The 72089-nt window shown below is 34.6% G+C and overlaps 8 protein-coding genes across 8 annotated transcripts in view; 1 reads left to right on the forward strand and 7 right to left on the reverse strand.

Annotated features, from left to right (window-relative positions):
• LOTGIDRAFT_157233 (hypothetical protein) overlaps positions 1-154 on the reverse strand; it is a gene marked incomplete at both ends in the record, with an annotated part of 2332 nt that extends 2178 nt beyond the window's left edge. The window contains one exon of the mRNA XM_009048993.1: positions 1-154. This exon is cut by the window's left edge and continues 122 nt beyond it. Coding sequence (XP_009047241.1) covers positions 1-154 — 154 coding nt within the window.
• A 3882-nt stretch (positions 155-4036) lies between these two features.
• LOTGIDRAFT_157234 (hypothetical protein) lies at positions 4037-5744 on the reverse strand (the record flags this gene model as incomplete). The annotated part of the gene is made up of 2 exons (XM_009048994.1): positions 4037-4642; positions 5736-5744. The coding sequence occupies 2 exons, from the start codon at positions 5742-5744 to the stop codon at positions 4037-4039; spliced, it is 615 nt and encodes a 204-aa protein (XP_009047242.1).
• A 3001-nt stretch (positions 5745-8745) lies between these two features.
• LOTGIDRAFT_157235 (hypothetical protein) lies at positions 8746-10184 on the reverse strand (the record flags this gene model as incomplete). The annotated part of the gene is made up of 2 exons (XM_009048995.1): positions 8746-9559; positions 10048-10184. 2 exons carry the CDS (start codon positions 10182-10184, stop codon positions 8746-8748), a joined length of 951 nt encoding a protein of 316 aa, XP_009047243.1.
• A 9088-nt stretch (positions 10185-19272) lies between these two features.
• Positions 19273-22298, forward strand: LOTGIDRAFT_157236 (hypothetical protein; the record flags this gene model as incomplete). Its single annotated transcript, XM_009048996.1, has 2 exons — positions 19273-19674; positions 22239-22298. 2 exons carry the CDS (start codon positions 19273-19275, stop codon positions 22296-22298), a joined length of 462 nt encoding a protein of 153 aa, XP_009047244.1.
• Positions 22299-26272: 3974 nt separating this feature from the next.
• LOTGIDRAFT_157237 (hypothetical protein) lies at positions 26273-26953 on the reverse strand (the record flags this gene model as incomplete). Its single annotated transcript, XM_009048997.1, has 1 exon — positions 26273-26953. The coding sequence occupies one exon, from the start codon at positions 26951-26953 to the stop codon at positions 26273-26275; it is 681 nt and encodes a 226-aa protein (XP_009047245.1).
• Positions 26954-37913: 10960 nt separating this feature from the next.
• Positions 37914-39185, reverse strand: LOTGIDRAFT_157238 (hypothetical protein; the record flags this gene model as incomplete). Its single annotated transcript, XM_009048998.1, has 3 exons — positions 37914-38246; positions 38338-38703; positions 38970-39185. 3 exons carry the CDS (start codon positions 39183-39185, stop codon positions 37914-37916), a joined length of 915 nt encoding a protein of 304 aa, XP_009047246.1.
• Positions 39186-47380: 8195 nt separating this feature from the next.
• Positions 47381-47533, reverse strand: LOTGIDRAFT_60689 (hypothetical protein; the record flags this gene model as incomplete). Its single annotated transcript, XM_009048999.1, has 1 exon — positions 47381-47533. A coding segment is annotated over one exon (153 nt), but the record flags the coding sequence as incomplete, so codon positions are not given.
• A 23134-nt stretch (positions 47534-70667) lies between these two features.
• The window catches only part of LOTGIDRAFT_157239 (hypothetical protein), a gene marked incomplete at both ends in the record, with an annotated part of 3341 nt that continues 1919 nt past the window's right edge, over positions 70668-72089 (reverse strand). Inside the window, one exon of the mRNA XM_009049000.1 lies at positions 70668-70723. Within this exon, the coding sequence (XP_009047248.1) occupies positions 70668-70723 (56 nt within the window). The remainder of the gene's footprint in view (positions 70724-72089) is intronic.

Consider the following 72089-nt stretch of genomic DNA (forward strand, 5'->3'; position numbering starts at 1 on the left):
GATTATCTAAAACTTTTAACTCTTCAGAAAACCATCTCTTTTGTTCAATCTTCAATATACATGACTCTGCTTCTTGTAAATTATCCAAATCTAATTGACTATACTGTTTCCATTCATCAGACTTCTTTATACTGTTAATCTTCCTTTCTATCATTTCTGTAAGTTGACTTTCTGATACTGTAGATTCTAATTCACTTCTAAACACTTTCTTCTTGTCAACCAAAAACTTTATGAACTTTATAAACTGCAGTAACCAACCAACCATTCTTTTCAGTTTATTCCAGGACGAAAAATATTCAACGAACTTTTCTATACTGCTAGACTCAGGAATTATAACATTTGACACTGCCTTGACTTCAGGATCATTCTCAAGCAACTCATCTTAGAACTGGACTTTTGCCACTCAGACTCTGGCATTTTCAAAAAGGAAGGTCCGTCAAACCATTGACTTTCTGCTAGTTTCTTAACTGTGGTACCTCTAGATGACAAATCACTTGGGTTTAACTTTCCTTCTATGTGATTCCATTGGTCAACTTCGGAATTAGCTCGTATAGCAGAAACTCTGTTCGACACAAAAGTATGAAAACGAGTTGATTCATTACTAATATAATTAATAACTGACATACTATCTGTCCAATAATAAACTTTATCAATAGGAATCTCTAATTCTAACATAATTACTTTACTCAATTTAACAGACATTAAGGCAGCAGTAAGCTCCATTCTAGGGATGGTCATAGATTTCAATGCTGCTACTCTAGACTTACTCATTACCAAACAAACATGAACTTTACCACAATTATTCTCAAAACGAAGATAGGATACTGTTCCATAGCCCTTTTCACTAGCATCAGAAAAATTGTGTAAATCACAAGAAAATACATCACTAAACTCTGTTGTTTTGAAACAACGAGGTATTTGAACTGTTTCTAATGAAGGAAGATCAGACAACCAGTTTTGCCATCTTTTTACTTGTTTGGATTCAATTTCTTGGTCCCATCCTTGTCCACTTCTACACAGATCTTGAAGAAGAATCTTAGCTGGTAGGATCAGTGGTGCTACAAAACCAAGAGGATCATATATTGAACTGACTATAGGGAGAATATTTCTTCTGGTATTAGTATGATTCTTGATGTTAATTTTAAATTCGAAACTATCATTTTCTACTGACCAGTGAATCCCTAAAGCTCTTTCAGCAGGCAAGACATCATACTCTAGATCTATATTTTGTACTTCTTTGGCTCTATCTTCTACTGGCAATGACTCTAACAATTCTCTACAATTACTGACCCACTTTCTCAACTTAAAACCACCCTTACTAAGAATTTCTCTTAAATCATGACACAATGAAATAACTCCCTAAGATGACTTTAAACTCTTCAAACAATCATCAACATAAAAATTCTTTAGAATAGTGTTATAAACCTCAGTAGAACAATTATCATTGTTGTCATAGGCTATCCTCTTCAAGGCGTAGTTCGCACAACTTGGCGATGAAACGGCTCCAAATATATGGACGGTCATTCGGAAAACTTCTGGTTCTTTACTCAGATCAGCATTAGGCCACCAATAAAACCTTAAATAATCTTGCTGATCTCTAGGTAACTTTACTTCATAAAACATACAATCAATATCGGCCATAAAACAGAATAACTCTTGTCGAAAACGTAACAAGACTCCAATGATACTATTTGTAAGATCTGGACCTTGTAACAATAAATCATTTAAAGATTGACCATAACATTTTGCAGAACAATCAAAAACTGTCCTTAGTTTTTCTGGTTTGCGCGGATGATAAATTCCATGATGTGGTAGATATCATCTTCTATTTTGACTTTCTTCACTGTTAATATCATCATCTTCAACTTTTACTGCAAACCCCTTTTCAATAATACCATCCATAAATGTCTTGTAATCTTGATAAAACTTTTGACTTTTTAGCATTTTACTTTCAACACCATATAATCTTGGTAATACTTGATTACTGTTATCTGTGACTATAGGAAATGGAGACTTGAATGGTAAAGGTACAACATAATGATTATTTTGAAACTTAGTGGCTTCTTCAACCATGTATAAAAATCTTTTATCTTCGTGGGATAACTCTTTCTTCTCATCAGCAGCTCGTTCTGGAAAATCTATTTCATATGAATTCCTTACTGCCTTATCAATTCTGTTAAGTACTTCAATTTCTTCTAAAGCTTTTACTTCTGCCCTGTTCACAACTAGTGAGGAATCCTTATTACTTGCATCTTTCCTTACAACATTCCATAATACCCATCCTAATCTGGTTCTGGTTGCATGGGGACTATCTGGAGGTCCTGTAATAACTTGTAAAGGTGCATATGCATCCGCAATATTATTTCCAAGAAGAAGTCCTATGTCTGCTTGGCTTTCCGGTATTTCAATATCTTTAAGATGGTTTCATTGACAAATATCTTGCTTCTTAGGGATATGACTTCTTGACACTGGCATTTTATCTTTCCTGTATAATAGTGGCAAAGAAATAGTTTGACTTTCATGGATATCACCATAAGTTAACCCTTTAACAACTTCTGTATTGTAGGTATATGGTTGACCCATAGTATTTAAGGTAAGTATTTTCTTCTTTCCTGTAACACCTAAACTTTTCAACAAATTAGAACTGACAAAAGAAACACTACTTCCACTATCTAGAAATGCATAATTCGATATAAACTTGTCACTATTTGGAATCTTAACTTTGACTAAAACAATGGCTAAAGTACATTCTCCTTCAACTACCCCGACCCCCATATGGGACGGTAATTCCTCAGGACAACTACAACTAGTAACAACATTTCTATCTCTATTATTGGACTCAGAACTAGTAGAAGGTAAATTAGTATGCAACAATGTAGGATGTTTTCTTTGACAAAGAGAACATTTTGAAATATTGGTACAAACTTTACTCTGGTGTCCTTGCTTTAGACATCCAAAACAGACAGACATGTTTCTTAATAAAAGGAGCTTCTCATTAATTGGCTTTTCATCCAGTTTTCTTCAATGAGCAATGGTATGCAGGACATCATTGCAAAATAAACAACCTTTAGACATTCCAGAAGCACTCTTTTCTTTTTCAGCTTTGACATTTTGACTTTGTGGTTTATGACTTTGTTGACTGTACTTAGCAGCTGAAGTGGACAAATTTTGTTTCTGGTAAGTATTATTTGACTTTTGGTAAGTGTTGCTTGACTTATGATTCTGCAACCTTTCTTCAGGAATTGTAGTATTGGTAGTAGCTGAGGTAGTTCTACTGTTGAACTGTTTACTGTGTTTATTGGATTGATAACTTGGACTGTTACTGTTTACCAAAGGTTGGATCATTAGCCTTCTTAGCCTCTCGTTTCACAAAACTGACCAGATCATGAAATTTGATTGGAATACCTTTCTCTTTTTTCTCATATCTGATGTTTCTCCACTTTTCATGCATATTGTAAGGCAACTTTTGAACTAACTGTTGTAATGTTTTTAGAAATTCTAAAACCTTCATGGCATCAATACTTTCCACAGCATTTTCACAGTCTGCAAGACAAATTGCATATTTATCTAAAAGTTTTACATTATCAGGTTTGATGTTAGGCCATTCTAAAGCTGTATCCATGTAATTCTGTGCAATAGCTTCTGGATCGCCCCAACGATCTTCAAGCTCTTTCTTTGCCTTTTCATATCCAATTCTGGCATCTAAATGAGAGAATCCAACAACAATACTATGCGCTTGACCAGTAGTAAACTGCTCCAGATATGTCATTCTTTAATTCAAATCAGCTGTATTGGATTCAATCTTTGTCTTGAATTGTCTTACAAATCTTCTATAATCTTTGAAATTACCATCAAATTTATCAATCTCACTATCAGGTTTCTTCATTTCCCTGATGATATTTAACATAACTTCATCTGATGATGGTACTGTCTTCTCTTCTGACTTTTCTGCTTTAACATCAATAATTTAACTTTTATCTTTCAACTTTGATGTCTTCTTATTACCAATAGAACTTTCCATTACTCTACTTCTGGCTTAAACTTCAGCTATTTTCTCTCGAAGATTTAATTGCTCTTCTTGAAATTTCAATTCTAATTTCTTCTGTTGTACTACATGTCTCTCCTTCAGTATTTCAGACTGGACTTCCAGCTGGGCTTTAGTAATCTGATCTTTAACAGAAGAACTGACAGAATGAATAGACCTACTACTTCTACTTCTTCTCTGGGATACACTATCTTCAGGTCTGATCTCTGATTCATTCTGTACTTCATCTTGTGAAATCCAATTCTGTAACTTTTCTTTAAACTTACTGCAATAATCTTTTGTCTGTGCTCTTGTTCTGTCTTGCAAGATCTCTTCATCTGTGCAATACTTTTCATATATATCTTGAGCTTCAAGATATTTCTCAAATACTTTAGACCATTCAACAAAACATTTCCTTCTGATCGATACATCAACCTCTTCTATCATTAATGAAGATAGTTCCTGACATTTCAATTCTACATCATAACTGAATTTGTTTCTTTGTGCGAGTTTGACTTCTTTGGCAAATTCTTGCTCTTTTTTGACTTGGTAACGAGTTCTAGGGCCTTTACTCTGAGCAATAACTCTTAGAAGATTAAATGACAAGTTATTATTATACTGTACAATGTAAATGATTTTTACTATGATTAAGATCTTTAAGTTAAATATGATGAATTATTATAATTAAATTGCTTTTACTGTTACAAATACCAGGACTAATTGCAATATTAAACCTTACAAGTTACTTTTAAATACATGCAATATATAACAAATATTCTTTACAAAATGTTTACATTTAAAATTTAACAATAAAAATTTAAACAGGTTATTTCTTCAGAGGTTTCTATCATCAGGAAATTGGTATAACTAAACTTTGTTCAACACCAGTACCATATAGTGATCCACCATTAATATAACTATAAACTTTGACTTCCTCTGGACATTAAATCGTCAATATCAAATGTGGGTGCAGAAGGTAATCAGACGTTCAACAATTCAGTGAAAACAAATTCTGTACTCTTTATAACTTTATTAACGTCTAACTTCTTAGAGTAAAGTTGTTGTTGTTCACAGATTGACTACAAAATATAACAAAACTTATTACAAATTCACTTATGAAATATCTATTACTATAGACTTATCAACTTATGGAAAGTACCAGCAGGTCACGTGACTGAGTAGCGGGAAAGGGAAAATTCTATCAGACATGACTTTTGATCAAAATATACATTAATATGCAATGACATCAAACTTTACAATGATAAACATTAAAAGAAGAATCTTATACACAAAATTACATATAAAATATCAAGTTTACCGATTTATTATGCCTGTTATCTGCACAAATCCACAGTGAAACTTTTAGCTTACTTCAACACGCCATGTTGCTTTCAAAGCTGGATAATTGTGACAAATAGGAAAGACACTAAACTAAAGTGACTAATATAATCTGGACTATTTTTCAGGAAAAAGTAGGCACCAAAGGCACTTGTTTCTTTAAACCACAGGCGCTCGTTGTAAACAATAAAAACATATTTCTTAAACTTTAACTAAAAACTCAATTTTATACTAATCGCTCTCACACTTGTCTAATACTGATAGCAATCGAAAGAATTTAATATTGTTTGACGACTGCGTAGCGCAAAGAAATCAAGCTGTTCAACAAGAATTCTTCACGAAAAGAAGACATCACAAATGTCACTGCATATACCAATCCCATCTTTTTACGGGATGGATTCTATGTTCATTAGAAAAATGCAAATCGTTTTTTATTATTTTAATTAAACGATAAAGATTTATCTCAAATCATTCAATCGATTAATCACGGAATGGACAGAGATGCATTTAAAAAGGTTTGTAAATGGAAAAACCCAGATGATCATGGATATATATTCGTTAATACTAGAAAACCCGCAGGTGAAAGAGATATATGTTAATTTTATTGGAGTAGTGATTGGAATAATATTTTAAAAAGAAATAAAGAATATATCAAAGCTAAGAATAAAATAAAGACCCAAGTTGAAAAAAACAAATTACAACAACTTGGATTAACAGAAAATCTACAAACTCTATTTCAACCAATATTAAAATCTCAAGAGGATATTAAAAAGAAATTAGTTTTAGAATATAGACCTCCTATAGAACCCACACCTCCTATAGAACCTCATCAACCATAATTAGGACAGTAGATGATGTAAAACATTATTTTTCAAACCCTGACCCAGATTTACCAAAGAGCATTTCACCAATCGTTGATGAAGCGGTGCTAATGTTCAATGGTTTTAGAATAAGATTTAGTCCAAATACCACCGAATTTATAATCGATACAAAAGATTAAATAAACACATTAACGAGAGGATTAATAGATTTAATGAATGGCGAGGATGTTGTTGGTATTGGCGAATATAAGGATTTAGTAGCATACTCCAAATTTCTAGATGCAATAAGAAAGTCGGGACCCGAAACAAGAAGATCGAAAGAAGTTAAACTATATAAAAGAGTAATTGAACGTGATGAAGAGGAGCTGGGTGATTATGCAGAAGATTATCCACCAATCACACAAGATATAGACGATTTCGAAGATATGGTGGCATCTGGACAAGGTATGACGTTTTTATCCGACAACAACGAGGAACTACTTAATAGATTACGAGTAATATTAGCGGCAATGAAGGAAGGACATCGATCACACAGACAATTTAACGAAGTGAATTGTATACTAAAAGACTCGTAGAGAAAGGTATTATAGATAAAAATGAATATAAAAGCGTGATTAAAAATGTCAAATAAAGAACAACTATTCGTTATCACCTCAAATAAATCAGAAATTGAATTATCTCTAGATTATGAGTACGAACTGATCGCAATCAAGAATATGAATTGGGATTAAAGTATGTCTCTGTTTAAAATTCCATTAGAAATATCAACAAAAAAAATAATCAAATAAAATTATCAACAGATAATGGATTTCGGGGAAGGGAAAAATTGATATTAAGAAATAATAGTCAAGTTGATTTCAACGTAGAAAATTCATTGAATGCTTTACTAGGATTTGATAAACAAATATACACGCAATCCGCTTTAGCACCACACAAAGCTAAATAAAAATATCAACAGATAATGGAGTTACGTTCAAATCCATACGTTTACTACCAGGAAGCTACGAATACATAGCCATTAACGAATACCTATCTGAATATGGAGGAAGTGCAAGTGGTAAAAACGATATTGAATTCGAAGGTAATTTGAATCTGAACAAAATAAAATTGATATTAAGAAATAATAGTCAAGTTGATTTCATCGTAGAAAATTCATTGAATGCGTTACTAGGATTTGATAAACAAATATACACGCAATCCACTTTAGCACCACACAAGGCTGATGTCGAGAATGATATCGATGTGATAAATATACATTGCAATTTGATAAACGGTGGATTTTTCAATAAATACAAACGTCAGATTATTTACAGTCTTCCAACATTCACTGTACCGATTTGATATAGAATTAATCATTCTTTCATTTACAATAATCATTTTCGGACACCAACCCAGCTTCATTTAATTTATCCCAATTGCTAGACGAAATGTGTAAACTATCAGTATCTGTTTATTTATTTCTTAGATCTCTCAAAATTAAAATATAATCTCTATATGGTGGAGTTTTAAAATTTTCTTCGTATACTATACCATCTAATATTCTAATAATTCGTCCACCGGCTTTAACTATTTCTTGAATATCGACCGATGTTAAAACTTCTGAACAGAAACCATTTCTGAACCCGATTTTAGTACATTTTATTTTTTTAAGTTTTTTATCTTTTTTACTTTTACTATATTCTTTAAATAAATCAATTATATTACTACTCTCGATTTCTGTGTATTCACTTAATACATTACAAACTTCATCCATTTTATTGGTTTCAAATGACTTTCGATTTGCCGAAACTCTTCCTCCTTTAATAGATTTAATATCTTATAAAAGGGTGTGTATGTGAGTAAACTTTTTCTACGTTTTCTTTTTCGGTGTGTTTCGGAACCATTCTAGTAGTTTCATACCATTCTTCTTCAACCATTTCTTTATGGTAATGATATAAATAATACTAACCCTTTAAAGATAAAGAAGGAGCCGTTAGATTATTAGAAATATTCTGGAATACAACTTCTTTCATAACTTTGTTATATTTAATCAAACAAGCTCCAAGACATAACATATCTTTCAGCGTAAGGTTCCCATTCGTGTCTTAAAGATTCCCAATTATCTTCGGTGTATTTTTGCAATATTAATATCAGTGATTTTTCTCAAATTCACCGGTAGATTAGATCAATTTCCCCATGCCACCAAACTAGATTTTTCATGTTGATAGTAACATATGAAATTAATATTTTGCAAATAATTAGAGTTGCCCATTATTTGTTTTTGTCTTCCATTTTTTCTGTAAATATTCATCGGTGAATGAATTAGTTAAAGGTAGAGACAGAATGCCTCTAGCTGTTACTAGTGGACATTGCGTTAGTTTTTTCGCATATTTAAGCACGATCCAGTTATCAAAACCGCTACCGTTATGAGAAATGTTAATCTTTTATGATCTATTTTTCCTAAACGTTGCAACATTTGATCGGTACAATCTGTACCCATAAATATTTCTACTATATTCATTAATTTATTATAAAATTCTTCTGGAACACTATCAGTGGGATTTAAATCTGGAAAGTCGTGTTTTATTCTAACATTTTTCTTAGTTTTTCTAAATTAATTAACGTGCAAGAATAAGGAATGGCTTTATTCGGTTCTTTTTCGCTATAGGTTTCGCAATACCTTGCGTATAAACAATCATCGTGAATTGTTGGAAAAACATTTAGTTTTAGAGGTGAAACTTGTGTTACCGCATTATCATCGTTACAAGTTCTCCATACGTTTTCATCGTAATTATCTTCTATTTCTGTAATGCCTAAGGTTTTGTTTTTTCTTCTAATGAGACAGAAATGTGATTTATGTAAGTAAAATACCCAATCTAATTCCTCGGATACTTTCTTTGGTTGAAAATGTCTATGTTTGGGCATATAAATTTGAAAATAAGTATTAAATTTCTTATTGAATTCACAGATTCTAGCAGTTGTCATAACTCCTTTTCTGTTTGATTTTGAAAAACTGTTGATGAAATCTTGAAATTCTTTTGTGTAGTCTTCGTTTAAAACACGATTTACGCACTTTACAAAGCAGTATCCATCGCTTGGTATATAACAATTTATACCGATATATTCATTTATCTTTTTGAGTAGGGTAACACCACTACCCTTTTTTGATCTTTTTATTTCTTTGAAATTGTTTCTACGTAAAATGATTTTTCCTGGGAAATACCAATCAGAAGCATCCGATTTTACATCCACAGTTGCGAAGAAATTGCAAAAAGTTTTGGCATTAAAGCCTACAAATTCCGTTTTTTGTTTGTGTTCTCCGTTTTGAATTATCTCTCCATCTAATTCAATATGTCCTTTAAATGTATCAAATCTAAGAGAGATAAGGTTAATAATACTGAAAAAAAGTTCATTTGATATGAATGTTTCATCGTCTAAAATTTCAATTCTATTCATATTTTTTAAGCAACTATTTTTAACTAGGAATTTTTAACTTTTATTGATGATATTTCTACATCAAATTTATCTAAAATTTCATTGAATTTTTCTAATTCTTCAATGGTTATGTACTTATCTTCTCTACCCAAGCATATCTCGTATACAAATCTATAACTGTTAAGCAATATTTATATCCTCTTTCGACTGGCATATTAATTGAATCGGCTGACCATATTTCATCTTTTTCAAACACTTTGCTTTTAATAGTTTTATGATTAGAGCCCTTTGCATTCTCTCTTTGAAAGTTGGATTTCGAATAGTTTCAAGTTCGATTATCATTTGTCTGTCTGCTTCGTGTCTGAACTTTATGTCTTTATTTCTGTATAAAATATCATGTTTAAGCGCAGCGGTTTTGGTTTATCGTTTTCGTCTAATCGAAGATCTAACCTAGTACCTGGACCAGTGTAGTTGTGACCGGGAAGATGTTTTTCTCCAGGATATTTTGCCCATGGAAATCCAGGAAGAGAGCCTAATGATTTTTGTATATCTGAACCGAAATTTTTTTGAGCGTGAGCGACAATCATTTTTATCCTATAACTTTAAAACCTTTTCCTTTCCTTTGTTCTAAGCTCCTGTTACTTAGTTCTCTTATTAGCTGTAATTCTTTCAACTCGTCAGATTGTTTCACTGCGTCGCTTATACTCTTTCCCAGATCCTATAGCTTTAGGCCCGGATAAAATGAGGGATTTGTTCCTTGAAACAAAGCTAGCTCCTTTTGGAATTATTTTTGAACCTAGAGAAAATATTGATGAAAAGATACCATCGCCTGAATAATCTTCGAAATTGTGTTGTTCGTATTTTAAAATAATACTCATCCTATTTTTAAATGAGTTAATTTAACGAAGAAATTGTGATCTGTTTTTTTCCAAAACAAGAGTTATCTTTCTTACAGAAGTTTTTAGAAAAAGAACTCTGTGAAAACGAGGCTATAAACCGGATATTAATCCGTCAACGAAATAAGTTTTGTAGGTAAGGGGAAAAATTTAATATGCTCTGTTATAGGATTCTGATTAAAATAGTGATAGTTAAAGATGTTGGACAGAGGATGTGTCTTTTTAAATTGTGTTTTTTGCGATGATTTACCAGTGTTTTGTTTTATGACCTATATAGTCAACAATAGCGTATTTACTTCCTTGTGTGATTGATTCATATACTACCACTATAGATTCATTTATCATAATATGAAATTTCAATGTATAATCTCAACGTATAATCTCATCTAATCAACTTCTGTAGTGCTATATACCCCTTGTTAAATTCTCCGAGACTTTAGAATACTTTTCGCTCTGAGAATTGACCTAAAAGGGGAGAGGGTATATGAAAGGTATTGACAAAAACAACAGTGTATCCTCCTATTTATTCTACAGAATTTTCGATTACTTTTCGATCTCTGTAGAGTTGGCCAAGAAAAAGGAAATAAAGTTCAATACTAGAAGGTATGATTAATTGATATAGATCATCAAGTAACGCGACAGTTAACCAATGACGGGTAGGATTCTCCAGAAGGGAGGACAACCTAAGAGAGGTGCTGTTGTTGGCCTTGAAAGGGGTGGTGAAATACGGTATTGTTGACTTTATAGGTTTTAACATGCACACTCAGTCGATCATCTAAGAAACATTCAATTTTAAAAAAATATTTCCAAACTTTGATATTTTTAACTGTTAAAATTCTTTATTTTTTCAGTTTTCTAATGATTTCTTCTAGGGGAAAGAATGATTAATAGAATAATTAATAGAGCTCCACCCCTTTTCAACAAAAGAATTTCCTTGATTAAACATATAAGGGTGGTGCGCAAAATTACCTCCCTTTAATTGAGTTAATTTATCGTGTTTTAAAATTAAACTCATCCTATGTTTAAATGAGTTAATTTAATGATGAAATGTAGGGTGAATAGGTCTTCTTGGGTGGGGGTTGATGGCATGTAGGGTGTTTAGGACTTGAAAGAGCTCTATTCATAAGACTTTTAAAATCAAAAATGAAATTAGGAATGGGATTAGCAGATGAAATTCATAAAGATTAAAGTTAAAGTTTACGCAAAGAATATAGTTTAACCGTTATAGATTAATATACAAGATATGTTTGGGTTATTCCTCTAAAAAACCAAACCAAGAATGCCTAAGGGTAGATAACTGCTTTATTCAACTATCTCTTTGGGTTTTATATAAATTAAGTTTAACCATTTGAACAAATTATCATAAATCTAGTTTAAAAAAATGGGAAATAAGTTTGGTTTAGGACAATCAACCAATCTTTCTCCTACTTTATCGATCAATAATTCAAACCATATTTTGTGGATATTGTTGGAGACACCTTTCAAGGTGATATAGATATGAACAATTTCAAAAAATAACTAATTTAAAATTTCCTCAACACTTAAAAGACGCAATAAATAAAGGTTATTTAATCCAAGCAACTAAAAGTATATATCACACCTTATATGTATTAGATAAAGATAGTAAAAGTCACTTAGAAAACCATCAAAAGGTTTTAGATGAGCCGTACCACGGCACCAAAGCAGTGCGCATCCAACCTGATACGTGAAACGTTGAATTTTAAAGTAACATTGGGATTTTTTATCGAAAAGAAAAGCATGTTAACATTCAATATTAAAAATATCGTTTAAACCGTTTAACGTTCGGTAGTGAAAAGACGCATGGATTTGATACCATTCGTTACTAAAAGGTGGTATTATTTCGTAGGAGAAAGTTGAATTTTCAAATAGCTGTAAAGTTAAAAGTACAAATCGCACAACAAAAATGAGAATAGTTTTTGAAAGGTTTCGTCGAGCACAATAACTTTTGTTACGGTCAAAAGGTCAACAAAGGTCAATTAAAAGAGATATAAGCCTTAAAAGTGTTGAAAATTGCTGTTTTGGGACGTCTGTAAAAGCGGAAATATATGTCGGACATCAAAGATCAAAGTATGAATGGACATCATAAATCAATGACCTCTAACATTGCAAAGATCGAGGTCACGCATGTAAATGGTCAAAATTTTATAAATTGTAAAACTTAGGCCCAAACAAATGCAACTTTATCATTGATTGTCATAAGTAGTGTTTTTTTTATGCAAAATGTCGATATTGACAAATGCAAACTTTGCGAGTTATAACAATTTCAATTTAAGTTAAAGGTAAAAGTAACCCGGATTTGCCATTGCCACTTCAACAATTTTGTTTTTCTCTCATAATGTGTACAATGTTGAATAATATTCCAAATTTCAAGTGTTTACAATCATTAGATCATGGGATATTCGTAGTTAAAAGTTTTTTTTAGGCAACGGTGACTGTCGGTGGAATATAGACACCTTGAATTTACGCACAGTTACTATACAAGTCAGTACAAAATTTTCGATTTCTAAAAAGCGCAATTTTGATTAAAATATCAAGTGTGATATATCACCTGATAGGAGAGCTCATGCACTTTAAGAATATATAAGAAATGCTGTCGTGTGTTAATACGGTCACGTGACTGAACTCTTCAAACTTAAAAATCGCGATTTTCAAATGGCTGTAAACCCGGAAGTTTACGTTGCACAACTCTAATGAAGACATCTGTGGATAGATCTCGTCTAAGGCAACAACTTTTGTGCTGGTCACAAGGTCAAATTTTTTGACAATATTGAAAAAAATCAACCGGAAATAACTAAAATTCAAAACTCGGCTTCCACACGATTGTTAGGAATCGTTCACTGATAATATAGACATTAAAGTAATACAAATCCGATTAAACCCTGATCCCAAAAATTACTTTTATAGACAAATTTAGTCAAGGTAAAGGTAAAAGTAACCCGGATTTGACACACCCACTTACACAATTTTGTATTGCCTGTAATAATGTGTACATTGTTAAATAATGTTCAAAATTTCAAGTGTTTACAACCATCAGATCATGAAATATTCGTAGTTATACGTTTTATGAGGCAACGGTTACTATCAGTGGATTATAGACACCGTTAATTTACGCACAGTTACTATAGAAGTCAGTAACAAAATCTTTAGAAAGCGCATTTTTGATCAAAATATCATGTGTGATATATTACCAAAAAGAGGAGATCATGCACTTTAAGAATATATAAGAAATTTTGTTGTATGTTAGTTAAGTCACGTGACAGAGCTTTTCAAAGTTAAAAATCGTAATTTTCAAAAGGCTGTAGAACCGGAAGTTAACATTACACTAGAAAAATGATGACGTCTGTAGATAGATCTCTCCAAGAGCAACAACTTTTGTTCTGGTCAACAAAGGTAAAATAAAAGAAATATGAGCCTTAAAATTTTTGAAAATTTCTGTTTTCGGACTGCTGTAAAAGCGGAAGTATACGTTGAACATCAAAGATCAAAGTATTATGAACATCCTAGATCAATAACCTTTGACCTTATAAAGGTCCAGGTCATTCAAGTAAAAAGTCAAAAAAATAAAATTGTGTAAATTATAAAACCTTTTTTTGAAATATATAAAACCCAGAGAACCGTGTCTTTGTCAGGAACTGGCCAAATTAGTGTCCTATTTTGATGCAAAGACTGAAGGTTGACAAATAAATACTTTGCGAGTTATAACAAAATTCAACCAGGTTAGATAAATGTGAATCTAACCCGGATGAGCCACGCCCACTCAAAAAAGTTTGCTATATATATCATCATCACAGTGTTGAATTATGAAAGTCGGTACAAAATTTTCAAATTTTGATTAAAATACCGAGTTGGATATATCACCAAAGAGAGAAGATCTTGCACTTTAAGAATATAGAAGAAATTTTGCCGTATGTTAATTATGTCACGTGACAGAGCTAATCAAAGTTAAAAATCGCGATTTTCAAATGGCTGTAGAACCGGAAGTTAACATTGCGCAACAAATGTGGGGACAGATCTTGCCAAGGGCAACAATTTTTGTTCTGATCACAAGGTCCAAAGGTCGAGGTCACGAGATATGAGCCTTGAAAAATATCAAACGAAAATAAATAAAAAGCAAAATTAGAAAATCGGCTCCTACACTTTTGTGAAGACTCGACTGCTGATGGATAGACATTGAAATGATGTAAAACCTATTAACCCCTATTTCAAGAAAATGTTCTATAGAAAATTTGGCCATTCAAGATGCCGGATGATTCGCTTCAACGGAAAAAATCAGTTTTTTAAATATTTATAAAATTCCAGAAGTAAAAATTTCAACTTTAGAAGAAAATGACGTCAAAACCGGAAGTGATAAAAAAAAATTTGAAAACATAATTTTGTTCGCAAATTTTCAGATCGATTGAAGTAAAGAAGTAGAAGTTGAAAAAACCGCTAAAATTAAAACAAAAAAAGTCAGCGACAAAGGTCAAAGTTTTAAATTTTTTAAATTGCTATCCCTTAGCTACTACTAAAAAGTAACGAACAAATCAAAACTTTCGATGAAAAAATGATTCAGAAAAGTAGTAATTCGAAAGTCATAATGAGTGACTACGCCCGTTTTCATGGCAAGCACCCCTGATTGACTAATCAGACGAACTGAACACTAAAAAAGTAAGTTGTTTAGAGTAATCGGTGTCAAGACAATTGGGGCATAACCAACGAATTGGAAATGTTTCGAGGACAAATCAGGTTTATTTCACAAAGTTCGAAAAAACATAACCATCATGATGCCACACCACTAACACCCTCCACCCACACCAATCCCATACACAAAAGCGTTTAGATTGAGATTGGTGCAATATATTTTTTCACATGCAGACTGAATGTAATACGACATTTTAAATGTATTTTAATCTCATTACTACATAAGTGACGTTATTTCACCAAAGACATATACAAATTCAAAGCATATTGAATATCTATTAGTGGTGTCAAATTGTTATCATCAACAATGATGTTCATTTGGCACACACAACCTTAACAAGTATTGGTAAATATCTTGTTCGATTCCTTTTTTACACCCCACACCTCCATATTTATCTGTACATTAAAACTGTCGACCGTATGGTAAAGCCCTATTGTTTCTTCCCTTTCGGATTTTGTGGTTATTCCAGACTTTGGAAATTTTGTCTAGTTCTTCCTGATACAGAGTTATATCGACAATACTGTTATTTGAAAGTGGATGCGTGTGATTTCTTTAAAGAAGCAAGATCTGCGTGGTTAATACTTGCTAAAATAGTCTCAAGTATAAAGAAGGGTTGTCGAGCACCAGTTTCGTCCTCGCCTTCCCCGAGAGAGGGCAGGGGATAGGAATTTTTTTTATTTTTTTTTTCTTCTTCTTCTTTCTTTCTTCATTTCTTTCTTTCTTTCTTCATTCGGGGTCAGGGACATTTGGTACGGGGTGAAGTTGGAGTCTCAACTTCGCTCCATACACAATTACGAGAAAATTTCATTCCCGCCGCGAGCACAGTGATTTCGACTAAAAGTGGTGGGTGAGCACCAATTTCGTCCTCGCCTTCCCCGAGAAAGGGCAGGGGATAGGGGGGAAAGCTCTTGGATCTTTTGCAAAAGCATGCGATGCAGTGAAAAAATCTGACAGAATTGCAACATAAAAGAGAAATGCGAAACAAAAGACTAGAAAATAAAAAAGTCAATGGGTTTAAAATTATTGGATAAAAATCTCAACTGATTAATGGGAGTTAACACTGTTTTTTGTTTACTTCAGAGTAAAATACCAACTAAACTAATGCTCAAAAGAAAGTACCCACTAGGTTTGACCAAGCGTTAGGAGAAAACAAAAGCAGATATAAATGAACAACTATGTAATTCCAATAAAATATTCATTTCTACAACAAATTTACACAAATTTAAGTAACAGACAGCTGTGTTTACTGTGCGACCGGCACATAAAGACAAGGGGGGTCGGGATTACACTATTACAGAAATTCAGAAGGCAAATTGTCTTTAAAAAATAATCAATATTTATCAATTAATTAATTAATAGCGAGTGTGACTCCCATTAGCAGCAATGCAGGCGATCAGGTATCAATGTTTGTTACGGTGGAATATTAGGAATTTAATCATACAAAATCAAGGTATGTTCTTTGTTTAATTTAATCATCAGACGAGAGGGTGGAATTAAGATTATCAATTTTGTTTTATTCCAGACACAAGTTTAATAGATGCCAGCATTTCATATCACGAAAAATATTTAAACCATCACAGGCGGTAGGGGATACAAAAAGCCCAAGAATGCTGCCAAACTCTGTGACAAATATCCAAGGTTTCAAAATTGTTGATACAGATTTCGAAAATAGAACAAGCGGTGAAGAACATGTGACGTATATCTACCCTTCTCTAGGAGCGGTCATGACCTCATTTCATACCGATCTAATTGTAGCGGTCATGTCTGTTGAACGCTTTTTCAGAATTGGTAATGACATTTCATTGTATCAATTGAATAGTTTCTCCTATAGTTTTTCATTAAATCTTTCGTATTAAAAATGTATTGTGTTTATTTCATTATTAATTAGCAACAAATATGTTATTTCGGTGCGGGAGACATTCAAAAGTCATTGGGTTCTCTTCCTGGATTTCCATGGGCAAAATATCCCGGAGAAAAAGATCTCCCAGGGGACAATTATACAGGTCCAGGCACGAGATTAGGTCTACGATTGGATGAAAATGATAATCCCAAACCAGGGGAAGAACCCATTAATAGAGTTGACGCAGCAGCGCTGAAACATGACTTACTGTACAGAAACAAAGACATAACATTCAGACACCAAGAAGACAAACACGAACTTGAAAATATTCCCAATCCCACTTTCAAAGAAAAATTGCAAAGAGCTCTTGTAAAAACTCTTGAAAGCAAAATTGAAATTGGGTATGGGCATAGCAGACGAGAATCACAAAGAATTTCAAAAAACAAACATTATACCTCAAAGTCAAAGTTTTTGATAAAGATGAAATTTAGTCAGCCGATTTAAAAGACATGCCAGTCGAGAGAGGGTTTAAGTATTGTGTGACCTTGATCGACATATACACGAGATACGCCTGGGTCTTTCCCTTGAAAAACAAATCGGATTTGACCATAATGAAACAATCCGACAAACGACCCCTAAAGTTATGGGTTGATAAAGGAAGCGAATTCTACAACAGAAATGTAAAATCTCTGGGGTTTGAAATTTACAGCACGCATAACGAAGGTAAAGATTCAACAGGACTCTTAAAAGCAAATTATTTAAGAAATTCACTGAATTGAAATCTCAAAAATTGGCTTAAAATATTATCAGTTGATGTCGACGAATACAATAACAAAATACATTCGTCTATAGGTGTGACGACAACGCAAGCTTCGAATAACCCGAATATTATAAAGTCCTTCAACACTCGAAACAACTTAACAACTGAATAATCCTAAACATTATGCCATTTTACCGAAACCAATATTCAAAGAAACTGCTAACATGATTAACAATATTCTTGCCGATTTAGTCAAAACTAGTTATCTCAAACAGAAACGATCTGACTATCTGTCTGCCAAACCTGATTGTCGCGAGAGACATTTGTACACTTTGCCTAAAATCCACAAGAATCCAACCAAGGAGTGGTTTATCTCGAATAAAATCCCTAAAGGCCGCCCGATTATATCTGACTGTGGTAGTGAGTCATAGTGTCAGAATACATTGATCATTTCTTACTACCTCTAGCATGTCAACATCGCGCCTACCTTAAAGACACAACCGATTTTGTCAATAAAATAAAAAATCTTCGAGTTCCCTCTAATGCTATTTTAATTTCTATTGACGTTTCTTCTATGTATATCAATATCGATAACAATACTGGTTTAACGGCAGTTCGTAAAGCTTTATTCCCCCATGTCTATAAGCAGAAAATGATAGTTGCATATTCAAAAAATAAGAACTTAAATGATAATATTGTTCATAGTAAACTAAAAACAATCAGCACATAACAGATACTATACTTCTCGCCCATTGGGCGAGTTATTTTTTCTAATTTCAGATCAGAATAAGAACAGAAGAAAACCCAATATCAAGACCCTTAAATAAAGTGTCTGTTCCACCCTAGGCCTGTACATTTGGGAGAATCAAACCCTCCCTTCCCCGAAATCCAAATTTGTTTTTTACCGCGTTCCGGATGAATCATCCGGAGATTCAGCGTCTGATACACCCGAAGACACACAAATGACTTCACTTAATGGTATCATCTCAGAAAACAAGGAGAATTCTGAAGATGAAAGATTAAGAAAATTGGATGTCGACAAAATAAATAACACAGGAAGGTTTTATCAAAATGAACTTAAAAAAAATGACTTTTAAAAATGTATGCATTTCTCGATAAATACGGAAAAGATACGACCACAAACTTTCAACTTATGGTTTATTATTGCATGCGAGATGAAATTGATGAACTGAAATACAGGAAAGGTCACTTTTACGCCATCACAAACATTCATACTTCGGAACAGAAAGGAGTTCATCATTCTGCTCTACATAAAGACTCTTTTATTTCTTTGATTCGTTCGGTCTAGAACCGACTGAAGAAATAACTAAATTGACTAGCAAACCAATTAAATGTTCTACGTTTCAAATTCAAATGCCAGGACAAAAGCTGTGTGAACAGCTGTCGCTTTGGTATTTATATCGGTTGAGTCTGGGAGAAAAGTTTGAAGAATTATAATAAATTTAACTCAATAAAAATGGCAAACAAGTTTGCTTCAGGGTCTTTACCTCTAGAATCTAAAAATCCCATGAGTTCTACAGCGTTTATAAACAAAGCGAAACCTTTTTTCGTGGATACCTTACAAGGGGATATCGATATGAACAATTTCAACATAACTAATTTAAAGTTTCCAGGAAACGATAACGATGCCGTGAACAAAAAATATTTACTGGATCAAATAAACGCAATTCAAATAGATAAGGACCATGTTGAAAATAGAATAACTGACGTGAAAAGATACTTCAGACGAAATATTAAAAATTATGTGGACGAACCCAAACTACAACAAGAGTTAACGAGTTTGAAACGTCTTATTCAAGTGAATAAAACAAGTCAGTTGCAAAAAGTAATACCTAAATTAGACGAAGAGATTACGAAGGTAAAAATAGACGTCCAAAGGTTTAATAGATAACCCAAATGTAAACGAGGATAGATTGAAACGAAAATCGATTGGGAAGAAAACTTGGCGAAAACAGCGGATTGCTAGGAGAACTAGACAAGACCGTGAACAATTGAAGGAAAAGATTGCGAAGCAAAAATCAGATATTCAAAATATAATTAATAATCTCACACCTCCCACCACAGCAAACAGCATCTATTTGTTTTGGATACCCCAGCTTCAAGCATCGAGTAAGTCTTTAAACTAATTACTGGGGATAAAAATACTGAGAGGCCACCACTAGGCCAAACTGTAGTTAACTTGAGCCGCAAAATTCTCACACCCCTTCAGCATTCAATCTTAGACCGTGGACTTCAGTTTATTCCCACACCAAAGATAGCTAACTTGAATTATCTCCGACCATCCATTGAACGATTTCAACGAAATCTTAACTGCACATATTTTTTTCGAAACCACCCCCCACGTGGTGCTAGAACAATGTTTATTCCTAAATCCACGTGGACACCCCCTCAGGCCGCCATCCATCCTGATATATTGAAAGCATTTGCGAGTATGAATAGCCAAACAGTGAATCTTTCCATAACACACGAAAAGCCTAATCTCACACGAGTGGAACGTGAAGCGTTAAACTTACTTAAGAAAGACGATAGCATTGTTATTAAAAAGAGTGACAAAGGTTCATGTTGTGTCATTCTGAATAGGGAGGATTACGTTTCAGAAGCAGAGAATCAACTGAATAATCCTAAACATTATGCCATTTTACCGAAACCAATTTTCAAAAAAACTGCTAACATGATTAATAATATTCTTGCCGATTTAGTCAAAACTAGTTATCTCAAACAGAAACAATATGACTATCTGTCTGCCAAACCTGATTGTCGCGAGAGACATTTGTACACTTTGCCTAAAATCCATAAGAATCCAACCAAGGAGTGGTTTATCTCGAATAAAATCCCGAAAGGCCGCCCGATTATATCTGACTGTGGTAGTGAGTCATATGCAGTGTCAGAATACATTGATCATTTCTTACTACCTCTAGCATGCCAACATCGCGCCTACCTTAAAGACACAACCGATTTTGTCAATAAAATAAAAAATCTTCGAGTTCCCTCTAATGCTATTTTAATTTCTATCGACGTTTCTTCTATGTATACCAATATCGATAACACTACTGGTTTAACGGCAGTTCGTAAAGCTTTTAATAGAAACCCAGATCCAAACAGACCCGACGATGCATTTCTACAGCTTTTAGAGATTTGTCTTAGTCGAAACGATTTCACATTTAATGGTAAAACATATTTACAAACTTCAGGGACAGCAATGGGCAAACGATTCGCCCCTTCGTACGCAAACCTTTTCATGGCAGAGTGGGAACGTGAGGTGTTGCCCCTCTGTATATTTGACCCACTTTTTTACGGACGCTTTTTGGATGACATTTTTATGGTTTGGACTTATTCAATCGAACAGTTTTGGGAATTCTTTGAAATTCTCAACAACCACCATCCTTCTATCAAACTAACCGCAAACGTGAGTGACAAAAGCATACCACAGTCTTTAAGGGAGATTCCATAGCAGAAACAAATAAACTGGATATTAAGAGTGTATTTCAAAGAAACTGATACTCATCAACTCTTGCACAAGAGCTCCTTTCACCCAAAACATACCTTTTCTGGTATAATTAAGTCACAAGTTTTACGATTTCATCGAATTTGTACAAGATCTTCTGATTTCAACCAAGCCTGTACGATTGTTTTCTCAAAACTGAAAGAGCGTGGGTACTCTAAACGATTTTTACGAAACATAAAAAATTCCACCTTAGCACAGATAGCAGCTAAAAACAGACTTTATGCCGAAGTACATCAAGGTTTAAGAAGTGCTCCATGTTTGTCCAGTAGATGCAAAACATGTCCCTTTATATCAGAAACTCATTATTTTGTAAGCAACTCTACGAATAAAAGGTACCCGATCCAGGAACATCTAACATGTGAACATTCGAATGTAATATATTTAATTTCATGCAAGAAATGCCCCAAACAATATGTAGGAGAAACTAATAATAATTTACGAACTCGCTTTAATGCTCATAGGTCAGACATCAAATTAAAGAAAGACAAGCCTGTTTCTAATCATTTCAACCTCGACGACCATTCAATAGAAGATCTCACCCTAATCCCAATTGAGCGTATAGAAATTGACTTGCCCGAAGATGAAACTACCAAATTCCGTCAATCTAGGGAGGCCCATTGGATTGAGACATTGAATACAGCAAGACCTATAGGACTAAATATTCATCATAATGTAGGCATAGCACCCTTTGTTGTCCCGTTTAATACAACCAGCAATCGAGCAAGTAAGATAGTTCATGCCCACTATAAGAGCCTTCAAGAGAAATTCCCCCATGTCTATAAGCAGAAAATGATAGTTGCATATTCAAAAAATAAGAACTTAAATGATAATATTGTTCATAGTAAACTAAAAACAATCAGTACATAACAGATACTATACTTCTCGCCCATCGGGCGAGTTATTTTTTCTAATTTCAGATCAGAATAAGAACAGAAGAAAACCCAATATCAAGACCCTTAATCCTAATTTCTAAATAAAGTGTCTGCTCCACCCTAGGCCTGTACATTTGGGAGAATCAAACCCTCCCTTCCCCGAAACCTAATCCCAATTGAGCGTATAGAAATTGACTTGCCCGAAGATGAAACTACCAAATTCCGTCAATCTAGGGAGGCCCATTGGATTGAGACATTGAATACAGCAAGACCTATAGGACTAAATATTCATCATAATGTAGGCATAGCACCCTTTGTTGTCCCGTTTAATACAACCAGCAATCGAGCAAGTAAGATAGTTCATGCCCACTATAAGAGCCTTCAAGAGAAATTCCCCCATGTCTATAAGCAGAAAATGATAGTTGCATATTCAAAAAATAAGAACTTAAATGATAATATTGTTCATAGTAAACTAAAAACAATCAGTACATAACAGATACTATACTTCTCGCCCATCGGGCGAGTTATTTTTTCTAATTTCAGATCAGAATAAGAACAGAAGAAAACCCAATATCAAGACCCTTAATCCTAATTTCTAAATAAAGTGTCTGCTCCACCCTAGGCCTGTACATTTGGGAGAATCAAACCCTCCCTTCCCCGAAATAAAATTCCGTTGATCGAAAAATTGTCAAATTCAATCTTGACTAATATCTCATCATTATAAATGATCATACCAAATTCCATTTAAATAAGATGAAAACTGTACTCTCTATTGTGTTCACAAACAATTTTGAAGCGTTTTTCATAAATCAAGGGCAATAACTCAAAAACAATTCATCGAAAGATAGTCAACTTCAGACTTGACAAGACCTCATCATTACAAATATTCACACCAAATTTCATTTAAATTGGATGAAAACTGTAGTCTCTATTGTGTTCAAAATCAAATTTTGACGCGTTTTTCATAAATCAAGGGCAATAACTCAAACACCATTCATCGAAAGATAGCCAAATTCGAACTTGTCCAAGATCTCATCATTATAAATATTAACACCAAATTTCATTTAAATTGGATGAAAACTGTAGTCTCTATTGTGTTCACAACCAAATTTTGACGCGTTTTTTCATAAGTCAAGGGCAATAACTCAAAAACCGTTCAAGAGAAAGATCGTCAAATTCGAACGTGTCCAAGATCTCATCATTATAAATATTCACACAAAATTTCATTTAAATTGGATGAAAACTGTAGTCTCTATTGTGATCACAACCAAATTTTGACGCGTTTTTCATAAATCAAGGGCAATAACTCAAAAACAGTTCGTCGAAAGATCGTCAAATTCGAACTTGAGATATCATCAATATAAATGATCATACCAAATTTCATTCAAATCAGATAAAAACTGTTGTCTCTATTACGTTCACAAGCCAATTGTGGACGGACTGACCGACGGACGGACGGACAGGGGCGACGACAATATACGACCACAATATAATGTGGGCGTATAAAAATAATGTACTCTTGGCACACATTCGTATCTACGGCGGCCATTGTCTGACAATAGCCTCGTATGCAGATGGAAGAATTGTTAGGCGGAAGTTACATCCGCGTTACAAAATACAATTCGTCAGATGTTAGTTGAAGAATATATCCTCTTCAATGAATATTGTTTCTGACATTGTTGACATCTGACTAGTTTCTGACATCCAGACGTCTCCTGTCTACGGTATCAATGACGTCTGGATGTCAGAAACTAGTCAGATGTCAACAATGGAGGACGAAAGTAGTTTTAGGAAAGTTATATTATTATAATTTGTTGTTATATATTGGTCTTTGTTTATATAATGAAAGATGTGATACTAGTTTTCGGGGAAGGGAGGGTTTGATTCTCCCAAATGTACAGGCCTAGGGTGGAGCAGACACTTTATTTAGAAATTAGGATTAAGGGTCTTGATATTGGGTTTTCTTCCTGTTCTTATTCTGATCTGAAATTAGAAAAAATAACTCGCCCGTAAGTATAGTATCTGTTATGTACTGATTGTTTTTAGTTTACTATGAACAATATTATCATTTAAGTTCTTATTTTTTGAATATGCAACTATCATTTTCTGCTTATAGACATGGGGGAATATCTCTTGAAGGCTCTTATAGTGGGCATGAACTATCTTGCTTGCTCGATTGCTGGTTGTATTAAACGGGACAACAAAGGGTGCTATGCCTACATTATGATGAATATTTAGTCCTATAGGTCTTGCTGTATTAAATGTCTCAATCCAATGGGCCTCCCTAGATTGACGGAATTTGGTAGTTTCATCTTCGGGCAAGTCAATTTCTATACGCTCAATTGGGATTAGGGTGAGATCGTCTATTGAATGGTCGTCGAGGTTGAAATGATTAGAAACAGGCTTGTCTTTCTTTAATTTGATGTCTGACCTATGAGCATTAAAGCGAGTTCGTAAATTATTCTTAGTTTCTCCTACATATTGTTTGGGGCATTTCTTGCATGAAATTATATATATTACATTCGAATGTTCACATGTTAGATGTTCCTGGATCGGGTACCTTTTATTCGTAGAGTTGCTTACAAAATAATGAGTTTCTGATATAAAGGGACATGTTTTGCATCTACTGGACAAACATGGAGCACTTCTTAAACCTGGAGGTACTTCGGCATAAAGTCTGTTTTTAGCTGCTATCTGTGCTAAGGTGGAATTTTTTATGTTTCGTAAAAATCGTTTTGAGTACCCACGCTCTTTCAGTTTTGAGAAAACAATCGTACAGGCTTGGTTGAAATCAGACGATCTTGTACAAATTCGATGAAATCGTAAAACTTGTGACTTAATTATACCATAAAAGGTATGTTTTGGGTGAAAGGAGCTCTTGTGCAAGAGTTGATGAGTATCAGTTTCTTTGAAATACACTTTAATATCCAGTTTATTTGTTTCTGCTATGGAATCTCCCTTAAAGACTGTGGTATCGAGAAAGTCTATGCTTTTGTCGCTCACGTTTGCGGTTAGTTTGATAGAAGGATGGTGGTTGTTGAGAATTTCAAAGAATTCCCAAAACTGTTCGATAGAATAAGTCCAAACCATAAAAATGTCATCCAAAAAGCGTCCGTAAAAAAGTGGGTCAAATGAACAGAGGGGCAACACCTCACGTTCCCACTCTGCCATGAAAAGGTTTGCGTACGAAGGGCCGAATCGTTTGCCCATTGCTGTCCCTGAAGTTTGTAAATATGTTTTACCATTAAATGTGAAATCGTTTCGACTAAGGCAAATCTCTAAAAGTTGTAGAATTGCATCGTCGGGTCTGTTTGGATCTGGGTTTCTATTAAAAGCTTTACGAACTGCCGTTAAACCAGTAGTGTTATCGATATTGGTATACATAGAAGAAACGTCGATAGAAATTAAAATAGCATTAGAGGGAACTCGAAGATTTTTTATTTTATTGACAAAATCGGTTGTGTTTTTAAGGTAGGCGCGATGTTGGCATGCTAGAGGTAGTAAGAAATGATCAATGTATTCTGACACTGCATATGACTCACTACCACAGTCAGATATAATCGGGTGGCCTTTAGGGATTTTATTCGAGATAAACCACTCCTTGGTTGGATTCTTATGGATTTTAGGCAAAGTGTACAAATGTCTCTCGCGACAATCAGGTTTGGCAGACAGATAGTCATATTGTTTCTGTTTGAGATAACTAGTATTGACTAAATCGGCAAGAATATTATTAATCATGTTAGCAGTTTCTTTGAAAATTGGTTTCGGTAAAATGGCATAATGTTTAGGATTATTCAGTTGATTCTCTGCTTCTGAAACGTAATCCTCCCTATTCAGAATGACACAACATGAACCTTTGTCACTCTTTTTAATAACAATGCTATCGTCTTTCTTAAGTAAGTTTAATGCTTCACGTTCCTCTCGTGTGAGATTAGGCTTTTCGTGTGTTATGGAAAGGTTCACTGTTTGGCTATTCATACTCGCAAATGCTTTATTTCTGGGCTTGGTTAAAGGAGGTCTTTGGTATCTGATCACGGTTGTTGAGGCCTACATGAAGAATAATGGTAGTAGGTTTGGGATCATGGTCGTATGATTCCAGGATTGACTGTATGTGATGGATTTGGGCAATAAGAATGTATTTCGGTGTCTGATCTGGTTTTGGTAATTCGATTCAGGTTAGATGATCCAATTATTAGGGTAGATTTCTTTAGAGCAGGTAGTTTCCATAATGATTTGTCCTTGGTTTGGTGATAATACGGTTTGGTAGCGGATATAATGGTCGTCGGCGGTGTGATTGGTACTGGTTTGGTAGTTGTTAGAATTGTAGCATTGGGAACGGACTGGGATCTGGTTCGAGGGGGGGAAGGTCTAGATACACGTCTCGACTTGGATGGAGACTGAGGGGTGGTTTGCTGGTCCAAAAACGCACAGAAGGAAGAAAGGTTGGCGGATCCTGGATCACGTGGTGAAGATTCAGATGGTGTGGAAGGGGAAGACGAGTCTGAAAGTGAAAAGAGAAGGGGTGTGCCCTCTCTACGAGAGCGTTTACCTATGTCTGCTGGACTAGGAGTAGGTGAACTTCGGGCTCGTTTAGGGGTTTGGTTCGGCAGCGTGGTGGCTCTAGATGGTGCAAGTGTAGTGTCCATTTCAGTTGGTAGAGATATGGTTACTCTGGTTTTTGTTTCGTTGATTGTTTGGTAGAATTTGGAGATTACAGCTTGAGTGAGACGTTTCCCATAGGAGCGACGGGGACAGGGCATGAGAAACGATGCGGTCGACGGCAGGTGATGATAAAGACTTAGTACGAATGGTGGTCAGCTTCTCTTGAAGTGTGGTTTGGTAATGGTCGATCAGGACCTGCGTAACCTTAGAGAGCCATGTCCGATTGAGGGATCTAATATTCGCGTCGACAGCTGATGTTTTCATTGCTGGACGGATAAAACTATCCAACTCAGAGACTTTGCGTTTGAAGGTAAACGCTGGTTGGCCTTGCTGTTGCAGGGTAAGGATTGCCAAATGATGGAGGCACTGCAAAACTTGGAAGAACACCTTCACAAAGGGTTCTTCCTCCTTATGAGTGGGGACTGGTTGGCGTCGGTGGGCTAATTCAATCTTTCTGACGATTTGATAAATTTCTTTCAACTATTCCATTTTCTGTGTAAACACATCTAATACATTAGATATTGCTAAACAAATTATCCCTCTACTGGTTTTGAGAGGACAAATGAGTTAATTTTGCCATATTTTTAATAATAATCCAGTTATCAAAACCACTACCGTTGTAAGAAATTAGAGTTACATGTTTTTGATTGACGGAACCTAAATGTTTTAATATTTGATCTATACAGTTTACCCCCACAAATATATCAACTATGTTCATCTTCGGGAATATTATCTGTTGGTTTCAAGTCCCTTTGTTCTTTCCAATATTTTTCGCAACCTTTCTGGATTAACCAAAGTACAAGCATATGGTGTTGTTTTACGAATTTCTTCTATGTTAGTTTCATAATCTCACGCATAATTTCAGGTTGTAGTGAAGATGCATGGGTCGATGGATTAAATTCTGAAAAAAATTTGAAGTTTTGTTCATCGCAAGATTTCCATTCTTGTTTGTAGTTATCTTCTATTTCTTTTATTCCAAGAGTTTTTTCACTTCTTTTTAACAAACAGAAATGATCATTGTGTAAATACAATATCCAATCTAATAGTGTTTTTATATTTCTAGGATATGAAGATCCTAGATTATAAATATGAAACGAAGTTTGATATCTATCACTGAATTTTCCAATTCCAGCTTTAGGAAAGGAATGAATAAAATCATTGAATTCATGTGTCAAATCACGCTTTAAAACAAAATTGACACATTTAAAACATGTACTGTCAGTTGGAATATAACAATATTCTCCAAAATATTCCTTGATACTAAAAAGCAGTTGAGTTCCTTTTCTTATATTTGATCTTATGATTGGTTTTAAATTGTGTTTACGAAATATTAAACGACCAGTAATATACCAATCTGTAGTATCTGCTTGTTCAGATATGTTTTGACGGCTCTTTTAAACATTTCATCATTAAAAGTCGCTAATTGAAAAGTTTGCTTAAATTTACCATCTTGAAAAATTTCTCATTGATTTCAATTTGACCTTTAAAAGATTTAAATTTATATATTATGCCACGAATCACGTGATTAAATAATTCATTTTCAATCATTTCAATATCGTCTTCAGGTTTTTCTCCTTCATAGGCCTAAATTTAGTTTTTTTTTTCATATTATTAAAAATTTAGGTGCTGTTGTTTTTTTTACAATTTAGGTGGTTTGCGCACTTGCATGGCAACGTTTAGCTGTTTAATTTAAGCTCCCTTTAAAACTGATTTTTCTTTGGGTATTTCCCCATGATTGTTTGAAAATTTATGCTCTTTTTTAAAAGAATCAATTTTAATTAGTATTCATTTAATATTTCATTAAATTCTACTATTGTTATTTCGTTTTTTATTAAATTTGATTTTGTGTTATAATACATTTTAGTTATAGAGGTAATTAATCCACATGGGGATGTTTGAACAGCTGTAAGATAGCTGGATTAAATAACGGAAGGGATATACTTGCTGCAGTAGGGGTTTTTATAAGAATAGCTGATATAACACTTATGGTTTTAAAAGTAGTGTCAATCTTAGTCCAACGAGTTTTTCATTTATCATAATGTTTAAATTGTTCTTTTAACTCGTTTTGTTTACATAAAAACTCTCGCAAATTTTGTGAAATTAGTAGGTTTGTTGCACTATCGTGAGGTACTTCTGTTTCACTTGTTTCCATTTTTTATGAATTAAATTAACTCTATTTCTGTTAAAGTAATTTTTCCATCAGTCGGAAGATTTAATTCTAGTATATCAATTGTTATCGCTAACTCAAGCGTTTGATTAATTTCTTTATCTTTAAATACTGTATAAAGATATTCTGGTTGAATTATTTGTTTTTCACTAATACTGATTATTTTAAGTCTTGCTGCACAATAAAAAGGTCGATGCTGGGGCGATTTGAAAATTATTTCAAATTCTTTATTTAATTCCGATTTATGAATAACAATTGATTTATGTATTAAGAAAATATAAAAAAAACTTCAAACTGACCCTTAAATATTCAAAATTTGTCAATTTCAATATTTCTCCCCTAATGATCCAAATTAGCTTTTATCAAATTAAGTGGTTTTTCATCTTTTATTAATATCAAAAATCTAGGAGAAATAAAACCATACACATAATCTGTTTTTTCAGTTTATGCATTATTTCATAAATATGATCATTCTACGGAAGCGTCCTGAGACCATATTAACACAAGAAAAAAATAATTATATTATCATTAATTTTAACTTACTATGTCGAAATTAAACCGATTGATTATTTAATTTCGACATAAATTGTCTTAACAGAAGAATAAAATGGTTATATTATCATTAATTTTAGCTTACTATGTCGAAATTAATCACCTTTTCCTATGTGAATACTCGTAAACAGAGATATTGCAACTACTCCAAATTTGTCTTGGTGTGGAGATTAGTTATAGGCACTTGAAGCGAAACATCGACTCTTTAGAAAGAAACGTTTTTTAAATATCGTTAATTTAGCGGTGTTTGTTTTAGGCGAATCGAAAATTTCGGCTGTTAATCATGCCTACAGATGGTTTCATTCTCGAGCGATTGGAAATGGTTATGTTGTAACGCAAGAAACGTTTTACCATTTAATGCTATTGATTGATGGCAATGGTGTAACATTTCGTTGAAAACAGAGGCTGAGTCGTCGATTATACTTTACGATGGAACCCAATTAAATTTGGCACTATGATATGGTGAAACCTTTTGGTATATGTATCCATTGATGCATTGATGGTTTTAGTCGAAAAATTATTTGGAAAGGAAATGCAAATGCAACTCAGAAGCAGAGGTCGTGATGGCTTTTCAGTTGAAATTCAATTCTGGATGGATATATTCTGAATGTTACAGCATGAAGGTTACTTCACGAGAACATTTCTAGATAAAAGTCTTGCTCAGTTATGTTTTATGGGACTTTTGCAAGTAAGTATATTATATCAAAAAGATAATAAGGAAAAATAGAAAACACGTCTTCATTTTATAAGTATAAATCCATGGTTCTTGGACCTAATAGTTAGAGTGAGACTCGATAGTAGTATATATCTTTTCGGATATGACGCATTTTACTTCTGCGCATGCGCAGCTTTTTCAATGCGTCTTATCCGAAAAGATATGCTAAAATGTATTTTAACAGACTCCCCAAACTAATATGCTCAGCATTCTCCATGCGTCATATCAGAAAAGACACAACTGCTAAAATGTATTATAACAGACTCCCCCAACCCCAAACTAATAGGCTCAGCATTCTCCATACTACATATGCACCAGAAAATAAATACCCAACCACACAAGAATCACTATAATAATACAGTGTAAAATAAACCCATTAAAAATATGATGTCTTTAATTTTAAATCACGAACAAAAAAAAATTCGAAGGAGACGGTTTCTTCTCAGCTCTATCATCTCTCATCCCAAATGTAGCCAACTTTGTCTTAAACAATAAATCCCTCATTTCATCTGAAGCGCAAGCTCTTGGATCTGTTGCAAAAGCAGGAGTAAATATAAGTGATGCAGTGAAAAAATCTGACGAACTTAAAGAACTGCTGCTAATAAGAGAACTAAGAAACAAGAGACTAGAATGACAAGCCCTAGAAAAGCAATGAAAAGGGTTTAAAATCATTGGATAAAAATGGCAAGCAAAAATTACAGATTGGATCCAATCTTTCAATTGTATGATCCTATTCAATATTCGTTCAACAAGAAGAAAGAGGTTTGCCGTATAAAATTCTTTTGCAAAGAGAAATAAACGACAAGAAGATATTCTTTGGTGAAAAAAACTATGACGCAAAATTGGAAATAACGAATATCCAACTTTACATACCGGTAATCACTCCTTCCATAGAAGTGGAAACGAGAATATTCAATTCTTTAACCAAAGACATCGAAATTGCTTTTCTTCGTAGTAACACGGTAGGTAGCATGACTTTAACGTGATAATCCACCACGTGGACAATCACCAACACCGTCAAAGCAGCGAGATATCTAATGGTCGGTTTCAAAAACTTGCCAGACTCTCAGACAAACAACAACAACATTTTCAGAGTGACATTGAACCATAGTCAAGATCCCATCATTATCAAAGTTCAAGTCAGATTGAACAACGATAATTATCCCAATCAACCTTTGACAATTGATCCTTCCAAAAAAGATTACAACGAATTGTACAGAAACTATAAAAACTGTTTGGAAATACTCTTCAGTTTGAATACACAGAGTTTTCACTCAATCATCCAGTCTTTTGTTTCGATCTGTCAGATCCAACCGGAAGTGACGTAGGACGTTAACCATTCATAAATTATTTCTAATTCTAATTGAACGTAATTTTTCTTTTCTTCATTACTTTAAGCAAATGACTAAAGGATTGCACTTTAAAAATTTAAAATTTTGACTTTTGTGGCTGACTTTTCTTTTGTTTTAACTTTAGCTTTTTTTTCAACTTCGACAATTTTATTTCAATCGATCTGAAAATTAAATAGACATTTTGATTGCGAACAAAATTATTTTTCAAAATGTTTGTATCACTTCTGGCTTTGACGTCATTCGCTTTTAAAGTTGAAATTTCAACTTCTGGAATTTTATAGATATCTGAAAAATTCGTTTTGCATCATGCTAAAATTGTTTATAAAAGATTTCAAATGATGAAATTCGTCCCAGAAGTATCAGATCAGCAGCCATCTTGAAATGACAAAATTCTCTATAAAAGTCAAACATAACTGTAATGGAATATTTTTAAGAAATATACACACTGTAGAAGGAATATATCTTTCAAAGTATAAAGGAGAAGGAGTTATTTTTGGAACAAATTGAAATAATAAAAATGGGCAAAAAATTTAATCATTCAGAAACATTTCCTAATAACCCAATGCTCATGTGTATATGCGGTAGTTCCGGTTCTGGGAAAACTCATCTCACTTTTAACATGTTGACAACACCAAACCTTTTAGATTTCGATTCTTTGTATATCTACACAACAACACCAGAGCAATCGTATTATCAATTCCTCAAAGCTTTAGAATATCTACCATAGACAGATGTTCAAGACCTATTTCAATATTACGAAGAAAACGAAGAAGACGTGGAAATAAAAGATATCATAGATAACTACATAAAAGGAAAGAATCCAACGGATATAAAAGTTTTTCTTACGAAAAATGTTAATGATCTAGACTTGTCTAATATTGATAGCAAACGAAAGAACTTTTGTTTGAATATTGTTTGACGACTGCGTTGCGCAAAGAAATCAAGCTGTTCAACAAGAATTCTTCGCACCTGTCACTGCATATACCAGTCTCAATCTTTTTACGGGATGGATTCTATGTTCATTAGAAACAATGCGAATTGTTTTTTTTATTATTTGAATTAAACGATAAAGATTTATCTCAAATCATTCAGTCGATAAATCACGGAATGGACAGAAATACATTCAAAAAAGTTTGTAAAGCTCAATGGAGAAACCCAGATGAACATGGATATGTATTTGTAAATACTAGAAAACCCGCGGGTGAAAGAGTTATGATCGACATATGTTAATTTTATTTTTTTAAAATGAGTAGCGATTGGAATAATATTTTAAAAAGAAATAAAGAATATATCAAAGCTAAGAATAAAATAAAGACCCAAGTTGAAAATAACAGATTACAACAACTCGGATTAACGGAAAATCTACTACTCTATTTCAACCCATATTAAAATCTCAAGAGGATATTAAAAAGAGACTCATCCCTCCTATAGAACACCCACCTCCTATAGAACCTCATCACCCAGATCCGAATCCATATGGTGGTATTATAATTAGACATTAGATGATATTAATAGTCTTTTTTCAAACCCTAAAGCAGATTTACCAGAGAGTTTCACCAATCACATAGGGGTTATTGTTTAATGGATTTAAAATAAAATTTAGGGCAAATTCCCCGATATTCAAAATTGATACAAAAACACTTAATATTTACATTAACGAGAGGATTAATAGATTTAATGAATGGTGGGTATATTGGCATTGCCGATTACAAGGATTTACTAGCATACTCAAAATTTCTACATGTAATAAGAAAGTCGGGACCCGAAACAAGAAGATCGAAAGCAGTTGAAACATATTTAGATAAAGTTATTCCTGATGAATATGAAGATGATGAATCAGAAGAGGTATCAAATGATTATGCATCAGATTATACACCAATCATACAAGAAATACACGATTTCGATGATATGGTGGCATCTGGACAAGGTATAACTTTTTTATCCGACAACAACGAGGAAATACTTAATAGATTACGAGTAATATTAGCGGCAATGAAGGAAGGGCATCGATCGCACAGACAATATAATGAAGTGAATTGTATACTAAAAAGACTCCTAGAAAAAGGTATCATAGATAAAAATGATTATAAAAGCGTGATTAAAAATGTCAAATAAAGAACAACTATTCGTTATCACCTCAAATAAATCAGACATTAAATTATCTCTAGATTATGAGTACGAACTCGATCGCAATCAAGAATATGAATTGGGATTAAAGTATGTCTCTGTTTAAAATTCCATTAGAAATATCAACGAAAAAATAATCAAATAAAAATATCAACAGATAATGGATTTCGGGGAAGGGAAAAATTGATATTAAGAAATAATAGTCAAGTTGATTTCAACGTAGAAAATTCATTGAATGCTTTACTAGGATTTGATAAACAAATATACACGCAATCCGCTTTAGCACCACACAAAGCTAATATCGAGAATGATATCGTAGTGATAAATATACATTGCAATTTGATAAACGGTGGATTTTTTAATAAATACAAACGTCAGATTATTTACAGTCTTCAACATTCACTGTACCGATAGGATATAGATTTCGGGGAAGGGAGGGTTTGATTCTCCCAAATGTACAGGCCTAGGGTGGAGCAGACACTTTATTTAGAAATTAGGATTAAGGGTCTTGATATTGGGTTTTCTTCTGTTCTTATACTGATCTGAAATTAGAAAAAATAAGTATAGTATCTGTTATGTACTGATTGTTTTTAGTTTACTATGAACAATATTATCATTTAAGTTCTTATTTTTTGAATATGCAACTATCATTTTCTGCTTTTAGACATGGGGGAATTTCTCTTGAAGGCACTTATAGTGAGCATGAACTATCTTCCTTGCTCGATTGCCGGTTGTATTAAACGGGACAACAAAGGGTGCTATGCCTACATTATGATGAATATTTAGTCCTTTAGGTCTTGCTGTATTCAATGTCTCAATCCAATTGGCTTCCCTAGATTGACGGAATTTGGTAGTTTCATCTTCGGGCAAGTCAATTTCAATACGCTCAATTGGGATTAGGGCGAGATCGTCTATTGAATGGCCGTCGAGGTTGAAATGATTAGAAACAGGCTTGTCTTTCTTTAATTTGATGTCTGACCTATGAACATTAAAGCGAGTTCGTAAATTATTCTTAGTTTCTCCTACATATTGTTTGGGGCATTTCTTGCATGAAATTAAATATATTACATTCGAATGTTCACATGTTAGATGTTCCTGGATCGGGTACCTTTTAATCGTAGAGTTGCTTACAAAATAATGAGTTTCTGATATAAAGAGACATGTTTTGCATCTACCGGACAAACATGGAGCACTTCTTAAACCTGGAGGTACTTCGGCATAAAGTCTGTTTTAGCTGCTATCTGTGCTAAGGTGGAATTTTTTATGTTTCGTAAAAATCGTTTAGAGTACCAACGCTCTTTCAGTTTTGAGAAAACAATCGTACAGGCTTGGTTGAAATCAGAAGATCTTGTACAAATTCGATGAAATCGTAAAACTTGTGACTTAATTATACCAGAAAAGGTATGTTTTGGGTGAAAGGAGCTCTTGTGCAAGAGTTGATGAGTATCAGTTTCTTTGAAATACACTTTAATATCCAGTTTATTTGTTTCTGCTATGGAATCTCCCTTAAAGACTGTGGTATCGAGAAAGTCTATGCTTTTGTCACTCACGTTTGCGGTTAGTTTGATAGAAGGATGGTGGTTGTTGAGAATTTCAAAGAATTCCCGAAACTGTTCGATAGAATAAGTCCAAACCATAAAAATGTCATCCAAAAAGCGTCAATCAGGTTTGGCAGACAGATAGTCATATTGTTTCTGTTTGAGATAACTAGTTTTGACTAAATCGGCAAGAATATTGTTAATCATGTTAGCAGTTTCTTTGAAAATTGGTTTCGGTAAAATGGCATAATGTTTAGGATTATTCAGTTGATTCTCTGCTTCTGAAACGTAATCCTCCCTATTCAGAATAACACAACATGAACCTTTGTCACTCTTTTTAATAACAATGCTATCGTCTTTCTTAAGTAAGTTTAACGCTTCACGTTCCACTCGTGTGAGATTAGGCTTTTCGTGTGTTATGGAAAGGTTCACTGTTTGGCTATTCATACTCGCAAATGCTTTCAATATTTCAGAATGGATGGCGGCCTGAGGGGGTGTCCACGTGGATTTAGGAATAAACATTGTTCTAGCACCACGTGGGGGGTGGTTTCGAAAAAAATATGTGCAGCTAAGATTTCGTTAAAATCGTTCAATGGATGGTCGGAGATAATTCAAGTTAGCTATCATTGGTGTGAGAATAAATTTAAGTCCACGGTCTAAGATTGAATGCTGAAGGGGTGTGAGAATTTTGCGGCTCAAGTTAACTACAGTTTGGCCTAGCGGTGGCCTCTCAGTATTTTTATCCCCAGTACTTAGTTTAAAGACTTACTCGATGCTTGAAGCTGGGGTATCCAAAACAAATAAATGCTGTTTGCTGTTTCTGGAGACCAATGAAGATTATCAACTGGTTACCCTTTATTTCTTTCTGTCTTTTCCATTTTTTCTGTAAATCTTCATCGGTGAATGAATTAGTTATAAACTATAAACGTATAAACAATCATCGTGAATGGTTGGAAAAACGTTTAGTTTTAGAGGTGAAACTTGCGTTATCGCATTATCATCTTCACAAGTTCTCCATACGTTTTCATCGTAATTATCTTCTATTTCTGTAATGCCTAAGGTTTTGTTATTTCTTCTAATGAGACAGAAATGTGATTTATGTAAGTAAAATACCCAATCTAATTCTTCGGATACTTTCTTTGGTTGAAAATGTCTATGTTTGGGCATATAAATTTGAAAATAAGTATTAAATTTCTTATTGAATTCACAGATTCTAGCAGTTGTCATAACTCCTTTTCTGTTTGATTTTGAAAAACTGTTCGTGAAATCTTGAAATTCTCTCGTGTAGTCTTCGTTTAAAACACGATTGACGCACTTTACAAAGCAGTATCCATTGGTTGGTATATAACAATTTATAGCGCTATATTCATTGATCTTTTTGAGTAGGGTAACACCACTACCCTTTTTTGATCTTTTATTTCTTTGAAATTGTTTTTACGTAAAATCATTTTTCCTGTGAAATACCAATCAGAAGCATCCGATTTATTATCCACTGTTGCGAAGAAATTGCGAAAAGTTTTGGCATTAAAGCCTACAAATTGCATGTATTGTTTGTGTCCTCCCATCTTGAATTATCTCTCCATCTAATTCAATTTGGCCTTTAAATGTTAAAAATTCATGAGTGATAAGCTTAATAACATTGGAAAAAAGTTCATTTGATATGAATTCTTCATCGTCTAAAAATTTCAATTTTATTCATATGTTTTAAGCAACTATTTTTAACTAGGAATTTTTAACTTTTATTGATGATATTTCGACATCAAATTTATCTAAAATTTCATTGAATTTTTCTAATTCTTCAATGGTTATGTTCTTATCTTCTCTTGATCTTTCGAAAAAAATGAATAATTTATTAATTAAAATTAATTTAAAATTTCTGTTTTCTTTCTATAATGAGCTTTCTTTTTTGATGTAAAACCTAAAGTAATAAATCCACAAGATGAAGTTTGAACGGCAGTGAACGCGGCTAATACAGTTGGGACAATTATTGGAAGCATTAGTCCACCGGTTACGTAACGGCTGTTGCCATCGTTATCCCTACTGTTAAAACTGTACTTGAATGTTTTGAAAACACAATCGATTCTACTCCACGTTTTCCTGCATTTGTTGAATTGTTTTAGTTTTTCTTTTAGTTCGTTTTGTTTGTCTATCACATATTGTTGTCTACTTTCGAGTTTTTTAGGTAATTAAATTAAATGAATTTCTGATAAACCAAAATATGGAAAGTGTTTAATATCTACAATAGGATGCCTAGTAAGAGCACCACAAGGGATTATTTTTTCATTATCTGTTATAATTATTTCAGGTTTAATAATAAAAACTTCTACACTAACAAACGATATTTGTTGTTTCGAATCATTAATCTTATTCAGATGAACTGAAAATTTTGGTTTTTCGATATTGATTCTTATCATACATCTACAAGTATGTATACCTCCAACTTCTATTCCATAATTTCATTCAATTATTGATGAAAATATTAAATTTTTTTTAATCTTGTTGATTTTTATGAATATCGACTGAGGTAAATAAATCAGTTGAAGAGCTATCTTCGTGTGAATAACTGTTATTAACAAAATATAGTTTTACAAATTCAATGCCTGATGTTCATAAAAAGTCATAACTGGGTGATGTTAGTTCTTTTTGTGGTTTTGGATTTTCAATAAGACTTTCCGTTTCAAATATCATATTAAATTCACTCAATGAAAGATCGTCTTCTTCATTATCTGGTACGATTAACATTCTAAACCTATCTATATAATATTTTCCACTCGTTTTAATTTCATATAAGTGATTAACCTTGTTGTTTTCGTTGTTACTTTCATATTCTTTATATTCTACATTTTTGTCTCTATCATTTATAAACTGAAGAACTTTTTGAGCGTTAAATTTTTTAGATAAACGAAAGTTTTGTCTGAAGAATGTTGTTTCAACTTTTACCTGAAAAGGAAAAGTTATTTCAATTGCAAGTTTTCCTTTAAAGAAGTAAAAGTTGATGGATAATCACCAAGAAACATATTAAAGGAATTACCTTCAGGAGTTGATCAATATTATCAGTAACAGAAGCATACCTAATACTCAATCTTCCAAATGGAAGAGTAAAATAATATGATTTATTTCCTTCCTTGAGATACTTTTTTTCTAATGCGACTTTATTTTTGTCCTGTTTCAAAACTAGGTTATTAATAGTGGTTATCTGTTGTTGAATAACACTATCATCAATGTTCTGTATTTGTTGTTGAATATAGGTTTTGATTTCGCTATCATCAATATTTTGTATTTGTTGCTGAATATAGGTTTTGATTTCGCTATCATCTATGTTTTGTATTTGTTGTTTAATATTTGTTAGTTCTTTTTGTAATTCACTGTTAAGTTTAGTTTCCAGAGCATTTAATTCCTGTTGAAATCTTCATTTTCATCTGGAATGTTATCTATTAATTGTTGAATGTCTAATTTTTGTTTTGCAATCTTATCCTCTAATTTAGATATTAATGAAATTAAATTTTGTAACTCAGTTTTATTCGCAACGTCGACCAATTCTTTTTGAATAAAACTTATTAAACCTTTTACCTCTTGTTGTAGTTTAGTATCATTAACAAAATTTTTAATATTTAGTTGACGTTTGAAGAATCGTTTCACATCACATCAATGGTTTTTATTTACTTCAATTGAATTTATTTGTTCCCGAAAATATTTCTTGTGAACAGCGTCATTATCGTTTTCCGGAGACTTTAAATTAGTTACTTTGAAATTGTTCATATCTAAATCACCTTGAAGAGTGTCTCCGATTTGATCCACAAAGTAAGGTTTCGCTTTATTTATCCACGCTGTGGTGTTATGTTTTTTAGTTTCTAAACCTAATCCAAACTCGTTCGTCATTTTTATTGAGTTAAATTTATTACAATTTCTTCAAACTGTTTTCCTAAACTCAACTGATATAAAACCCAAAGTGAAGCTGTCCACAAAACTTCTGTCCCGGTAATTGAATTTGAAAGGTAGAACATTTGATTGGTTTATTAGTCAATTCCACTATCTCTCCAGTGGGTTCTAATCCATAAGAATCGAAGAAATATAAGTCATTTGAAGAGTCTTTGTACAAAGCAGAATGATGAACTCCTTTTTGATCGGAAATATGTATATTTGTTATAGCGTAAAATTTACCTTTCTTATATTTCAGATCATTTCTTTCATCTCTCATACAATAATAAAACGGAGATATATTTAACTCATTCGCCCATCTCATAAGTTGAAAGTTTGTGGTTGTATCGTTTCCATATTATCGAGAAAGATACTCATTTTTTAAGTTCGTTTTGATAAAACCTACCTATGATTTGTTCTTTGTCTTGATCGATTAATTCATATGTCGGAGGTGATGAGGTGTTTACTTTATCAACGATAAATATTTCGTTAGTCCAGTATGCAACGTAACCTTTTTCGAATTTGCTTTTATATTTGAAAATACGAACTCGATCTCCGACTTTAAATTTGGGTTTGATATTTAAATTCAATATTTCATTTTCGTAGTTATGTTGCGCGTTAATTGACTTTATAATATTTGGATTACTCGAGGCTTGTGTTGGTGTGACACCTATCGATGAATGAATTTTGTTATTGTATTCATCTACAACCTCTGGTAATATTTTAAGCCATTTTTGAGATTTCAATTCCGTGAACTTTTTGAATAATTTATTTTTTAGAGTTCTATTATATCTCTCAATAACTACAGCTTTACCTTCATTATGCGTGCTGTAAATTTCAAATCTCAGAGATTTCATATTTTTGTTATAAAATTCACTTCCTTTATCTACCCACAGTTTTTCTGGATGACGGTTAGATTGTTTCAAATGCGTGTTTGACTGATAATCCCGTTTTATCATTTGTCTGTCTGCTTCGTGTCTGAAGTTTATGTCTTTATTTCTGTATAGTATGTCGTGTTTAAGCGCAGCGGCGTCAACTCTATTGACTGGTTCTTCCCTTGGTTTGGGTTTATCGTTTTCGTCTACTCGCAGATCTAACCTAGTACCGGGACCAGTGTAATTATGACCGGGAAGATGTTTTTCTCCGGGATATTTCGCCCATCGAAAGCCAGGAAGAGAACCCAATGATTTTGTATATCTGAACCAAAATAAGTTTTTGGAGCGTGAGTGACTATCATTTTTATCCTATATCTTTAAAATCTTTTCCTTTCCTTTCTTCTAATCTCCTGTTTCGAAGTTCTCTTATTAGCTCTAATTCTTTCAAATCGTTAGATTGTTTCACTGTGTCGCTTATACTCTTTCCCGCTTCCGCGATTGAGCCGATGGCTTTCGCTCCGGTTGAAATGAGTTATTTGTTTTTTGAAATTGGAATTATTGTTTTACCTAGAGAAATAATGAAGAAAAGATACCGTGGCCCGAATAATCTTCGAATCTGTGTTGTTCGTGTTTTTAAATGAGTTTTAACGAATAAATTGTGTTTCCAAAAAGCGTTATCTCCCTTTTTTCTAGAAGTTTCTAGACTAAAAATAACATTATTTAAAACGAGGCTATTAAAAAATGTTGTTATTTTTATATAAGGGTATTTTTAATATGCTTTTTTGATGGAATGTAGGAAAGTGATTGAAGGTGTTTTATGGTGTATAGGGTGTAATAATTTATAGGGAGTTTAGGTCTTTTTTTAGTGTAAGAAGTTATGAAATGAAGGGTATTTTTTAGTGTAAGAATTTATGAAATGAAGGATGTTTTGACGTAAGAATTTATGAAATGTAGGGAGTTCAGGTCTTTTTTGGGAGCTTATATATTGGTCGCATTTTCCCCATGAAATGAAATGGAATGGGGAATCCTCGTGCGACCAATATATAAGCTCATACACTACTCCTACTTTGATCTTTGATGTCCGATATTTACTTCCGGTTTTGCAGTCGTCCGAAAACAGCAATTTTTTAAACTTCATATTACTTTTAGTTGACCTTTTGACCTGAACAAAAGTCGTTGCCCATAACGAGACATATCCGATAATATCTTCACTTTTGTTGTGCATCGTTAACTTCTGGTTTTACAGTCAATTAAAAATTGCGGATTTTTAACTTTGAAGAGCTCTGTCACGTGACCTAATTTACATACGTGAAATTTCTCTTAATGTCCTTAATACACGTAATCTATTCTTTCAAAATATAACACGTGGTATTTTGATTAAAATTGCGCTTTTTTAGACTTCTATAGTAACTGTGCGTAATTCTATAATCCACCGACAGTCACCGTTGACTATAACTATGTATATATATCTCATGATCAAATGATTGTAAAGACTTGACATTTTTGAAATTTTTTAACATTCTACACATCATAACAGACATACCAAAATTTTAAAGTGGGCGTGGCACATCCGGGTCTCATTAACCTTTGACTTTAAAATGCAACTTTTCACCGATGTATCAGCGCACTGCTTTGGTACCGTGGCACGACTCCAGTTGCAGTGCGTTCTTCGAACTTGAATTTGAAAATTTTGTACCGGCTTCTTTAGTAGCTGGTTTTTGCCGTATAAACTCAACAATTTTCAAAACTTGTAAGGCTCATATCCTTTGTTGACCTTTTGACCAGAACAAAAGTTGTGCCTTTGGCGAGATCTATCCACAGATGTTCCCATTTTTGTTGTGCATCGTTAACTTTTGGTTCTACACCCATTTGAAAATTCGGCTTTATACTACCGAATAATAACATCGTTTAGTGCCGAATAGTATCAAATTCATGCGTCTTTTCACTACCGAACGTTTATCAATTTTTTACTACCGAATGTCCACAAGCTTTTTTTTAATAAGAAATCTCACTGTGACTCAATGCAACATTTCACCGATATATCACATAGAACAGGCACTGCATTAGCACCGTCTACGATTCTAGTTTTTTTCCGATTCTGGTCAGAGCGCACAACCAAAACTGCATATGTCACACAATAAATGTCATCATTATCTGTCATAAAGTGTGTGTCGTTGTTGTTTAAATGTAAAATGACGCCTAACCTAACCGGCTAGGACGTAGCCAGTCATTATGACTTTCGAACCATCGCAGACAGTGGGGAGATACAAAGAGGGCAAGCGTTTTGGAAAAGGATATAATTCATGTGACGCATATCTAGCGATTCTCTAGGAACTATGACTACTAGCTGATTGTGTAAGAACTATGACTACCGATACTCTAGGAGCCCTAAAATATATTTACTGTTTGTGTAAGAGGGGAGATAACATTGAAGTGTATATCAGTATAGATGTAATTGTTTATGGTTAAATTTTCTGTATTAAAAATTAATTTTGTAAACAATTGCATTTATTAAAACCTAAAACTGCATTTCCATGGGGGTAAATGGTTTCGAAGAAGATTACATTATCATATCACCAACCGTAGGCTCTAGGTCTCAGCTAAATGATGGGGGTAGGGTCACTTTCGAGATTAATTCATTATCGAATTGGTTGCTTCTGTCTGATGCCTATTTCAGATGCGATTTCAAAATCAAAGACGGAACTCTAATGAGAATCGTGTACCACAAACCAACACAACGTTAGAAAACAATTTCTTCCCATCTTTATTTACTGAAATGGTTTTGGAAGCTGGTTCAAATCCCATAGAAACTATTAAACACCCTGGAGAATTTGACACAATGTTGAAAACAGTTCTATATCCCAAAAACTACGATTCAGTCTAAGGAAGGATACCCGATGTTGGTGATGGAAGTGTTTTAAAAGAACCGATAAGAAATGTTCCAAATAATGCAAATGAAGATAGAATGAGAGCTATTGCTCGAAACACAATAGAAAGAGTAGGACGAGCAGGTAATCATGGATTTGAAAAACGAGTACTTCACTACAATAATGTTGTTGAGAATAATAGGTGGGGTAATTACGTAAATTGGAAGTTATATCCTTTATTCGGTCTATTGGAATACAGAAAAGTTTCCATAGGGTTACCATATAAAATTCATCTACAAAGAGAAATTCTTTGGAGAGAATGCTTCAGATGCAAAATTAGAAATAACGAACCTCCAACTTTACATACCCGTAATAACACCATCAATTGAAGTAGAAACGAGAATATTAAACTCATTAACTAAAGATATTGAAATAGCTTTTCTTCGTCGTATCACAATAGGTAGCATGACTTTAATTGGAGAATCCACAACATGGCCAATCACTAACACTATTAAACTAGCAAGATATTTAATGGTTGGTTTCAAGAACTTACCCGAAGTTCACCTACTCCTAGTCCGGCAGACATAGGTAAACGTTCTCGTAGAGAAGGTACTCCTCTTCCCCTTCTACGCCATCTGAATCTTCACCGCGTGATCCAGAATCCACCAATCTTTCTTCCTTCTGTGCGTTTTTGGACCAGAAAACCAGCCCTCAGTCTCCATCCAAGTCGAGGCGTGTATCCAGACCCCCCCCCCCCCCTCGAACCAGATCCCAGTCCGTTCCCAATGCTACAATTCTAACAACTACCAAACCAGTACCAATCACCCCGTCGACAACCATTATATCCGCTTCCAAACCCTACATCACCAAACCAAGGACATTATGGGATCTATCTGCTCTAAAGAAATCTACCCTAATTATAGGATCATCTAACCTGAATCGAATTACCAAACCCAGTTCAGACACTGAAATACATGTGCCCAAATCATCACATACAGTCAATCCTGGAATCATACGACCATGATCCCAAACCTACTACCGTTATTCTCCATGTAGGCCTCAACAACCGTGATCAGCTACCAAGGGACCTCATTTAACCAAGCCCAAAAAAAAAATCCGTACAAAACCTTCCCAAACACCAAGATCCTCTTGACATGTATGCCCATCTCAAATAAAATCTCGAAGAAAGCACAACAGAACCCCAGCACCATCAACAACAGCGCAACAATCTTACCACCCTACGAAGAAGAATTCGTTGATAATCTTCATTGGTCTAAAGAAACAGCAAACAGTATTTATTTGTTTTGGATACACCAGCTTCAAGCATCGAGTAAGTCTTACTGGGGATAAAAATACTGAGAGGCCACCGCTAGGCCAAACTGAAGTTAACTTGAGCCGCAATATTCTCACACCCCTTCAGCATTGCATTGATTCTTAGACCGTTGTCTAAAATTTATTCCCACACCAAAGATAGCCAACTTGAATTATCCCCGACCATCCATTGAACGATTTCAACGAAATCTTAGCTGCACATAATTTTTTCCTTAAGTGGTGCTAGAACAATGTTTATTCCTAAATCCACGTAGACACCCCCTCAGGCCGCCATCCTTCCTGAAATATTGAAGGCATTTGCAAGTATGAATAGCCAAACAGCGAACCTTTCCATAACACACGAAAAGCCTAATCTCACAAGAGTGGAACGTGAAGCATTAACCTTACTTAAGAAAGATGATAGCATTGTTATTAAAAAGAGTGACAAAGGTTCATGTTGTGTCGTTCTGAATATGGAGGATTACGTTTCAGAAGCAGAGAATCAACTGAATAATCCTAAACATTATGCCATTTGACCGAAACCAATTTTCAAAGAAACTGCTAATATGATTAACAATATTCATGCCGATTTAGTCAAAACCAGTTATCTTTTCTGGTATAATTAAGTCACAAGTTTTACGATTTCATCGAATTTGCTCAAGATCTTCTGATTCCAATCAAGCCTGTACGATTGTTTTCTCAAAACTGAAAGAGTGTGGGTACTCTAAACTATTTTTTTACGAAACATAAAAAATTCCACCTTAGCAGCCAAAACAGGCTTTATGCAGAAGTAGTACCTCCAGGTTTAAGAAGTGCTCCATGTTTGTCCATCAGATGCAAAACATGCCCCTTTATATCAGAAACTCATTATTTTGTAAGCAACTCTACGAATAAAAGGTACCCGATCCAGGAACATCTAAAATGTGAACATTCGAATGTAATATATTTAATTTCATGCAAGAAAGGTCCGAAACAATAAGTAGGAGAAACTAAGAACAATTTACGAACTCGTTTTAATGCTCATAGGTCGGATATCAAATTAAAGAAAGACAAGTCTGTTTCTAATCATTTCAACCTTGACGACAATTCAATAGACGATCTCAGCCTAATCCCAATTGAGCGCTTAGAAACCGACTTGCCCGAAGATGAAACTACCAAATTTCGTCAATCTAGGGAAGCCCATTGGATTGAGACATTGAATACAGCAATACCTATAGGACTAAATATTCACCATAATGTAGGCATAGCACCTTTTGTTGTCCCGTTAACCAGCAATCGAGCAAGCAAGATAGTTCATGCCCACTATAAGAGTCTTCAAGAGAAATTCCCCTATGTCAATAAGCAGAAAATGATAGTTGCATATTCAAAAAATAAGAACTTAAATGATAATATTGTTCATAGCAAAATAAAAACAATCAGTACATAACAGCTACTATACTTCTCTATTTTCAGATCAGAATCAGAATAGAAGAAACCCCAATATCAAGACCCTTAATCCTAATTTCTTAATAAAGTGTCTACTCCACCCTAGGCCTGTACATTTGGGAGAATCAAACCCCCCTTCCCCGAAATCTATTACGTAAAAGCGTAAAAAACAAGGGCTATCACTCACACTAAATATTTTTCGATTTTTCTGATTTTCAATAGAGTTCATCCTGGGGTGATTACAAACATTCATACAAGTTTCGTCAAAATCTGTCAAGAATTGTTCCTTCCAGAGTGTCTACGAGCAATTGTGGACGGATCGACGGACGGACATGGATGACGACGGCCCAAGTAAGCAGGAATCGTAATGTCAAAAAGGCATAACCTCTCAGACCAGAGAATCGCCAATTCTTCTTCTTTCTCGCGAGTCCTCAATTCTGGATCACGTCAAAGAGATATATTAATCGGCCGATAAAATTTGCCGGATACGGACAGATGATCGAATTTGTCAGCGACTTTGCCAATCGGCTTAAAATATCGAACATTTTTTATTCCGGCGATTTGTACGGGCGAAAAAATTCACTGTCAACAAGATTTTTTCGAGCGATTTCAAAAATACGCCGCGATTTATTACCATTTACAGCCATATCGCAAAGATTATTTTTGGATAGTATCTCTCAGGTCTGATACTGCTGCTTCAAAAATCATCGGTTAAGTTTTTCGTATCTGGAAATATGCGCCGTTGTTCGCGCGAATGTTGACGCAGGCTTTCGGCTACACTGTTCGGTACCCGACCCTCGGAGGACTAAGGCGATCTTACAGACCCCCCAACCCCCACCCCCCAAGTAGGTTTTCGACGATGCAAAAATCTTTACGATGGACCAACAGAAATGATAGGGACCAAAACAATCATTTGGGAATGTCCCTCTAAGCAGCTTGAGATGTTCTATTTGGTCTGGACAGAGGACGATCGGACCGATCTGGAATGTTTCTTTGGGGACAATTTGGCCCAGATCAAAGCAATCCAAGGTGAAATGGTGGTATTAATGGCGATCTTGTATATTTTCACTGGATGTAAATTTAGTATTTTGAGCTAGTATATGAGGTTGTATATCTGTTTTAGTGGATCCTGTATACATACCCTAGTGAGGTGAATCTTTTATTTCAACCTAGTTGAGGTGCTCTTGCGTATTAACCTTAGTGTAATGGCCAATCTTGTATTTTGTCCTTAGAGCCGAATCTTATATTTGTAACCTAGTAAAAGATCTATACCTACCCTATTGTCGGACAGACCCTAGTGGTGAACTGTGCATAACTGTCCTAGTTACGGATCTTCTAAACTTACCCTATTGATAGATCATGAGTGATCTTGTATTTTTCCTCTGGAGATGATTCTCGTATTTTAAGTTGTTGATGGCGACACTTTTCTTTTATATTTTGATATGCACATCATCAATATTGTGATATATATTATATTTGTATGCTGTACAACATAATATATTGATATTATTAATTTGTTTATCTTATACTAGTATTTTATAGTTTGGAACTTTGTATTATGTGATGAATTAACATTAGCATTGGCTTTTTTCTGAATCCTTACTTATATTTAAGTACAAATTTATATGTTTATCAATGAATACAATATTGTTCGTATACTACCTATAAGCAAATTTACCTGAACTCCACAGTATCCATAAGGCCCCAGAAACCGTTCACATTCTTTTGCAACATCAGACCATTTCCATTCAAAAAGATGAGTGATGGCACTCCTACCCGAATCACAATGAGGGTCGCTAAACTGGGATGCATGTACTGTAAACAAAATAATGCATCATGTGATCTTTGATATGAACACACATTCAATTTGGAATTTGAATTTTTTGTTGGTTACTTTATTTGAAAACATTATAAGTTGAAAAATGTCATCATTTGTTTTTCTGGACGACCCGATATAAACAGATACAAACATTAGAAGTATATGAATCTATAGATTTAAATCCTTCCTCCATTACATTACACGAGTTATATCTGAAGGCTTTTAATCTATAGATTCACACGATCCACCTACTACCTTCATACTAATAGTCTAAAAAATACGAAAAAATAGCGATGCCATCGTAATACGCCCACATTTGTTATGGCAGCTAATTTGTCCGGGAGGTTGACAAGAGTTATCAGTAAATGAATGTTTCTGAGAGTGAAATTTTCATGGGTTTTCTTTACAGTTTACAATCAAAAACAAGGGCATTAACCCATAGTAAATTTTTCGATTCGTCTGATTTTCAATAGGGTTCATCCTTGGGTGAATACAAACACTCATACCAAGTTTCGTCAAAATCCATCAAGAAACCAGCTCTCTTTCGTGTCCACAAACAATTCAAGAACAAGGGCAATAACTCATAGCAAATATTTTTCGATTCGTCTGATTTTCAATAGGGTTCATCCTTGGGTGATTACAAACACTCACACCAAGTTTCGTCAAAAAACATCAAGAAACCAGCTCTCTACCGTGTCCACAAACAATTCAAGAACAAGGGCAATACCTCTTAGTAAATATTCTTCGATTCGTCTGATTTTCAATAGGATTCATCCTTGGGTGATTACAAACACTCACACCAAGTTCCGTCAAAATCCATCAAGAATCCAGCTCTCTATCGTATCCACAAACAATTCAAGAATAAGGGCAATAACTCATAGTAAATACTTTTAGATTCGTCTGATTATCAATAGGCTTCATCCTTGGGTGATTACAAACACTCACACCAAGTTTCGTCAAAATCCATCAAGAAACCAGCTCTCTATCGTGTCCACATACAATTCAAGAACAAGGGCAATAACTCATAGTAAATATTTTTCGATTCGTCTGATTTTCAATAGGGTTCATCCTTGGGTGATTACAAACACTCACACCAAGTTTCGTCAAAATCCATCAAGAATCCATTTCTCTATCGTGTCCACAAACAATTCAAGAACAAGGGCAACAACTCATAGTAAATATTTTTCGATTCGTCTGATTTTCAATAGGGTTCATCCTTGGGTGATTACAAACACTCACACCATGTTCGTCAAAATCTACTAAGAAACCAGCTCTCTATCGTATCCACAAACAATTCAAGAACAAGGGCAATAACTCATATTAAATACTTTTAGATTCGTCTGATTTTCAATAGGGCTCATCCTTGGGTGATTACAAACACTCACACCAAGTTGCGTCAAAATCCATCAAGAAACCAGCTCTCTATCGTGTCCACAAACAATTAAAGAACAAGGGCAATAACTCATAGTAAATATTTTTCGATTCGTCTGATTTTCAATAGATTTCATCCTTGGGTGATTACAAACACTCACACCAAGTTCGTCAAAATCCATCAAGAAACCAGCTCTCTATCGTGTCCACACACTATCGTGTCCACAAACAATTCAAGAACAAGGGCAACAACTCATAGTAAATGTTTTTCGATTTGTCTAATTTTCAATAGGGTTCATCCTTATGTGATTACAAACACGCACACCAAGTTTCGTCAAAATCCATCAAGAAACCAGCTCTCTATCGTGTCCACACACTATCGTGTCCACAAACAATTCAAGAACAAGGGCAATAAATCATAGTAAATATTTTTCGATTCGTCTGATTTTCAATAGGGTTCATTCTTGGGTGAATGCAAACACTCACACCAAGTTTCATCAAAATCCATCAATAAACCAGCTCTCTATCGTGTCCACAAACAATTCAAGAACAAGGGCAATACCTCAAAGTAAATATTTTTCGATTCGTCTGATTTTTAATAGGGTTCGTTCTTGGGTAATTACAAACACTCTCACCAAGTTTCGTCAAAATCCACCAAGAAACCAGCTCTCTATCGTGTCCACACACTATCGTGTCCACAAACAGTTCAAGAACAAGGGCAATAACTCATAGTAAATATTTTTCGATTCGTCTGATTTTCGAAAGAATTCATCCTTGGGTGATTGCAAACACACGCACCAAGTTTCATCAAAATCCATTAAGAAACCAGCTCTCTATCGTGTCCACAAACAATTCAAGAACAAGGACAATAACACATAGTAAATATTTTTCGATTCGTCTGATTATTAATAGGGTTCGTCCTTGGGTGATTCATACACTCACACCGAGTTTCGTCAAAATCCATCAAGAAACTAGCTCTCTATCGTGTCCACAAACAATTGTGGACAGACAGACAGACAGACAGGGGCGACGACTATATACGCCCACATTAATGTGATTCGTCTGATTTTTAAAAGGGTTCACCCTTGGGTGATTGCAAACACTCACACCAAGTTTCATCAAAATCCATCAAGAAACCAGCTATCTATCGTGTCCACAAACAATTCAAGAACAAGGGCAATAAAACATAGTAAATATTTTTCGATTCGTCTGATTATTAATAGGGTTCGTCCTTGGGTGATAACAAACACTCACACCGAGTTTCGTCAAAATCCATTAAGAAACTAGCTCTATCGTGTCCACAAACAATTGTGGACAGACAGGGGCGACGACTGTATACGCCCACATTAATGTGTGGGCGTATAAAAAGACATACACTAATGCCTTCAAATCATATATTAAAAATAATCCCATTTAAAAATAGGAAGAGTAATATAGGGGATTGGTCTAATCATAGAAACATCTCATCTTATTTTATAGGAAAGAACTTTCTATTGGTCAATGAAAAATAGGGATTGATCTATAATTGTACCAGTACCAAAACACTGAAAACCCATATTCTCTATTAAAATAACCCGTTTAAAAACAGGATGTTTAATTTTAAAAAATTACATCAGCATCAATGATGACAATTCACGTGATAATAGTAAAACATTTAGGAAATCGATGACTTTTTAGGACAGGAGAAGGTGTAATTGCGTAATAGATTACAAATAATAATAGCAGGTCATCGATCAGACAGATAATATAATGAAGTAAATTGCACATTAAAAAGACTCATAGAGAAAAAGATCATCAATAAAAATGATTATAAAAATGTTATGAAAAATATCCAATAAAAATGACAAATAAAGAACAATTATTCGTTATCGTTATAATCTCAAATAAATCACATTAAATTATCTCTAGAATATGAGTATGAACTTGATCGCAATCAAAAATATGAATTGGGATTAAGTATTTCTCTGTTTAAATATCTCTACTTTGTAATTTGTAGATTTACTTGTTGATTTTAGAAAGGTGTATTTAGTAATTGTGTAATGTGGAAATATGATTTTTTAAAGTCGACGCCTTATTTTCAAGTTTAAATTTGGGAATACTTTTGGCAACGAGCCCCCTCCATAATAAACAATGTTGAATTAGAAGTTAATTTGAATCTGAACAAAATAAAATTGATATGAAGAACTAATAGTCAAGTTGATATCAATGTGGAAAATCCATTAAATACTGTACTAGGCTTTGATAAACAAATTTACAGGGAATCAACATTAGCACCACACAAGGCTAATATCGAGAATGATATTGATGTCATTAATATAAAATAATTCTTTCGATTTTGTAATGTAGAGATTCTCAGCTTTCCATAGATATATAACATGCATACCATACATGCAAATTCAAAACTCCATTCACTTTACATGGGGTTATTATTAGATAAATCGGCTAATTAGATTAACCTGGCTGTCAACCCCAACAGAAATCAAATTTTAAGTTGTTTTAAAGACACCCTCCCTTTTATATTTCTTAAAAATGATCTTTGTCCAGTTATGGTATAAAATTAAGCTCTCGGGTGGATTGAATCATGTCATATTGTAGTTTAAGCTCACTGCAGCTTATTGAAGGTATACCTCCACTTTTGATGGAATTATCGAATTTGCGTAGTGCGCATGCGCATTGCCAACTTTCTTATTTACTATCCGATTTTCATCAAACTTGGTATGTATGTGTATAGTCAAATTCTAAATTTGATGGGATTATCGAATTTGAGTAGTGCGCACGCGCATTACCAACTTTCTTATTTCTTATCCGATTTTCACCATTTTCTTGTAAATATTCATCCTTTTCGTAATATTTAAATATGTCTTGAATGTACTCTTTTGGTAGATAGTCTAAGGTTTTAAGTAGTTGATAGTAGGATTGCTGTGGCGCGGTATCGTAAATGTAGAGTGATTCATATTCTAAAAGATCGGGCTTTGTTATCATTTTAAAAGTTAAATAAGTATAACAATTACCTGAAGATCCACAAACACACATAAGTAGTGGGTTGTTTGGGAATATTTCTAAATGTTTGAATTTCTTTCCCATTTTTATTAACTTATTTTTGTTCCAAAAATAACTCCTCCTTTACACTTTGAAAGAAATATTCCTTCTCCATCGTATATATTTTTTAAAAATATTCAATTACCCTTATGTTTGACTTTCATTTCTCCAGTGTCGATTTTGTCTTCCACATTTTTCTTGATTTCTTGACTAAATCGATGTCCAAATTCTTTTACTGTGCCTTATATATCTGCTACACCTGAACCTCGTGCTTCCTTTTCCATTGCTAAATTATGTCTGCGTTCCTCGGTGGTTTTAGCATCAGCTACTTTCTTTGCGTTGGTAGCTTTGACTGCGGCAGATATCCCATCAGTTGCTGCACCAGCCGCGGTACAATTCTTTCTAAATCTATTTCATCTCTGACTTTACAATATTTGTATTTATCAATAAGTTTTTTTGTTATGTTGTTTTTTTTTACCATTGAATGTTATTACAGTTGGTGAAGCTGTTTCAGTGGATTCTATTATATTTTTAGCTAAAGTTTCTGGCTTCATTTTTTAAGGGTATGATTTTTACTCAATTCTTATCATTCTTCTATCTGCTATTCTAATTAAATGTTTTGCTTCTTCCATTAATAAACAGTACCCTCCTACATCTTGTGTTTTTTCGATATGAATACTTATATTCACACCTGTTTGAAAAGATCTTCTTTAAGAGCTGATAGATCAAAATAGAAGATTGGAAGTGCAAAATCTACTTATTCAAATTGAGGTGGATTTCCAAATAATTCACACATATTTTTATAGTTTCTTTACAATTCATTATAATACTTTGTGGATGGAATAATTGTTATAGGTTGGTTAGGATAATTATCGTTGTTTAATCTTACTTGAACTTTATGGATTATACGATCTTGATTTTGGTTCATTGCCAAGACATTATTGTTATTCGTCTAAGAGTCTGGTAGGTTCTTGAAACCGACCATTAAATATCTTGCTGGTTTAATAGTGTTTGTGATTGACCAAGTAGATTCTCCAGTTAAAGTCGTGCTACCTACCGTGTTAGGACGAGGAAAAGCTATTTATCATCATTGATTTCCCTTTGTAGATGAATTTTATGTGGTAATCCTATGGAAACCTTTCTGTGTTCCAACAGACCGAATAATGGACATAACTTTCAATTTACGCAATTACCCCAACTATTATTATCAACGGTATTGTTGTACTGAAGTACTCGTCTTTCAAATCCATGATTAGCTGCTCGTCCTACTCTTTCTAATACAGCTAATAGCTAAGCTCAACTCTGTTAAATACTGCTTTAAAATTGTATGTTCTGAAAATCCATTAATTTCTGGGGTGTATGACCTTTTATATCAGGATGATGCTAAAGGTAAACTCAGCTGGGTTTCTTACATTAGAAAATTGTTTGACAGCCCCAACTTTTTAATTCTACAGAAATCAAAACACGTATTGTAGATCAGTTTTACCAGACCTGGTCGTCTAACCTCGAAGCTTCAAGTCAACTTCCTTTAACATTATAGAATATTCCAGTTTAGGCGAGTTGGTAATCTTAAACTCCAAGTCGAAATCGGTCGGTATAATAAAACTCCAAGAGAAAAACGATTTTGTTTATATTGTAAATCAATATATATTGAAGATGAATACCACTTTCTGTCCAATGTATACTTCTCTACGCCGTCTATACTTCCCCCGATATTTTGGTCATTTCCGTCCTTACGTAAAATACATATGTTATTAAATCCATGGTCATTTCCAAATTTTAAAAAAAATTAGGCAATTAAATATTCCAGGCTTATAAGTTACGAAATAAATATTATGCAAATAATATAATTTGTGTTGCGCAGTTATTATTTGTGCACATGCGCATAGCTTGGCCTATGAATAAGAAGTCAAATTCCCGCGTTTTACTTCAATCGAGTTTCTTCACAGAGAAGAAAGTTGTTTGCAATCAAGTTTTTGATGGTCATCTTTCTTCCTGGAATCTGGTTGTTCGAAAGTTTAGTGATTTAATTCCTTTCATATATTTCATTATTACTAGGAATTTTATTATAACTTATCAAAACTTTTTATCGATGATCTTATTCAGTCATTGAACCGCGGTCGATTCGAATTATTATTTCTGGGTCATGACAGTCAGCCTCTCCCGAAGTAATTTAGTTTCGGAGATCACCTATGAATATCGCCGTTCCTTTTATGCCTAGGGAATCGAGTAGGCCAACGTATTTTCCGAATTACCAATTCAATGCGCATTCAGCTAAAACATATTTATAGTCAGTCGCACTATGTGATAACAAGAATTCGCAATAAGATACGAAATGAAATTGGGTCATATCGGAATTTAGCTCCATTTCAAGGAAAATGGGGCACCCATGAACTTTATTGGAATTGTTGAAAATAATGTTCCCGTTAAAATAATTATATTTGGTTCGTCATATATTCGACGTCTATCGGAATTTTTACATCGCGATCATCCGAATTTTGGATGAGTCCTCAAGTGTGTCGAGTACAAATTATTGGCCACGGTGGCTTGACTTGAGAAATTCTTGAAATATTTGTCAAAGAGATATAGTGGTTATGCACCTAGGATCGAATGGCATTGCCAAAGGTTGTGATGTGGAAGCTGTAGGCACAAAATGTGTCGTGATTAGTCAGAAGTTACCACGCGACAGGTTGCCCTTTCCTGACTTTGTAAATAAGGTAAAAGATCGCAATCTTTGGCTAAGCCATATATTGTCAAATTGTGACAGAAGAGTTTCTTTTTGGATACACAGGGCTGGACTTTGGTGCCCAAATAATCATATTTATTTACTGAACGAGGTATATTTCTCTTCAAGAGGAAACCATCTTTTCATGAGGGATGCTTTGTTGCGACACGTCAGATGGTATTTTAGACCTGTATGTTTTAATCTAAGGTTGGCTGTCATGTGTCCCATTATAGTTTTATCTGATTTGGTAGCCCACCAATCAGTTTCAATATGAGATTTGGTTGCCCACCAAGCCAATGTCAATATTAAAACTTTGGTTGCCCTCCAAGCCAGTGTCAATATTAAAGCTTTGGTTGCCCACCAAGCTAGTGTCAAGATAAAAGCCATCCTGATCAACAGAGAAATTCTACCTATCGGAGATATTACCCTGACCTATTGACCAGCCATGTTTAAAATAGTTCACGCGTAGACATTAATACCGGAAGTGAGACAAAACGACGGGTGCATCTTTTCACAGCCGAAGAGCACCGAAGACTACCCACGGCGAAACGACTTAGACTTAATGTAAACAAACCGCAAGTAGACGATTCAAGATAGATTCCACACCGCTCAAATCAATTAATCCAGCCTGTTGTCTTTGCAATGAAACTACTGCCAAAATCTTAAGTAAATTGAACTCTGCTAATTTAGAAGATGGTCTTCTTGCAATGATTAAAGAATTTTCTGGCCCAAATATAAGGTCGAGCTTTGATCTTTACGCACGAATTTTACTATTGTGTTATAAGTGCAGATTGAAAGCAGGTACGTTCGAGCGATCAATAAAATTAAGGGAAATAAATCAGTAAAACAGACTGTAAAACTTAATTAAACATGGTGTTTTTACAGACACATATGAAAAGAATGAATTTTATTTGATAAATACTAAGTGAATAAACATAAAAATGTAAGCACAGTAATGTTAATGAGGACGAAATAACTCATTATGGTGCGAGCTGTCTTTAAAAATCCTCCTAATCGTCTTTCCGGTTTCTAGTTTCGTAACTCAGATACGCTTCCACTCTTAAAAATAGTTCGGTATTGCAACTTCTTCTGTAAATACACACAGTTAAAATTAGGAATATTTTGAGCATTTGAGAATTTATTGGTATCATTCAGACGTTATAATATTTAATTTGATGCATATTTTATCATTCAAGCTGTAGCCTTGGAGAAGATGGCTTGTGATTAGGTTCGTGTCTAGATCTGCGACTATACGGAGCTAGCGAGATGCGAAGTTTCGTATGGATAAAAGTTTTGGTTGCTTTACCAAGCCGCTGTCAATATAAAAGCTTTGGTTGCCCACCAAGCCAGTGTTAATCTATAAGATATGGTTTCCCACAAAGCTGCTGTCAATATAAAAGCTTTGGTTGTCCACCAACCAAGCAAGTGTTAATCTATAAGCTTTGGTTGCCTACCAAGCTAGTTATATAGGTGATAGTTGGTTGCTAGCCAACTCTAATTAATTTTAAATTGCTTACTCCAGCTTATTGATAAGATTGTCGGTTGTCTACTGACACAATTATCAATTGTTTATTTGCCAGCTAAAGTCGTTTGCTCTACATATGATCATTGGTTGCCCACCATGAGGTTATATCATTAGTAGGGCAATTTTGTTGCCCATTATGTCAATTTAAGCAGTATCTAATTCAGTTGCTTACCATGGAAATTTTAGTAATCAGAGTCAGGACTGAATTGCCCTTCGATTCCTTTTTAATCAAACTTGTCTATTGCATGATGCCCAAGAGTAAGTTAGACCGCGAAGTCGAAACAGAAATGCGAGAAGGGCTCGAAGAAGTGCCAATGTCCTTAGCAGAAGACAAGTTAACAGATATTCTGCTGAACAAAATGATTAAAAGAGGGTTGGTTGTTCCAGGAAATAAAGTGATAGACACTGGTTCCTCTTCAAACAAGCTGGTTGAACTTCTGGAGGGTTACGATGAGTTGGAAAGGCAATTTTTGTATGAAGGTTTTAATAATGGTTTTTCAATACCGTTTGAAGATGACAAAAAATTTTCAGTTTCAAAAAATTCATTCTTTTTGCTTTGATTATTTTAATATCCTTATTGAGAAAATTAATGAGGAATTGATGGAAGGCAATGTGATGGGCCCTTTTGAATCTCTCCCTTTTCCACATTTGATTTGTTCACCTTTGGGGGTTGTTCCTAAACGTAAACATGAAGCATTTAGACTTATCCATAACTTGTCATATCCACGTGGCTCTTCCTCTATTAACTCAGAGATCCCATTTATTCTTAGGTTAATTATGATAGCATGACACTGTAGTAAGTCTTGTTAAAAAATTAGGCCGTGGAGCCCTTATGGCTAAAACTGACATTAAAAATGCTTACAGACTTGTACCCATGAACCCTTCTGATTATGAGCTTCTTGGATTTTCAATTCCTTTGAATGACAGATTATATTATTTTGCTGACATGTGCTTGTCAATGGGACTGTCTATTAGCTGTCAAACTTTTGAACGATTCAGTTCAGCCCTTCAATGGGTTATGGAATCTAAGTATTCAGCACAAATGAGTCACACGATCGACGATTTTTTCTTTGTGGGTCCTTCTGATTCTTTCGAATGTCTTTTATCATTGATTAATTTTCCTAATTTGGCAGAATGTCTGAATGTTCCCATTAAATCGTCTAAAACAGAAGGTCCTGTAACAAAGTTAACCATATATGGAATCGAGGTGGATTCCATTTCAATGATGATTCTCTTACCAAATGACAAACTTGACAAGATTAGGTCTGCAATTAGAAATGCTATACAAAGGCATAAGCATACACTCAGGCAATTGCAGTCACTTTTAGGTCTTCTTAACTTTGCAACAATAGCAGTGGTTCCTGGTCGTACCTTTCTGAGACGTCTCTATGACCTGACAATTAATGTAGAAAAATATTACTATAAGATCAGATTAACCAATTCAACTAAACTTGATTTAAAAATTTGGCTACAATTTTTAGGTTTCAGTGGGGCTTGTATGTTTTTACATGATGAATGGTTGAGATCAGACACCATACATTTATACTCTGATGCGGCATAACCTTTGGTTATATATATATATATATATTATATATATATAGTATTTGGCAGTAAGTGGTTGTGGGGGGAATAGCCTCTAGCTTTGCAACAATTGAGTATTAACGTCATGGAGTTGTTTCCTATTGTGCTTGCCATAGAAACATGGGGACATTTACTCAGAAATCACAGGGTTCTTTTCCTATCAGATAATGAATGTGTTGTTTATGTTATTAACAAAGCATCTTCGAATTCACTTATGTCTTTAATCCGGCGTTTAGTCCTGGCCTCAATTTAGACTTTCTCGATACCACTGTCTTTAAGGGAGATTACATAGCAGAAACAAATACACTGGATATTAAAGTGTATTTCAACGAAACTGATACTCATCAACTCTTGCACAAGAGCTCCTTTCACCCAAAACATACCTTTTCTGGTATAATTAAGTCACAAGTTTTACGATTTCATCGAATTTGTACAAGATCTTCTGATTTCAACCAAGCCTGTATGATTGTTTTCTCAAAATTGAAAGAGCGTGAGTACTCTAAACGATTTTTACGAAACATAAAAAATTCCACCTCAGCACAGATAGCAGCTAAAAACAGACTTTATGCCGAAGTACCTCCAGGTCTAAGAAGTGCTTCATGTTTGTCCAGTAGATGCAAAACATGTCCCTTTATATCAGAAACTCATGAATAAAAGGTACCCGATCCAGGAACATCTAACATGCGAACATTCGAATGTAATGTATTTAATTTCATGCAAGAAATGCCCCAAACAATATGTAGGAGAAACTAAGAATAATTTACGAACTCGCTTTAATGCTCATAGGTCAGACATCAAATTATAGAAAGACAAGCCTGTTTCTAATCATTTCAACCTCGACGACCATTCAATAGACGATCTCGCCCTAATCCCAATTGAGCGTATAGAAATTGACTTGCCCGAAGATGAAACTACCAAATTCTGTCAATCTAGGGAAGCCCATTGGATTGAGACATTGAATACAGCAAGACCTATAGGACTAAATATTCATCATAATGTAGGCATAGCACCCTTTGTTGTCCCGTTTAATACAACCAGCAATCGAGCAAGCAAGATAGTTCATGCCCACTATAAGAGCCTTCAAGAGATATTCCCCCATGTCTATAAGCAGAAAATGATAGTTGCATATTCAAAAAATAAGAACTTAAATGATAATATTGTTCATAGTAAACTAAAAACAATCAGTACATAACAGATACGATACTTCTTATTTTTTCTTATTTCAGATCAGAATAAGAACAGAATAAAACCCAATATCAAGACCCTTAATCCTAATTTCTAAATACAGTGTCTGCTAGGCCTGTATATTTGGGAGAATCATACCCTCCATTCCCCGAAATCTAACCAGAACTGCATCAATATTAATTTCTCACTCTCTGGCACCCAATTTAAAAGCGTCATATTTAAGGGCATGGAATAAATTTGTACAGTTTTGTGAAAACAAACAAGTATCTTTAACATTTCCTTTGCCTTATCTTAAATTTTTTTCGCAGATTTGTTTGACTTGGAATTCTCTCCATGTACAATTGCTTTACATGCTTCAGTAATTGAATTTGTGCAAAAATCATATGGTTTTTCTAATTGCACTAATACCTTCCTGTTAGGAAATTTATTGAAGGGTGCCAGAAAAATACATGGCTTGACAGAATCAAGATTACCAATTACTAAGCCTATTTTGATCCGTTTATTGAAGGCTATTACGACAGTTATCCAGGTTTAATTCACTCAGATCTTGCTAAGAGCAATATTTGCCCTTTCCTTTGCTGGATTTTTTCGACTGGGAGAGTTGGTGTATAAGTCAAAAGCTTCTGCTTCAAATATGCTCCAAATCAAAGATGTTGAATTTGTCTTTTCGCAATCTGTCTTGCACTCTGTACAATTGACGCTAAGAAATAACAAAAACAAGACTTATGTACATCCTGTTCATATGACTATTAATTGTATTTGCTCATAACCATTGCTCGACACTTGAAAAAGGATAATATTTCGAAAACCGGTTCGTGTCAAACAAGTTTTTGTTTTACTTGTTATAATTTTTCACATCATTCTTAGCGTTATTTATCACCTAAATATATATTTTTGCATTTTTCGTCATAACTTTCATCTTACTTCATATATTCCCAAACCCAGTTTGACTTATTTGCATAATTTGATCCCCACATTTTCATTTCATTTTCATATACAGTTTCCTCCTGTTACATCCGCTGTACATTCCCTTTCTAGCCTCAAGTTATTTTCATTATGCTCCCCAACTACAACAACCACTGGCAAGAAGCCAGAAATAAAAACACTTATCGTCAACAAAACCAATATCACGTACCTTACAACGGTCCTGTCTTCCATCGACCACCAACCAACCCATCCAGCTATATCCCACCCCATCGCCGACCTACCTACAACACAGCCTACCAATCCAGAGGTAACCATCGACCTGACCAACTACAGAAACGACTACCAGCCCACCGACGCCAATCAGTCCCCACTCATAAGGTCGGAAGAACCCTTTATGAAGGTGTTCTTTCAAGTTTTGCAGTGCCTCCATCATTTGGCAATCTTACCCTTCAAGAGCAAGGCCAACCAGCGTTTACCTTCAAACGCAAAGTCTCTGAGTTGGATAGTTTTATCCGTCCGGCAATGAAAACATCAGCTGTCGACGCAAATATTAGATCCCTCAATTGGACATGGCTCTCTAACGTTACGCAGGTCCTGACCGACCATTACCAAACCACACTTCAAGAGAAGCTGACCACCATTCGTACCAAGTCATTATCATCACCTGCCGTCGGCCGCATCGTTTCTCGTGCCATGTCCTGGGCCCGTCGCTCCTATGGGAAACGTCTCACTCAAGCTGTAATCACCAAGTTCTACCAAACAATCAACGAAACAAAGACCAGAGTAACCATATCTCTACCAACTGAAATGGACACTACACCTGCACCATCTAGAGCAACCACGCTGCCGAACCAAACACCTAAACGAGCCCGAAGTTCACCTACTCCTAGTCCAGCAGACATAAGTAAACGCTCTCGTAGAGAGGGCACTCCCCTTCTCTTTTCACTTTCAGACTCCCCCTCGAATTTGTACAAAACCTTCTGATTTCAACCAAGCCTTTACGATTGTTTTCTCAAAACTGAAAGAGCGTGGGTACTCTAAACGATTTTTGCGAAACATAAAAAATTCCACCTTAGCACAGATAGCAGCTAAAAACAGGCTTTATGCCGAAGTACCTTCAGGTTTAAGAAGTACTGCATGTTTGTCCAGTAGATGCAAAACATGTCCCTTTATATCAGAAACTCATTATTTTGTAAGCAACTCTACGAATAAAAGGTACCCGATCCAGGAACATCTAATTTGTGAACATTCGAATGTAATATATTTAATTTCATGCAAGAAATGCCCCAAACAATATGTAGGAGAAACTAAGAATAATTTACGAACACCTGCACCATCTAGAGCCACCACGCTGCTGAAGCAAACCCCTAAACGAGCCCGTAGTTCACCTAATCCTAGTCCAGCAGACATAGGTAAACGCTCGTAGAGAGGGCACTCCCCTTCTCTTTAACTTTCAGACTAGTCTTCCCCTTCCACACCATCTGAATCTTCACCACGAGATCCAGGATTTGTGGACCAGCAACCCACCCCTCAGTCTCCATCCAAGCCGAGACGTGTATCCAGACTACCCCCCCCCCCCCCTCCCCTCGAACCAGATCCAAGTCCGTACCCAATGCTACAATTCTAACCAGTACCAATCACACCGTCGACAACCATTATATCCACTACCAAACCATATTATCACCAAACCAAGGACAAATCATTATGGAAGCTACCTGCTCTAAAGAAATCTACCTTAATTATTGGATCATCTAACCTGAATCGAATTACCAAAACCAGTTCAGACACTGAAATACCCCGGTGCCCAAATCCATCACATACAGTCAATCCTGGAATCATACGACCATGATCCCAAACCTACTACCATTATTCTTCATGTAGGCCTCAACAACCGTGATCAGCTACCAAAGACCTCCTTTAACCATGCCCAGAAATTAATCGCTACAGCCAACAAAACCTTCCCAAACCTCTTCACATGTATATCCATTTCAAATTAAATCTCGAAGAAAGCACATCAGAACCTGGATGATGATGGAGTCCAGTATCAACAGCGCAACAATCTTACGAAGAAGACTTCGAACCAGTTGATAATCTTCATTGGTCTCCAGAAACAGCAAACGGCATTTTTTTGGATACACCAGCTTCAAGCATCGAGTAAGTCTTTAAACTAATTACTGGGGATAAAAATACTGAGAGGCCACCGCTAGGCCAAACTGTAGTTAACTTGAGCCGCAAAATTCTCACACCCCTTCAGCATTCAATCTTAGACCGTGGACTTAAGTTTATTCCCACACCAAAGATAGCTAACTTGAATTATCTCCGACCATCCATTGAACGATTTCTACGAAATCTTAGCTGCACATATTTTTTTCGAAACCACCCTCCACGTGGTGCTAGAACAATGTTTATTCCTAAATTCACGTAGGAACCCCCTCAGGCCGCCATCCATCCTGAAATATTGAAAGCATTTGCGAGTATGAATAGCCAAATAGCAAACCTTTCCATAACACACGAAAAGCCTAATCTCACACGAGTGGAACGTGAAGCGTTAAACTTACTTAAGAAAGACGATAGCATTGTTATTAAAAAAGAGTGACAAAGGTTCATGTTGTGTCATTCTGAATAGGGAGGACTTCAGAAGCAGAGAATCAACTGAATAATCCTTAACATTATGCCATTTTACCGAAACCAATTTTCAAAGAAACTGCTAACATGTTTAATAATATTCTTGCCGATTTAGTCAAAACTAGCTATCTCAAACAGAAACAATATGACTATCTGTCTGCCAAACCTGATTGTCGTGAGAGACATTTGTAGACTTTGCCTAAAATCCATAAGAATCCAACCAAGGAGTGGTTTATCTCGAATAAAATCCCGATTATATCTGACTGTGGTAGTGGGTTGTATGCAGTGTCAGAATACATTGATTATTTCTTACTACCTCTAGCATGTCAACATCGCGCCTACCTTAAAGACACAACCGATTTTGTCAATAAAATAAAAAAATCTTCGAGTTCCCTCTAATGCTATTTAAATTTCTATCGACTTTTCTTCTATGTATACCAATATCGATAACACTACTGGTTTAACGGCAGTTCGTAAAGCTTTTAATAGAAACCCAGATCCAAACAGACCCGACGATGCAATTCTACAGCTTTTAGTGATTTGTCTTAGTCGAAACGATTTCACATTTAATGGTAAAACCTATTTACAAACTTCAGGGACAGCAATGGGCAAACGATTCGCTCCTTACAACGCAAACCTTTACATGACAATTGGGAACGTGAGGTGTTGCCCCTGTGTCAATTCGAGCCACTTTTTTACGGACGCTTTTTGGATGACATTTTTATTCTTTGGACTTATTCTATCGAACAGTTTTGGGAATTCTTTGAAATTCTCAACAACCACCATCCTTCTCTCAAACTAACCGCAAACGTGAGTGACAAAAGCATACACTTTCTTGATACCACTGTCTTTAAGGGAGATTCCATAGCAGAAACAAATAAACTGGATATTAAAGTGTATTTCAAAGAAACTGATACTCATCAACTCTTGCACATGAGCTCCTTTCCCCCAAAAGATACCTTTTCTGGTATAATTAAGTCACAAGTTTTACGATTTCATCGAATTTGTACAAGATCTTCTGATTTCAACCAAGCCTGTACGATTGTTTTCTCAAAACTGAAAGAGCGTGGGCACTCTTAACGATTTTTACGAAACATAAAAAATTCCACTTTAGCACAGATAGCAGCTAAAAAAGGGCTTTATGTCGAAGTACCTCCAGGTTTAAGGAGTGCTCCATGTTTGTCCATTAGATGCAAAACATGTCCCTTTATATCAGAAACTCATGATTGTTTCATTATCTCTACGAATAGAAGGTACCCGATCCAGGAACATTTAACATGTGAACATTTGAATGTAATATATTTAATTTAATGCAAGAAATGCCCCAAACAATATGTAGGAGAAACTAAGAATAATTTACGAACTCGTTTTAATGCTCATAGGACGGACATCAAATTAAAGAAAGACAAGCCTGTTTCTAATCATTTCAACCTCGACGACCATTCAATAGACGATCTCACCCTAAAACCGATTGAGTGCATAGAAATTGCCTTGCCCGAATATGAAACTACCATCATACATATAAATATCAGAAAACTTCTTTTGGGTGCCTTAAAATACGTAAATTTAAAATAGCTTTGTTGTCCCGTTCAATACAACCAGCAGTCGAGCAAGCAAGATAGTTCATGCCCACTATAAGAACCTTCAAGAGAAATTACCCCATGTCTGTAAGCAGAAAATGATAGTTGCATATTCAAAAAATAAGAACTTAAATGATAATATTGTTCATAGTAAACTAAAAACAATCATACACTAGAGCCACACGTGGCACAGAGTGCGACTTTGCAAATGTAGCAAATTGCAAAAGACCCTGAAAAATCAACCTTCCACGATAATTAGATCATGTGCAAGAACAGTCTAAATAAATTTTCATTTTTTAGAAGATTCTAATACCGGAAGTAGACGTCAGACCTCACAAATGAAAGTATCAGCAGATAGCCAAGGTCAATGACCTTTGATCTTGTAAAGGAGAAGGTCTAAAAAGGTCAAGATCAAGAGATATACGTCATCAAAATTTCTAATTGCACACGACTATAAAACCGGAAGTTGACATACGACAGCGAATATAAAAGTATAAATATATAGCCAATGCCAATGAAGTTTGATCTTACAAAGGTCAAGGTCAAAAATTGAAAATTTTGAATTTCCAAAACCTGTTCCTTTTTTTGAACAATGAAGCGGACACAACCGAACTTCTAAGACAAAGTGGCTCAAAACATGAGATAATTGTACGCAAAGTTCCATTGTGAACAAATGTATACTTTGCGAGTTATGCCCTTGGCCAAAAATGTCAATAATGAGTAATTTAACCCAGATGTGCCACGCCCACCTCAATTTTTTTGCGAGTTAATTAATATTCAAAATGTTATGTCGTGTTCCAAATTTCAAGCTTCTACATCATACAGGTCAAAAGATATAGGTCAACAAAAGTCAACAAAGGTCAAAATCGAAAAATGAAAATAGCCAAATGTAAAAAACCCGGTCCTTTTTTGGAACTATAAAGCTGAAATAACTGAGCTGTTAACACAAACTGGCCAAAAGGATGAGGTAATTGTGTGCAAAGGCCCTTTTTGAACAAACGCATCCTATGCGAGTTATGCCCCTGCCTCTAAATGTAATCAATTAGTACTTCAACCCGGATGTGCCACGCCCACATAAGTTTTTTTGTCATAGGTGAATTCATATTCAAAATGTCTAGTTATATTCCAAATATCAAGGTTCTACATCAAATAGACCATAAGATATTCCTTAACCAAGCTCAAAAAGTCGCAAATATTGTAAAAAACCTCAAATTTGAAAAAATCACGAATTTCAATTTTGCTTTAAAAAAACGATTGTTATATATCTATGTAAAGTACACGAGAAGCACATTAGGAAACCGAAAAAATTTACTCTCTAGGTTAATTAGGTCACGTGCTAGAGCAGTCCAAAGTTGCGAATTTGGCTTTTTACGGATAGCTATAAAACCGGAAGTACATGTCGGAGGTCAAAGTATCAAATGATAGCCAAGGTCAATGACCTTTGACCTATGAAGGTCAAGGTCATCAAAGGTCAAGGTCACAAGAAATAAGCTTTAAAACTTTGAAAAAATTCAATCGGAAATTGCAAAAATGCAAAAGCGAAATTCAAAAATCGGCTCCTATGTTTTGTAGACTTTCGACAGCAGATTACATCGACACCAAAATTACGCAGATTTAGTTTATTCCTAAGGACTTATTTCGAATTTAAGAAAAGTTGGAAATCAAAATGAAGGCCAAAATATCACTTCCGGTCTGGATTGTATTTTAAAATCGGCCATAAAATTTTATTTGCTAAAGATCAGCTAAATTTTGTTGACCTACATAAATTACACCGGAAGTTATTCAACCGGAAGTAGTTTTGAAGTTCAGTCGCTTTCCTGTTTAAAAATCGGAAATGACGTACAAAATTTGACTGTATCATACTATAAACATTAGTGAAGTCTCTTTGCATTTAAAAATTCAGATCAATCGATGCAGAAGCAAAAATCGAAAAATTTGATGGAAAAAAGTGAGCGACGAATTTTCGAATTTCTTAATTTTTCAAGTGCTATCAGGTCAGAAATTGCAGGTAGATTGTAAAAATGAAAACCCGAAGAAAATCGATACAAAAATATGCCTTCTTGAGCCGATTTTCGACTTTTTGCACATGTTGAACTGTGGCACTTCCGGTTTTGCAAAAATGTTCCAATATACATTTAAGGAACACGTCGCCACTACAGAAGGTCTAGAGAAGTTGAATGGTTGCTGCAACTACTGTAGACTAAGCTCAACAGATACTATACTTCTCGCTCATTTGGCGAGTTATTTTTTCTAATTTCAGATCAGAATAAGAACAGAAGAAACCCCAATATCAAGACCCTTAATCCTAATTTCTAAATAAAGTGTCTGCTCCACCCTAGGCCTGTACATTTGGGAGAATCAAACCCTCCCTTCCCCGAAATCTAAAAGTTTGATATGTGTGCCTTGTCTATTACTCAACTACATGTCCTCATACTTCAGGTTCCTTGTTTCAATTTATAATATGTGGCAGTGAAGTCTCGTATAACTTTGTGAATTCGTCTCTGAAAGTACCTTTGCAATTTTTGAATTTGGATAAGGCTAGCTACAAACTTCACTCATTTCGTATAGGTTCGGCTACCTCGGCATTTCTGAATAGCTATTCAGAAGATGTAATTAAAATCATGGGGCGGTGGAAATCTAGCGCTGTTCGTTCATACATAAGAGTACCCAATATAGCCCTGCAATTTGTCTGAAATATATCCACAAAAGTTGTGATTTCAAATAACAAGGAATAGTGGTAGACTGTCCTGACACCTCTCCAAGGGTCAATTAAAAATAATAAGGAATAGTGGTAGACTATCCTGACAACTGTCCAATAAGACAATTAAAAACTAGGTTTAATGTTTTGAATAACAAGGAATAGTGTTAGACTGTCCAATAAGACAATTAAAAACTAGGTTTAATGTTTTGAATACTAAGGAATAGTGTTAGACTATCCTGACATCTCTCCAACAGGATAAAAAGAGTATGGGTAGATTATCCAAATTTTCAAAGCAATTATAGTTTTTTGTCTGAATTTGTTCTTGTGTGTTTCTCTTATACTGTTGCTGGAAGCATCAGCATTTTCAGGGAGATCATTCGATTAAAGGAGTCGCCTGGCATTTCTTTTTCTAAATGATAGAATTTAATGTGTAGGGATGGTGTGATCTGGGTTTGGTCAAGACATCTTTGATGTGTTTGGCGTATTTTTAAAATCAGTATTATGCCCAACTTCATCACAAAACATAAATACCTTTTCTGATATAATTAAGTCACAAGTTTTACGATTTCACCGAATATGCACAGGATCTTCTGATTTCAATCAAACCTGTACGATTGTTTTCTCAAAACTGAAAGAGCGTGGGCACTCTAAACGATTTTTACGAAACATAAAAAATTCCACTTTAGCACAGATAGCAGCTAAAAACAGGTCTTATGTCGAAGTACCTCCAGGTTTAAGGAGTGCTCCATGTTTGTCCAGTACATGCAAAACATGTCCCTTTATATCAGAAACTCATTATTTTGTAAGCAACTCTACGAATAAAAGGTACCCGATCCAGGAACATCTAACATGTGAACATTCGAATATAATATATTTAATTTCATGCAAGAAATGCCCCAAACAATATGTAGGAGAAACTAAGAATAATTTACGAACTCGCTTTAATGCTCATAGGTCAGACATCAAATTAAAGAAAGACAGCCTGTTTCTAATCATTTCAACCTCGACGACCATTCAATAGACGATCTCACCCTAATCCCAATTGAGCGTATAGAAATTGACTTGCCCGAAGATGAAACTACCAAATTCCGTCAATCTAGGGAGGCCCATTGGATTGAGACATTGAATACAGCAAGACCTATAGGACTAAATATTCATCATAATGTAGGCATAGCACCCTTTGTTGTCCCGTTTAATACAACCAGCAATCGAGCAAGCAAGATAGTTCATGCCCACTATAAGAGCCTTCAAGAGAAATTCCCCCATGTCTATAAGCAGAAAATGATAGTTGCATATTCAAAAAATAAGAACTTAAATGATAATATTGTTCATAGTAAACTAAAAACAATCAGTACAAATATTTTGCCATTAGGTCAAATATATTGAAGAACGAAAATACTTAGTCGAACATTTATCAAAAAAGACGAATTAGCACGGGTTCATTAAAATGTATCAATTTCTTACCATGTAAACATGTCAGCAACAAAACAAGCTTGTGAAGTATAAGCATACTTAGTGAAGATGAATATAGTAGGATATAAGTAGGGTTAGTCATTTTATATAGTATCAGTAATCAGTGTCTGTCTTATCTTACTTCAGAAAATTATCTTATCTTGTCCATATGTTTGTATACAAGAATTCAACAGTTTTATCTTCCCATAAAAATCAAAATCATAAGGTATTACATAAAAATATAAGTCACGGCTTTTTTTATTAGTTAGATAAACATGGATAGGTAAAATTGTGTTGTGTGTATGATTTCTGGACGTGTTTTATTCTCCTTAACATATTTAGATATTTGAAGAACTAATTTTTATTGCACGAACGCACTGCTTCGTTTTCGTAATGATTTTTTTTTCGTCCACGGCAGACCCGTTTTCTCAGGTACGACAAAACGGATTTCATGACGTTTCTAACTCTAAAACGAACATTTTGTGAGCAACGTTAGCACCAAACAGAAAATGGACATCGGAGGGCGTATTTATCGACCGATTTTAATCGAGTTTCCTTAATTGTACTTCTTGTAACAAAATAAAAATGACAGCAGTTCAAAATTTCCTATTTGCAAAGATTCGCTCGATACTTTTTTGCAGAAATTAATCGAAATGTTCTATTTCGTTTACTTTTTGACGGATCGAGTTGATACTTGTATGTAGGTGACTGTAGATGTTTGCTAATGCGTCTCACCCACTTCGAGACGATATCTAGAGAAATCAACCCTTTATAAGGAACAGGCATTAAAGGTTAAATGGTAATATGTTTAATGGACGAAACGATTAACTGAAAATACACAACAAGGTCACAATAAGATTCATTTATATCGATAAATTATAACCAAAATAGTAAAATATTATGGTACTACTGTATCTTTAAACAATAAGAATGTGGGCGAGTCCACTTATAACAGAAAATGGAATATCCCATTATGCACTAGGCCTATGACAGTTGAGCTTTATATACGAAATAAAAACCTTCAGCGCGAAAATACCATTGAAAATGACACATAACACTATCCGTAAATAATACAGAATGATACACAACCTATGACAATATCTGTAAATGCGTACAATAAACATTATATAGAAAATACTTAGGTCGGTGATATGCAAAACCGAGACACCAAATCGGAAAATTTTGACAGGGACATTTTAAAGCCTAACAGTAAAATTCTACACATGAGCCTAATGAACATTACTGCCGCAATTACAATATTATAGATAAAACAGTTTACATTTACATACCAAGTTGTCTACTACCTGGATTTCATAAACAAGTCATAAACAAAAAAGGGAATCAACAGAGCCACCGTAAGCCTCAAGAAAAGCGCATGTCCAAAAAAGCGTCCTACGTGATCACTTTACGTGCAGCAATGATGCGTAACGAAAACAATAGAAACGTAACCGTTTTTTATATGATCTAATATAATGCGTTAGCAGTAAAATAATTAGAAACTTAACATACCGGCCTCCTAATTGTAAGGCATAGCAAAAACAATTACCAACCAATCAACTAAATAAAGGCATTGTTTAAAATCTGCGCATTATACAAGGTGCGCGATACTCTCAGAATTATTCAGTATATAATTTCTAAAGAATATAATTCTAATAACACATTAAAGAAACATCAATTAATTTCTAGTTGCTAATAATTCAATATAACATGAAACTATAGTCCTAAACAGTGTTTAAGTCCTATATAAAAGTTAACATGACATATTTAGCCTTCATCGGCTTCCAAAGCTTGTGAATTGGCCTGAGAAGCGTCGATGTTTTTGTCCGTATTGTTACCCCTTTTATCTAACTGAACCTCAGTTACACGAGCTAAGATCAGGAATTTCGAATTGCGCTGTCAGCTACAAGCACAATGACGCCTATTTTCACATTTGTCCTTTGTTTCAACCATTTTTGTCTTTCTTGAAGGCTTGGCACATATTCTTTTAGCCATCGTGTCCAAAAAATGTTACTCAGGTATTGGACCTGATGCCAACGACGTTTTACGTAAATGTCAGTTTTCTCGGAATTACATAGAGAATAATCACCCCGAGCTCCTAATTGTAAAAGATGGTTTGGAGGCAATGCATCTAAATCATCCGGATTTTCGGAAAGTTTTGTAATCGGCCTATGATTAAGTATTGATTCGACTTCACAGAGGAGAATTTGAAAATTCTCATCATCTAGTCGATGTAATTGTTCTGATTCTAAGGAATGGAACACTTTTCTAAATTGCCTAATAAGGCGCTCCCATATACCTCCGAAATGTGAAGCTGATGGCGGTTACACTCCCACTTAATACCTTTTTGACTTAAATTGGCACCAATTTTAGATTTCGGGGAAGGGAGGGTTTGATTCTCCCAAATGTACAGGCCTAGGGTGGAGCAGACACTTTATTTAGAAATTAGGATTAAGGGTCTTGATATTGGGTTTTCTTCTGTTCTTATTCTGATCTGAAATTAGAAAAAATGAAGTATAGTATCTGTTATTTACTGATTGTTTTTAGTTTACTATGAACAATATTATCATTTAAGTTCTTATTTTTTGAATATGCAACTATCATTTTCTGCTTATAGACATGGGGGAATTTCTCTTGAAGGCTCATATAGTGGGCATGAACTATCTTGCTTGCTCGATTGCTGGTTGTATTAAACGGGACAACAAAGGGTGCTATGCCTACATTATGATGAATATTTAGTCCTATAGGTCTTGCTGAATTCAATGTCTCAATCCAATGGGCCTCCCTAGATTGACGGAATTTGGTAGTTTCATCTTCGGGCAAGTCAATTTCTATACGCTCAATTGGGATTAGGGTGAGATCGTCTATTGAATGGTCGTCGAGGTTGAAATGATTAGAAACAGGCTTGTCTTTCTTTAATTTGATGTCTGACCTATGAGCATTAAAGCGAGTTCGTAAATTATTCTTGGTTTCTCCTACATATTGTTTGGGGCATTTCTTGCATGAAATTAAATATATTAAATTCGAATGTTCACATGTTAGATGTTCCTGGATCGGGTACCTTTTATTCGTAGAGTTGCTTACAAAATAATGAGTTTCTGATATAAAGGGGCATGTTTTGCATCCACTGGACAAACATGGAGCACTTCTTAAACCTGGAGGTACTTCGGCATAAAGTCTGTTTTTAGCTGCTATCTGTGCCAAGGTGGAATTTTTATGTTTCGTAAAAATCGTTTAGAATACCCACGCTCTTTCAGTTTTGAGAAAACAATCGTACAAGCTTGGTACAAATTCGATGAAATCGTAAAACTTGTGACTTACTTAGACCAGAAAAGGTATGTTTTGGGTGAAAGGAGCTCTTGTGCAAGAGTTGATGAGTATCAGTTTCTTTGAAATACACTTTAATATCCAGTTTATTTGTTTCTGCTATGGAATCTCCCTTAAAGACTGTGGTATCGAGAAAGTCTATGCTTTTGTCACTCACGTTTGCGGTTAGTTTGATAGAAGGATGGTGGTTGTTGAGAATTTCAAAGAAATCCCAAAACTGTTCGATAGAACAAGTCCAAACCATAAAAATGTCATCCAAAAAGCGTCCGTAAAAAAGTGGGTCAAATGGACAGAGGGGCAACACCTCACGTTCCCACTGACATGAAAAGGTTTGCGTACGAAGGGGCGAATCGTTTGCCCATTGCTGTCCCTGAAGTTTGTAAATATGTTTTACCATTAAATGTGAAATCGTTTCGACTAAGACAAATCTCTAAAAGCTGTAGAATTGCATCGTCGGGTCTGTTTGGATCTGGGTTTCTATTAAAAGCTTTACGAACTGTCGTTAAACCAGTAGTGTTATCGATATTGGTATA

The sequence above is a fragment of the Lottia gigantea genome (genome assembly GCF_000327385.1).
Source record: "Lottia gigantea unplaced genomic scaffold LOTGIsca_13, whole genome shotgun sequence".
NCBI classification, from domain to species: domain Eukaryota; kingdom Metazoa; phylum Mollusca; class Gastropoda; family Lottiidae; genus Lottia; species Lottia gigantea.